Consider the following 72,089-nt stretch of genomic DNA (forward strand, 5'->3'; position numbering starts at 1 on the left):
CTACAATAGGTGGGACGAATTTTTTAGGGGGACGATGTAGCAAAAGTAGAGTTGCTTGGAGGAAGAGATTGTCGGGGAGATTTACCTTGACAATTTGTAGGAATTTCACTTGGAGGAGGACGAGTTTCCTTGTGGAGTTTCAGAGCCCGAGACTGTAGCATTTATGTGGGTCGTACTATTCTTCCTTAGGGCCTATGGAGGGGTTTTCTAGGTTGTTTTTGCTGAAGCAGTTGTTGCAACCTTGTGCAGGGAAATAGCTAAAATTTCACTCTATCATTTCAGCGTTGTCTTTCAATGGTTTCTCAGTTATTTTTGTGGAGGATTTTGGGTGGATTAAATGTAGATTTTATGGTGGGACAAAGGGCTAGGCAATAGTGATTTCCCTTGATTTTTGGGTAATTCGGGGAGGTTGGAATTAGCCCAAAACCTTTCTGGGTTTTGTTGGTCCGGGGTTGGAGAGCATTGTCCTAATTTTTCAAAAATTTTGGAGCAGATTTGGGGCCTCAAATATCAATTTCTAGGCAGAGCATACAACGAGCGAACCATTTCAGCATGCAGTTTTCTTCATTCTCACCTAGGTTTTCTGTGTTCGCTTTAGCAAGCCCATGTCCACACATTCCACTATATTTTGTGCTCAGTTTCTCATTGGATATTTAATAAAATGGCTTAGCTTTATTATTTCTACTCAACGATGTTCTAAATTTGTTGTTCTTGTGGAGTTTTCAAACTGCATGTTTATTTGTTTGTTGTAGCTAGTTCACGTTTTGATATTTCACTATATTTTTCAAACACCTCCCTCCCCTCCCCACTTTTATCCTTTTCCTTTTGCAAAACAATGTATTTAGTTTTTGTATGGGTTTATCTCTAGCTACTCATCATTTTTACATGATTTTCATTGTCAGTTAAACATAGCCCTAATACCCCACACCACTATTGTGACATGTCGTGTCTAGTTCCTGTTAGGATTCCAAGAAACTCTCCTATGGTTGTAGCTCGGAGATGCCCGGTAACATATAAATTCAACTTATTGTTGCAATGGGTGAATGGAAAGAATGATGCTAGTCCAAGCTAGATAACCACTTCTACTTTGCTCCACTCCAGACATGCGTGAACAACCCCAGACTACAAGGCTTTAGACCACCAACTACTCACAGTTTAGAGATTGGGTGAATATGGAGAATACTGACCACACCAGTAGATGCACAAGACCATGTGATGGCCGACTACAACCAGTGAAGAAGTCTGCAAATCTAATCTACTGATGCAAAGACAAGATGACAGCTCTCCTGCATTAGATAGAAAGAAACCTAGACCACCCATTCAATGATGCATACAAGATTTTAACACGAAGATAGGATGACAGCTATCTAATGATAAACATCAAGAGCTCAGGAACACAGCATATCAGGCACAACTTAGAACAGAGGAAAATGGAAAGTGAGAAGTTAACAGCAAAAGAAGCTTGTATTAGCTTAAAATGAAGACGAGAGGCTGCAAGTGACAAAATATCTACAGTCTCCAGAAGTTGAACCTTACATCACAACATCAACCATCAACCCTGATTACATCTTTCTCTGGGGTATTTATAGATTTTACATTACAGGGGCTCTTAGCCATTTAGGTATGGAGAGGTCATAATTGATCACCAACCACATTACCTGCTTGATGGAGTCCCTAAGTGTGTTTGCTTGTTGCAGTGAGTGAATCCGATCTGCTCAGGTGCTCTGCTGTCCTCTCAGGCCGCTGGAGTGCTCGTACCTGTGAGGTTCCATAACTGATAAATTCGATTACAGGGCATGTCTGTCCTTTCCCCCTTAGTCATGTTGTCTGTTTTAACATGGTTGTTGAGGATTTACTGTGACTGATACTGGCAAGCTGGTTGCCATCGTCCTTCGAACAAACAGAGTGGTCAGAGGACGTGGAGTGCATGGGTGAATGCACGGTCGAGATGAGAGGGGAGGATGACTGTCGAATCGTGAGAATAGACGGCAAAGATGGCTCGGCAGAGGATATCAGACAAGGTGGGAGCGGGATGAATGTGGGCCGTTAGATCTTAGGTGGATCGATCAGACGGTGATCGGGCGGTGGAGTTACGCGGGAATTTAACAAGCGAGCGGATAGGTTAAGCGATAAACGGTATTGATCGCACCGCCTTCAGGCATAAAGCGATAAAAGGACAAGACTGAGCGATTCCACTCGGCGCTCCACACGTAGCGGCGGATGAAAGAGAAAAACCGCTCTCATCGTGCCCTAACGTTCAATTACATCGTGGGCGCAATAAGTGCGAAAGCCGTCGGATCTTTTCAGAGATGATCGGACGGTTGGGAAATGAGCACGCAAGTTGCTTTATCGGGCGCGACGGGAGCCGTTAGATTTGGCGGGGAAACGATGAAGGGCTTTAGCAAGCACGCGAGGGCGTATGGGAAGGTTCTATGAGGGTTTAGACTTTGCGCTCGGGGCTTAAAGGCAAAGGGGCTATGTCGGGTTTAGAAAAACAGAGGAAATAGAGGTGAAGGGGAGTAAGCGAAGCATAGGAAAGAAAAAGGGAAAATGACCGTTGTGGGCTTTCCTTTGAGCATAACCAATCCAACCAAGCTTATCTCTGACCTTCAAAAACCATAGTTATGTAGCAGAGCTAACATTGGCTCCTTCTGGGGATGAGATCCTCCCTGTGAGGTCTTAAAAACTGTAAATCATTGCCTTTCCTACAAAAACCAGATCCGCAAATTTTCCTAGTATTCCATTAGGCATGGAGTCTAATTAAGCCTATACTAAAAACCTGATAAATCAACATATTTACAACATTAAGGCTTGAAGACCTTAAACAACATAAATTTTCAAAAATCACCCATTAACTGGGCCCTCAAAAACTGTCTCTCCTTCCATACTTTGCAGCATGAAAGTATTGTTTCTCTGGATCTGAAAAATGATAAAAGCTCCAGTCCATAGAGCATCGAACTTCCCATGGTTGCCTTTCTTCTCCTTCAGTGCATCCCACTTAAGAACCAGGTCTCCAACTTGAAAACTGTCTATCTTTGCCTTTCTGTCAAAGGCTTCCTTGATTCTCTTTTGATGTGCTATAGACCTTTCAACTAATTGATCTCTGATTTGATGCACTTCAGCCAGGTCACTGATCCTTTTTGCCATGTCATCTTCTTCATTCTGCTCTTCCTACAAAAACTTTGCCACAGGGAGATTTAATTCAATTGGGAATACAGCCTCAGTGCCATATACCAGCTTGAAGGGAGAATTCCCTGCGGATTTCTTGGTAGTCACACTGTCAGCCCACAATGCATACTTCAGCTTGGAATCCCAATTCCTCTTATTGTCCTCCAACAGCTTTTTGATTATCCTTATCAGGCTCTTGTTGGAAGACTCTGCTAGTCCATTACCTTGAGGGTAACATGAGGTGGAATGTACCAGCTTAATGCCCATTGAGTCACACATGTCCACCAATTCTTTTGCCCTGAAGGTCGCTGCATTGTCTGTAACCAACTTGTGTGGACAGCCAAACCTGGTGAAAATATTCTCTATCAAAAACTTCATGACCACATGGTGATCAGCTTTCCTAGTAGGGATGGCCTCCATCCATTTAGTGAAGTAGTCAGTGGCTACTAAGATCCATCTGTGCTGGCCAATGGAATGTGGATTAATTTCCCCAATGAAATCTAAACCCCACTGCTGAAAAGGGCCAGTAGCATGAATTGGCTACAAGGGCAATGACTTCAACTGCTGTTTTCCTTCAAACCTCTGGCATCTGTCACAAGATTTAACAAATGAAAAGACATCATAGAACAAGGTGGGCCAATAATACCCAGCTCTAAGGATCTTGTGGGTGGTGGTTTTCCAATAGCAATGTCCTCCACAGATGCTGGAATGAAACTGATGCATGACCTCCATGGATTGTTCTTTATCCAGACATCTTAGAAGGATTCTAGATGGATCCTTCCAATAGAGCAAGTTTTCATGGATGCAATACTTGGCTGCTCTGAGCTTAATGGTTCTGGCTTGACTTGCACTTAGGCCTGGAGGAACTTCTAGCTTCAGCAAAAATCGAACTATTGTAGAATACCATTCACAAGAAGCTAGATTTTCTGCCAACGACTGGTTCTACCCTGGTTCAGCTGTTTCTTCTGTCTGTCCATCTTCTGAAATTGTGCTTATCCAATTCATGTCCAGCATCCCGCAATTTTCTTCAACCATTAGCTTGGCAAGGCCCTGACCTCTGATAAGCTTGGTGGGCTTCAATTCTATGTTGAATTAAGCTTTGCAATCCATTTTGCCCTTCTTCCATCAACATCTGGCTGCGTCAGGACATCCTTTACTAAAGCAGAGAGCACATATGCAATTACCTTGGAGTGCAGAATGTATATTCTGAAAGCTTTCAAGGATTTGATAAGAGCATAAGCCTGTTTTTCTATGATATTATACCTCAGTTCAGCATCCCTTAAGGTCTTGCTGAAGAATGCCATTGGATGCTAAGAACCTTCATCATCTTTCTGCAATAGCACTGTTGCGAGGGTGTCACCTGAGGCAAAGGAGAAAATATGGAACTCCTTGCTATAGTCTAGGCTAATCAAAGTGGGAGCTTCCATAATAGCCCTTTTGATATCATCAAAATATCTTCTTCTTGCCTCAGTCCATTTGATCTCTAATTCCTTTTTCAGCATGGAGGTGATGTGCTTTACTAGTTCTGCGAAATTAGGAATGAACCTCCTCACAAAATTTATCTTGCCCAGAAAGGACTGAATGTCCTTTTTTGATCACGGAACAGACAAGGTCTGTATTGCTTTCACTCTTTCTGGGTCAATCTTGACACCTGCAGCAGAAACGTGTCCAAGGAGCTTGCCCTCTTCTAAAGCGAAATGTGACTTTTTAGGATTCACTGATATCCCAAACCTCCTGCACTTCAGAAACACTTTCTTTAGGTGCTGCAAATGATCTTGATGACTGCTGGAGTATATTGTTATATCATCTAGGTAGAGAAGGACAAACTTATCCTTCTCTCCTACGAACGCTATATACATAGCTCTCTAAAAGGTGGCTCCAGCATTCATCAACCCAAAAGGCATCTTAGAGTACATGAAAATGCCCCAAGGAGTGGTGAATGCGGTCTTTTCTTGGTCATCTGGATGTACAACAACTTGGTTATACCCTGAAAATCCATCCAAGAAAGACATCACTTTGGCTCCTGAGACCTTCTGCAACAAATGCTCCATCTTGGGCAGGGGATAGTTGTCTTTCTTAAAGCATTTGTTCAGATTCCTGAAATCAACGCACAGCCTAATTTCTCCACTTTTCTTCCTCACTACTACCAAGTTGGCTACCCATTTTGAATATCTCAGAGGAACTATGACTTTGGCAGCAAACAACTTCCTGATTTCTTTTTCAATCAGGGGAAGGAACAAAGGATTTATGGGTCTCAGCTTCTGCTTGAAAGGAATGGTGTCTTTCTCCAATGGGATCTTGTGTTGAATGATCTTTTTGTCATAAGTCTTAAGGTCACTGTATTCCCAGGCAAAGACATCAGCAAATTGCTTCATCAAGGTGCAATATTCAGAGCTTTGGGCAGCAGACAAATGGGTGGACATATTTATATATTTTGGATGATCTGGGCTCCCTATGTTATGCTTATGGATTGCAGATTGATATTCTTTTTGGGCAGCCTTATGAGGCACATCATTCTGATCAAACAACGTCTCTATGGGAACTAGGCCTTTAGGTATATAATTGCTAGGCAACTGAACAATCCTGTCTCGGCCAATTCTGTTCTTTAGCTAGGGCTGGGGGCATTCCTCCAAGGCTTCATTCTCTTGGTCAATTTGTATTTCAAAGAATTCATCAATGACTTGCAGAAACTTATTTACTTCATCATCATCCTCAAAGACTTTCCAATGCTGAACATTATCACGCAAGGATGGTCTATATTTTATTTTGACTTCGTAAACCAATCTTGGGGCCAGGGGAGGGATTAACATGCTAGCAGACACAGCAAGGGAATCGGCAAGCTGATTTTTGACTCTAGGAATGTATGAAATACAAAAACTATGAAAGGAGTCTTTAAGTCTCCATACCTCATCTCTGTATGCTTTCAGCCTTGGGTGCCTTACTTGGAAAGTTTTGTTCACTTGCTGAATGATGAGATCAACATCTCCAAACACCTTAATGTCTCTGATCCCTCTGTCTCTGGCAGCGTTTAAGCCCAATATCAGGGCCTCATACTCTGCTATGCTGTTGGTGACCTGAAAAGTTAGCGTAAAAGACAAATGTGTGCTTTCTTGCTTTGGAGACACCAGCACCACTCCTACTCCTGCAGTTTCCTTTGAACACGCTCCATCAAAGAACATATCCCAAACCCGACTTCCTTGCTCTTCCATGGCCTAGCCTACTGGTTTCTTGAGCTGCACTGAGGCCTTCTGGGATTCTTCAATTTGGAGAATACATGCTCCAACATCAGTGTCCACGGTATAAATGGGATGATTAGAGGTATTCTTCTCATCACTGATGATATAGGCCAGCTGAGCTTCTCTGTATAGCATTCTGCTTTCTCCTCCAAAAACTAGGACAGTGGCATAAGATAAATCGTTTTGTAATGTCCCACCCAACCTCTTAATCCACCCTCTGGAAAGTAGCATGCCAAACTTAGGGGGGACATCTGCTACCACAATATCCATCATCATGCTCTTCATGGACAACTGAGTTAGGGTGATAGCCAAGTCTATGATTAATCCAAGACATTTCACCTTTCTTGAATCAAAGGAGAATAAATCATGATAAGGTCTGGTGATGTCAAGGCCTAACTCTTCCATGACAGCTTTTGGCATCAAGTTATGGCTGGCACCTGTGTCCAGTAGACAGTTATGGAGGGTTTTGTCATGAATGGTCAAGGAGACATAAAATGATGGGGAGCTATTGTCTGAGGGTTCAGTCATTGGGCTAAGCACAATTGCAGGTTTATCATCTTGTAAATTCACAGTCATTGGAGGCTTGTGAGGCTTTTAGCTCAAGGGCATCAAGGATAGGCTTTCTAAAGACCTCACTCTTTGCAAGTTCTATCAAAGGTACAGATATTTTTAGCTTCTGGACTTCTGATTCAAAACTAAAAGGGTAAGGGAGTATGTCAGGGCCTCTTACCTCTTGATCTGGTGCTTTGAGGATGACTGGATCAGCTGCTGGTTTTTTCTACTTGCTGCTCTTTGGGCAGGATTCTCTTTGACATTACTCGTTCTTGACCTCAAATTATATCTTTGTTGATCTTAAGTTTGTAAGACAGCTTCTCTGTCCCACTCTTGGCTGGTCTGGTGTTTGAGTAATGACTCTTCATACGCTGCCAATGTCAAAAAGGCGGCACTACCCTTGTTTTCCATGCAGTGAATCTCATCCTCTTCATTAAACTGCTCCTCCTCCATGACTACGTTATGAAAGGAGTCTTAACCCTTTGTTGTTCATTGGCCTCCTTGCCTCTCTAAATGATCTGCAATTGATCATTTGCTTCTCTGAATGGATTTCGATTTCTAGGAGCAAATGTGCTAGGCAGCCAGTGACTCTATCATTTTGGTCATTTTGTCTATTTTAGGCTCTGAGGATGAAGAAGAGGAGGAAGCCTCGCCTCTTTGCCTCCTTCTATCAATGTGGCCTTTGAGTTTCTCTGCAGCCATGATATTAGATTCCGCCTCCAAGGTTGCATCTTGCATTTCAGTCAGGGTAGAACATCTTCTTTCTCTTAATAACAAGCAGAAATCAGAATCAAAGGCATTAGCATAGGTGAGTTTTGCAGAGGTGGGGGTAGGCTTAACTTCAGCTGGTATTTTGCTATACATCCGATTAAATCTTTTATTAAATCAGACAATGATTCCCCATTTTCTCTTTTGAGGTTGCCAAACTCGGTATGGTAGTATAACAAGTCTTTCTTATCTCCCCAATGCTTTAAAAACACATCATCTAATGCTTCAATATCTGTTATAGACCTAGCGGTCAGCTCTCTGAACCACTTTCGAGCCTCACCATCAAGGCTTTGGACAAATACCCTCATCCACACATCATCCTCACTGATATCTAGGTTATCAGATAGCTATAAAAAGACTCAAGGTGCTCTTCAGCTGTTACTCCCTCTGTCCCAGTGAACTTAGGCATGTATTTATGATATTCTCTTGCAGGCATGGCATTCAAAGGAACAGGCAGGACCAGGGGTCCATACCTAGCAGCGATGATTCTTTCTATTTTGGTAGGTGCTTGTAGGCCTGCCATGACTGGGGTAGGTGGAAGCGTACTGGCAATCTAGAAGGTGGGGCGCTGAGAAACGAATGACAGGGCTAAAGGAATATGGTGCACTGGAAGAGAGGTTTTCTTCGGACTGAGATCCAAAGGGAAACTTATTGAACAAGAAGCTTTATGAATCTCTGAGGGTATTTCTTCACTGACAATGTTAGGCGCTATATCTTCAAAATGAACATGCTTAGTTACAAGCCTCTTTTGCAGAGATATATAAGGTTGTTTAGGCTTACCTGATCCTGATGCTCCTTTCTGAATGATATTTTTCTGCTTAACAATTTTCTCAGGGTCAGGCACTCGGTCAGCTGATGATTTCTGAGGATTTCTCCACGTATGCCTCACAAATTGAGCCAGAACTATGATGTGGAGTCGCCAAAAGGTTGGTCCTCCAGTAGAGTCACCAGATAGATGATTACAACCAATAATGTGTCCAAACTTTGTCTATCATCAAAGCTGGATCTATGTCGTTCTCCCAGGGAAGCTGAGCTTCAATCTCCTCTCCCTAGCAACGGCACCAATATGTTAGGATTCCAAGCAACTCTCCTATGGTTGTAGCTCGGAGATGCCCGATAACACATAAATTTAACTTATTGTTGCAATTGATGAATGGAATGAATGATGCTTGTCCAAGCCAAATAACCACTTCTACTTTGTTCCACTCCAGACATGCATGAACACCCCCACACTACAAGGCTTTAGACCACCAACTACTCACAATTTAGAGATTGGGTGAATATGGAGAATATTGACCACACCAGTAGATGCACAAGACCATGTGATGGCCAGCTACAACCAGTAAAAAAGTCTACAAATCTAATCTACTAATGCAAAGACAAGATGACAACTCTCCTGCATTAGATAGAAAGAAACCTAGACCACCCATTCAATGATGCATACAAGATTTTAACACGGAGATAGGATGACAGCTATCTAATGCTAAACATCAAGAGCTCAAGAACACAACATATCAGGCACAACTTAGAACAGAGGAAAATGGAAAGTGAGCAGTTAACAGCAAAAGAAGCTTGTATTAGCTGAAAATGAAGACGAGAGGTTGCAAGTGACAAAATATCTACAGTCTCCAGAAGTTGAACCTTACATCAAAACATCAACCATCAACCCCGATTACATCTTTCTCTGGGGTATTTATAGATTTTACATTACAGGGGCTCTTAGCCATTTAGGTATGGAGACGTCATAATTGATCACCAACCACATTTAACTGCCTGATGGAGTCTCTAAGTGTGTTTGCTTGTTGCAGTGGGTGAATCCGATCTGCTCAGGTGCTCTGCTGTCCTCTCAGGCCGCTGGAGTGCTCATACCTGTGGGATTCCATAACTTATAAATTTGGTTACAGGGCATGTCTGTCCTTTTCCCCCTTAGTCATGTTGTCTATTTAAACATGTTTGTTGACGATTTACTGTGACTGATACTGGCAAGCTGGTCACCTTCCTCCTTCGGACAAACAGAGTGGTCAAAGGACGTGGAGTGCATGGGTGAATGGACGGTCGAGATGAGAGGGGAGGATGACTGTCGGATCGTGAGAATAAACGACAAAGATGGCTCGACGGAGGATATTGGATGAGGTGGAAGCGAGATGAATGTGGGCCGTTATATCTTAGGTGGATAGATCAGACGGTGATCGGGTGGTGGAGTTGCGTGGGAGTTTAACAGGGGGGCGGATAGGTTAGGCGGCAAACGGTATTGATCGCACCGTCTTCAGGCATAAAGCGGCAAAAGGGAGGGACCAAACGATTCCACTCAGTGCTCGACACGTAGTGGTGGATGACAAAGAAAAACCGCTCTCATCACGCGCTTACGTTCGATTACATCGTGGGCACGATAAGTGCGAAGGCCATCGGATCTTTTCAGAGATGATCGGACAGTTGGGAAATGACCGCGCGAGTTCCTTTATCGGGTGTGACGGTAACCGTTAGATTTGGCGGGGAAATAAACGGCGGAAAAACGATGAAGCGCTTTAGCAAGCACGCGAGGGCGTATGGGAAATTTTTATGAGGGTTTAGACTTTGCGCTCAGGGCTTAAAGGCAAAGGGGCTATGTCGGGTTTAGAGGAAAAACAGAGGAAACGGAGGTGAAGGGGAGTAAGCGGAGCATAGGAAAGAAAAAGGGAAAATGACCGTTGTGGGCTTTCCTTTGAGCATAACCAATCCAACCAAGCTTATCTCTGACCTTCAAAAACCATAGTTATGTAGCAGAGCTAACAGTTCCATTGATATACTTTCGTTGCTTGTGGGCATTCATAAAAGTATCCTATATTATGTTCCAATACACCTTCCTCAAGGGAGTGTGCAATTGTTGAAAAGGGTTGGCAAAGAATGTCAAACTACTTCATTACTCAAGAACTTGCTAAAGAAAAAAAACAAATGGGAAAAGAAGGGAGCAAGGAAAAACAAGAGGATAAAAGAAGGTAATGTGGCATAATAAAGTTATACAATGGCCCATGCTATTAGTGGTGATCGGATGATGTAATATTTCCTATTGGAAGAAGGCTACCAAATTGCTCCATCCCCCAAAGATGTGTAGCATAAGAATGTCAAACTACTCCATTACTCAAGAACTGGCTAAAGTAAAAAAACAAATGGGCAAAGAAGGGAGCAAGGAAAAACAAGAGGATAAAAGAAGGTAATCTGGATACAGTGGCCCATGCTATTAGTAGTGATCGGATGTTGTAATATTTCCTATTGGAAGAAGGCTACCAAATTGCTGCATCCCCAAAGATGTGTAGCTTAAGAAAAAAATAAAAGGGCAAAAGGTTGTAGCAAAGGGTTCCCAATGAAAATGAAAAATGCCACAAAGAGAGAAAATTGAGGGGCAAGAAGGAACACTCACAAAGGAAAGGCCAAGTGAGGATAAAGGGCTATAGCGAAAATGAAAATCACATAGCATTGTTAATTTTTGACAGCTCATTGACAAATTCCAATCATGGGACTAGATTCCTCTTTTAGAGAGGACCAATTTTGACTATTGAAGCTCTCAATTTGGATAAGGGAAAGAGTATTATTGAATTAAAGCCCACATGTGCATATTTGATCAGGTCGGCCCTAAAACAAATTGGACACCCTTGGAAGGGATATAAATACAAGTGACATCGACCTCATTTGTACATCATCATGGAGCATTCTTCTATTCTCTTCTTTGGTTTGGCTCGCACAGGTCTGAGGCAAGTTTGCAGAGATTGGTTGGCACAGGTCCGAAATTGCAAGGTCTGAAGCTCGCATCTTTGTTTTAGGGTTTTGAGTCTCAGTTGCATGCATGTCATGGAGAAATTTTGACTGCAATCGCATGCATGTCATGGAGAAATTTTGACCAAAGCCTTTTAGCTGCATGCATGACACATCTTCCCTGCGACTGGGACCTAAAGGTTGAATTTTCAATTTACTAAAGTTTTCGTTCGTTGACCGCAAAGTTCAGCAGTTGACTACAAACAGTGGCAGTTGATTACAGGTTCTTGAATCAGGGTTTTGATCATTGGCATGGTTGGGCTCATCTGATGGATATTGTTTAATTGATTTTGCTGGATAGGTTTATGGTTGAAGATATGGATCATTGTACTCCTCTCTCTTTGTTGAATCATTCAATAACAATCTAATAAGAAAAAATTGAAAGGGTTTTCCCCATAGTGAGTTTTGCCATGGTCTCAGTGTGAAAATTTGGAAACCTGAATCCTATTGTAGCAACTGGAAATTATTCTCCTAATTGTTAATTAAATTTAACAATTTATTCACTGTTTCCTATAGCAAACACCGAATAACTCACATTGCAACCAACCCAAATAAAATTGTGAAAGAAATAAACTCTATAAGAAATGCTAGTACACACACATAAAATTACACAATTATTTTTGAACCAATTACTAGAAAAATCCATGTAATATTCCTAATTAGCCATGGCTAATTGGAATATTTGATTTTGCTCAATTTTGCCTTCTATAGTTATTTATAAATAAAAAGGTGAGAAAAAGGGGGACATAACTCACCTTTAGAATAAAGTCACTCCCTAGTAGCACAACGATGTGACTTAAAGGGGAGCCAAGGGAGCCAAAGGACCACGCAGAGATGAGGCCCATGCAGACACATAGAGGGACTGCGCAGATGGAAAGGAACACGTCGCAAAAGAGAGACTACGTTCGAGAAGGTGAGCCTTGGGATTGAGAGAGGCCAATGCTATAAAGGAGAAGGGAGCCTCCTCATTTTGTCATTCGATTATGTGCATTTGAGCTAGTCACTTCGACTTGGAGCACGCTGGATGTTTAGCCTGTCTGCAGCACTGTTTAGTGCATTGAGTGTCTCCGTTCGGAGATCTCACCCTTAGCCCCGGGGGACTTCGAGTGCCTACTCAAGCAAGGTAGTTTCCAGTAGTATTTTGCAGTAGGATTGATCCTTGGCGTTGTGGAGGAGCTGAGCATTAGAGGACTGCACAGTCTTGAGTGAGAGGGATGCAGTTCTTTTGGTGGGAGTTCCGGATTGGGGGTTTTGTGGAGGATTAGAGCTAGGAGATTGATCAAGGGATTAGCTCTTGCATATTGGAAGATTTTGGCAGAGTTTCGGGCTGAGTTTGGGTGGATTCTATTCAGTGGCAACGCAGAGCTTTGAGGGACAGCGTAGATCCCCAAGGGGGTGATTTTCGAGGGTCAACTATTTCAGAAAAGCTTTCTAGGTTTTGTTGGGTTTCTTGAGTACAGTCTGATTCCAGCGTTTCAGCATTTTCTGACAAGGGGAACAACCCCAAATCCTCATTTGATTTCCAGCAGTAGTAGCAGCACGGCAGTTCTCCAGCAGCTTGGACACAGTCCAGAGAGAGGCCATTCCTTTGCTATTCTTAGTGTATTTCTTCACTTGCCTTGTGCAAGTCGAGGTGCCATCTTTCTGATCACCTCTTGTACTCATTCCATTACTCAGTATAATAAAATGGCTTAGCATTTCTCTCTGCATTTCTTGAGTATCTGCTTATATTTCATGTTCACATTATTATATGTTGTACCACTGTTATTTTCATCACTTTGAGTTTCCCGGTCACTATATCATTTGGACGTGTTTGGTTGGAGTTTGCTTGGGTTTGAGGGATATCCCGGAAACGGGATATTACAGTGGTATCAGAGCATAGATCTGGCTCAGCCTGTGGAGCTAGCAATCTATGACATCGGGGGAAAGCCCTACATCTGTTACAGAGGTAGGAGATACAGAGACACTGGGCGTAAGTTGGAGAACACCTACGGAGAGGGAGACTGTGTTCCAGTGGTGGACGCAGAGCAAGAGTATCCAATGGCAGATGAGGACAGGAAGAGATCTGTGGACATGCGCCTCAAATCAGTGCAGGATTTGTCGAGGCAGATCGAGGTGATGGGGTAGAGATTCACAGCAGTGGAGGCTAGACAGCATGAGAACCCGCAGGTTTTTCAGGTTGGTGAGGGATCGGGTACATCCCACCATTTTCCAGAGCAGGGTGCCACTCAGCGTGATACTACTCAGCAAATGGCCTCACATGCCCCTACATGCTCTACCATGCCCACTTTTCTAGGAGCAGACACGGGGGCTGGAGCCCAGCAAGAGGAAAAGCTCGATCACATGGGCAATTATTTTGCAGAGTACCAGGCCTATGGGCAAGAGTTCAGGGACGCTCTCTCATTCAGAGACTTTGTTCAGCTCCAGCGGGATAGTAAACCCCACGACCATCACAGAGGACACCAGCATTATCACGATGGAGACACCCACCGCACAGCTAGTAGATTCCACTTGCCTACATTTGATGGTTCATCAAACAGTTCGGCAAGGTCTTGGGTGGAGAAGCTGGACATCTATTTCCAGCTTAACCAGGTGTCGAAGGCAGAGGCCATCAAGGTGGCGACATTACATTTGGATGGTAAGGCCCAGGATTGGTGGTTCCATGGGATGGTTACACTCGGACATTCCACAGTGACAACATATGCCGAGTTTACCAAGAGATTGATGGAGAGGTTTGACCGGAGGGATCCGGAACAGCACTTTGTTGAGCTGACAAGGCTCAAGCAGACAGGGAGCCTAGACACCTACATCGCAAACCTCTTGAGGATTTCAGTCATGGTGCCAGATCCATCCACAGCATGGAGGATCTACATGTTTGTTGAGGAGTTAGCAGAGCCACTTCGGGGTCTAGTCAAGTCCACTAGACTAGTCACACTCCAGGATGCTATCAGCAGGACCCGGGACTTACAAGATGCCTTACCCAGGACCCGGACACCTTACCCCCAGAGACAGGCTTTCTAGCCTAAGGGGAAAGACGTGAGGATTCCACCTCCGAAAGGGAATCCAGGACGAGCACAGATTGATGATGACGCCAGGAGGGAGTTGAAGAAGAAGCGGTTGTGCTTTACCTGTCAGGAGCCGTGGGCACCAGGACATAGATGTGTTGCTGGCAAAGCACACTTTATTGAGGTCTTCTCCGAGAGCAACAGGGAAGAGGATGAGGAGGATGATGTGAAGGCAGGAGATAGTCATGCCGTGTAGGGTCGCTCGTCGCCTCCACCACCAGCAACAGGTGGTGCAGCTTTTGCACCTACCGGAGGAGCCCGTGCAGCATTGCGAGGGGTTCCCAAGTATTTGACGCGCGTACGGGGGACAGTACGTGGCCGGCGAGTATCAATTTGGGTTGACAGTGGGGCAACCCACAACTTCATCGATGCACAGATGGTTGAGCGGCGAGGTATACAGACAGAGAGCTTTGGTGGATTTTCAGTTTTGGTCCCAGGAGATCAAACCATGGTGTGTGCTTGTTATGTCCCAGAGTGTTAAATTTGGACAACTAGGTCCAAACTCCATGTTCTGATGCTCAGATTAAGAGGCTAATATTTTTGTTGGATTCCTCTTTCTGAGAGGTGTAAAATCCATATAAAAATAGTCTTAATCCGATGAGCAGAACTTATATTTTGAATTTATTATTCTTAATAAATTATATGTGCAAAGGTCAGCCAGTTTTGTAATGTAGGCTCACATGCCCAACAGATGTGTCACACACCCTCATTGATGGATATATATATATACAGGAAAAGTTGGAGAGAATTTGATCACAACACAACTCACATCTTCCTCTCTCATCCTAAAAAGTACGAGCTACCTGGAGGACGAATTTCAGCCACACGTGGGAAGGACGAAGAGGATTTTTCTGCTGCTAGGGTTTCGCAGAAGTTTGACCAGCGTTGACTTTGGTCAACGCTTGGTCCAAACAAGCTGAAAACTTGTGGGAGGTTTCATTTTTGAAGGCCATACTACCTGGCACAAAAATCGAGGTCAAAGGGTTGACCGTTTTGCTGCTGCGTTGACTTTTAGCTTGCTGCCCCTGCGTTGACTTTTCAGGACAACGTTGACTTTTGTAGAACTGACTTGGGTTGACTCATCTACTGGTTGGAGGGTTGTTGTGACACATGCTGGGCTGGCTGACCAAAGGAGACTTTGCTGGTTGAAGCATCATGTTGACCGCCGAAACAAACACATACATTTTTCTTGTTTCTGATTTGTCTTCTGTAAGATCTGCTCATATGTTCTATCTGCATTTTGCTTATCTACTTGTATGATTGCTGTCAGAAAAGTGAAATTGCTCTTAGCATAGAACATCTACAAAACTTTACATGGTATCAGAGCTGAGGTGAAGACAAACTCTATCTATAGCAATCATCATCGAACGAAATGGATTCCTCTAAGCTTGAATTCAGGGAGAATGACAAGCTGACTGGAAGTGATGACTTCCATGCCTGGAAGATGTTATTAGATCTCAAATTAGAAGATCATGATCTCCTAGATCATGTGACAGGGAAGATTCAAGAACCTCCATCAAATGCCTCTGCTGCTGTTAAACACAAGTATAAGAAGGGAGAAATCAGAGCAAAACTGCTGATCAGGGAATCCATAAATAAGAGTCTGGTTGCCTACATATCTGAACTAGGCACATCCAAGGAGATGTATGACAAACTGATACTTATGTTCCGAGTAAACAATGTGAACCAAGTGTTATTCCTCAAGAACAAGTTGAAGAATATGAAGAAGGGCCGAGACGAGTCTATTCAAACTTTCTTTATGAAGTTGACCGAAACCAGGAACAATCTGCTAGCTATTGGGGAGACAATAGCTGATCGTGAGATGGTTCTCACCGCACTTGGAGGACTTCCATATGAATGGCAAGTATTCACAACTACCATTCTCAACAATAATACCATCCCTAACTTTGATGAGCTTCTGTCTAGATGTATGCAAGAAGAAACAAGGATGAAGGAATTTGATAATGAAAGAAATGCTGCCTATGTTGCTCATTCCCGAAAGAAGAACTCTGGTGGTTCCAAGGACAAAGGAAGGACTAAGACTCAAAAGAAGAAGGGTAAATGTTTCACCTGCCATAGGACTGGACACTATGCTAGAGAATGCCCCTTCCAGAAGAATTCTCCCGATAGTGACGACAACAACAACAACCGAAGGAATGGGAATCAAAGAAATGACAAATCCAAAGGAAAGAGGAAGGCTCACTTTGAAGGAAACCATCCACCTTCTAAAAGGACCAGAAATACCAGGTATGAGGAGTCTAATGTTGTTGATAAAAGAAATGAGTATATTCTAATATCTGCTCTCTCAGCTGCATCTCCGCCCGACACTATGGATGTCTGGCTAATCGATAGTGGTGCCTCAAGACACATCACCGGATTCAAGGAAGCACTTTCTGACATGGTTGAAAGGGATACTAATCAAGAAATTATCCTTGGGGATAATGCCACTTATCCTGTGAAAGGGACCGGGACTATGACCCTCCACTTGTCTCAAGGACAAGTCCTCCATCTACAAGATGTACTCTATGTACCCAAATTGAAGAAGAACCTTGTGTCTGTATCTGCCATGGAAGACAAAGGATTCAATGTAACTTTCTCTGATGGAAAGGTACTCATGTGGAAGAAGAGCTTCAAGGAAGCTATCTCAATTGGTTTTAGAGTTGGTACACTCTACCAGGTTGGAGGGAGTCCGTTGGGAGCTATGACTTGTGATACTATCCGTCAAACCGAACTATGGCACCGAAGATTTGGACACCTTCATTACAAGGCTCTTCCCGAAGCAAGGAAGGTGGTGACAGGGATGCCTGATTTTGGAAATAATCATAAAGGTGTATGTAAGGGCTGTGCTGAAGGAAAACATACAAGGGAACCTTTCCCCTCAAGTGTCACAAAGACATCTGAGATATTGCAACTAGTCCATTCTGATCTTTCCAGTATGTTGCCTGTAACATCCCTGGGGGGATGTTCTTACTATATGACATTTACTGATGACTTCTCTCGCAAAACCTGGATATACTTCTTGAAGAAGGATGAGGCTTTCATGTGGTTCCGTACCTTCAACGCCTTGGTGGAAAATATGACCGGAAAGAAGATCAAGATTTTGAGGACTGACAATGGCACTAAATATGAGTCAAATGAGTTCAAAGACTTTTGTAGAGAAGCTGGCATTAAGAGGGAGACTACCACTGCATATACTCCTGAGCAGAATGGTGTTGCTGAACGCAAGAATAGGACTATTGTGGAAGCTGCCCGTGCCATGCTATGTGACCAGGGTCTTCCAAGGTTTCTGTGGGGAGAAGCTGCAAATACTGCTGTGTACATTCAAAATCGATGCCCTCATTCCGCTTTGGACTCCAAAACTCCCGAAGAGGTTTTCTCTGGTAAGAAACCTGATGTCTCACATTTTAGAATTTTTGGATGTCCTGTCTATTTTCATGTGCCGAAAGAAAAGAGAAGTAAGCTGGATGCTACTGGGAAGAAAGGAATGTTTGTGGGCTACAGTGAGACTTCTAAGGCATATAGAGTCTATGTACCTGGTCAAAGGGAAGTAGAGATAAGCCATGATGTCACTTTTGACGAAGATGCTTCCCTGAAGAAAGTAGTAGATCTTCCTAGATCTGAAGAAAACCATGAAGTAAGACCTGGAAATCTGGAAGAACCCCAGGATGAGACTATGCCTGATGTTGAAGGGCCAATGGACCCTATTGATCCTTCCCCTTCTCTAGGAAAGAGGCCATCATGGCTCAGGGACACCCTCGAAGATGCTGAGGGTCATGCTGCCCCAAGGGGAACATTCCGAGAAAGCAAGAAGCCGTGTAGATACCAAGGGTATCTAGCTGCCATGAGTACAATTATACAATCTGAACCTGGATCTTTTGAAGAAGCCATCAAGCATCAAGTCTGGAAGGATGCTATGCATGAAGAATATGAGGCTATTATGAAGAATGATGTCTGGGATGTGGTCCCGAGACCGAAGGACAAATCTGTTGTCACCGCTAAATGGCTCTACAAGATTAAACATGGATCTGATGGGAGTGCTGAAAAGTTTAAGGCAAGATTTGTTGCCCGTGGCTTCTCTCAAAAGGAAGGAATTGACTATGACGATATATTTGCACCTGTGGCTCGATATACCACCATCCGATCCATCATAGCCCTTGCTGCTACGCAAGGATGGAGTCTTCATCAGATGGATGTCAAGACCGCTTTTCTGCATGGTGCAATAAAGGAAGAGGTGTATGTAGAACAATCTCTGGGATTTGAAGTTCAAGATCGAGACACTTATGTCTACAGGTTGAAGAAAGCCCTCTATGGGTTAAAGCAAGCACCCAGAGCTTGGTATGAGAGGATGGATAGTTACTTGATGAAGCTGGGCTTCACTCGAAGCAATGCTGATCCAAACCTTTACTTTAAGGTTGAGGAAGGAAAGCCTCTCATTCTAGTGCTATATGTGGACGACCTCTTCCTGACAGGTGATGACCCTCTCATTCATCAATGTAAGAGGGAGCTTGCTGCTGAGTTCGAGATGAAAGACCTAGGACTGATGCACTATTTCCTAGGCCTGGAGGTCTGGCAGAGACCTGGAGAGATTTTCCTTTCTCAAGGAAAGTATATTGTGAAGCTTCTGGAAAGATTTGGGATGGTGGACTGTAAGTCCGTGTCGACACCAATGGAACTCAACTTTAAGAAGTTGAGTGGCAGCGCTGCAGGGCCTATCTTGGCCAATCCTACTGAGTATCGTCAACTCATAGGAGCTTTGATGTTCTTAGTGAACACCCGTCCGGACATATGTTTTGCAGTGAATACTTTGAGTCAACAGATGGTTGAGCCTCATCATTTTCACTGGGTTGGTGCCAAGAATCTTTTGAGATATCTTTGGGGCACGATAAACCATGGGCTGAGATACACTGCCGGGAGTGTGATACTCCGGGGATATACTGATGCCGATTGGGCTGGCAGTGTGGTGGATCGTAAGAGCACATCTGGATGCTGTTTCAATCTTGGTTCTGCTTCGATCTCATGGATGAGCAGGAAGCAGAAGTCGGTGGCTTTGAGCACCGCGGAGGCCGAATACATTGCTGCTAGTATGGCCTGTTGTGAAGCAGTTTGGTTGAGGAAGCTCTTTAGTGAGCTGTTCCAACATGTGCTAGATACCACTGTAATACTCTGTGATAATCAGAGTGGGATTCGTATGACTGAGAATCCTGTGTTCCACGACCGATCCAAGCATATTGATATCAGGTACCACTTTATCTGGGATATGGTACAGCGAGGCGCCGTAAGGCTCAATCATATAGGAACTGATGAGCAGGTCGCGGATATTCTCACTAAGCCCCTGGGGAATGTCAAGTTCCTAACCTTCCGTGAGAGTCTTGGTGTCGTGGAAAGACCCTATGATGTAGGTCCTGTTGGACGATGAGCTCTGGGAGCTCTGGGGGGCTTTGGGGATAGCTTCTCGGAGCTATAAGCACTCATAATGCTTCTGCCCCACCCTTGTGATTATTGAGCTGGTTCGCCACTCATTTAATCTGTGCCTCGTATGCATCCTACCCATTGAGTTCAGGGCTCATGGGAAGTACCTCTCATTTGGCCAATGAGGTGTGGAAAAGCTAGAGACTATTAGCAAAGACTGATGGACGCATCAGAGATTGCCGTACTCTCTATCTAGGATGGCATGGTCCAACCACTTGATCTGGGATCAAGATTTGTGAGGTCTGGGACCTCTGGACTGATTATGTCAGTCGGGGAATGATGTCTTTGTGACTGACCCACTTCTGTTCTGAAATAAAGAAGCCAGCAAAGCAAGTTTTGGCGGGATGACTCACGATGTTAATTGCACTAATAGATGGAGTTCTCCCTAGTTGAGAGGGAGTGTTAAATTTGGACAACTAGGTCCAAACTCCATGTTCTGATGCTCAGATTAAGAGGCTAATATTTTTGTTGGATTCCTCTTTCTGAGAGGTGTAAAATCCATATAAAAATAGTCTTAATCCGATGAGCAGAACTTATATTTTGAATTTATTATTCTTAATAAATTATATGTGCAAAGGTCAGCCAGTTTTGTAATGTAGGCTCACATGCCCAACAGATGTGTCACACACCCTCATTGATGGATATATATATATATATACAGGAAAAGTTGGAGAGAATTTGATCACAACACAACTCACATCTTCCTCTCTCATCCTAAAAAGTACGAGCTACTTGGAGGACGAATTTCAGCCACACGTGGGAAGGACGAAGAGGATTTTTCTGCTGCTAGGGTTTCGCAGAAGTTTGACCAGCGTTGACTTTGGTCAACGCTTGGTCCAAACAAGCTGAAAACTTGTGGGAGGTTCGATTTTTGAAGGCCATACTACCTGGCACAAAAATCGAGGTCAAAGGGTTGACCGTTTTTCTGCTGCGTTGACTTTTAGCTTGCTGCCCCTGCGTTGACTTTTCAGGACAGCGTTGACTTTTGTAGAACTGACTTGGGTTGACTCATCTACTGGTTGGAGGGTTGTTGTGACACATGCTGGGCTGGCTGACCAAAGGAGACTTTGCTGGTTGAAGCATCCTGTTGACCGCCGAAACAAACACATACATTTTTCTTGTTTCTGATTTGTCTTCTGTAAGATCTGCTTATATGTTCTATCTGCATTTTGCTTATCTACTTGTATGATTGCTGTGAGAAAAGTGAAATTGCTCTTAGCATAGAACATCTACAAAACTTTACACAGAGTTATCAGTGACAATGGGCACCTACACACTGACTGACCACTTTTTCGTGGTCAATAATCTGGACACAAACATAGTACTGGGTATTCAGTGGCTTATCACTCTAGGGAAGGTCACGACAGATTGGAAGGCCCTAGAGATGGAGTGGGATGATGAGAAGACAGGGAGGCATGAGAAGATACGGGGACAGCACACATATCCGCCTCACACTGTTTCAGCTCATCGGATGGAGGCAGTCTTCCGAAAGGGAGACATAGAGTAGGCAGTAGAGCTGCGTGCATCAAAGACAAGGACTACAAGGCAGACAGTGCACCCGGAGATATAGTCCATCCTTGACCGATATGCCACAGTATTTGGGGAGATTCCATCGGGACAGCCACCAAACCGGGGGTTTGAGCACACCATTGAGCTTGAGTAGGGCATACAGGCAATGATTACTACCCCCTATAGGCATCCCAAGGCCTATCGAGATGAGATTGATGGGGCCAATTTAGGAGTTGCTGGCTCTTAGGCACATTCGGCCGAGCACGAGTCCTTTTGCTTCTTCCGTGGTGTTGGTGAAGAAGAAGGACGACACATTGAGGATGTGCATTGACTACAGGGCCCTGAACAAGAAGACACAGAAGAACAGGTACCCCATACCCAGGATCGATGAGTTGATGGATGAGTTGAGAGGAACACGATTCTTCTCAAAGATTGATCTAAGATCTGGGTACCATCAGATTCGCGTGAGGGAGCAGGACATTCCCAAGACCGCCTTCAGGTGTCACTATGGGCACTTTGAGTTTTTGGTGATGCCCTTCGGCCTAACCAACGCCCCAGCTACATTCCAGTCTTGCATGAATCACATCTTCTGCAACCACTTAAGGAAGTTTGTGTTGGTGTTCTTTGATGACAGCCTCATTTACAGCAGGACTTGGGAGGAGCATCTCCAGCACATTGAGACAGTATTGCGCATCTTGGAGGAGCAACAGTTCTATGCCAAACTCTCCAAGTGTGAATTTGGATTGACGGAAATGTTATACTTGGGACACATCATAGGGGTGGACGGAGTGAGGGTCCACGAGGAGAAGATCAGGGCCATTAGAGATTGGCCAGAGCTGAGAAACGTGACTAGAACTTCAAGGATTCATTGGCATTTGTACTTACTACCGGAAGTTCGTCAAGAGTTTTTCACAGCTTGCTGCACCCCTGACAAATCTGACAAGGAAGGGGGCATTCGGTTGGTCAGATATAGCGCAGGGAGCCTTTGACAGGCTCAAGGAGGTTATGAGCAGCTGCCCAGAGCTTGCATTGCCGGATTTTACGCAGCCATTTGTTTTGGAGTGTGATGCGTCGGTAGAGGGGATCGACGCAGTGTTGATGCAGGGAGGTCACCCTATAGCCTTTGAGAGTCGGAAGCTCCTTCCGCACAAGAGGTTGTATTCTATATACGACAAGGAGATGTTGGCCATCATGCATCCATTGGCCAAGTACCGGCAGTATTTAGTGGGTAACAGGTTCAGGGTGAGGACTGATCACAACAGCCTTAGGTTCTTTTTGGAGCAGAAGCCGCTACAGGAGAGGCAGCAGAAGTGGATCAGTAAGATCCAAGCGTATGACTTTGACATTGAGTATGTCAAGGGTAAGAACAATGTGGTAGCAGATGCTCTTTCACGTAGACCAACCACGTTGTCTCTTATGAGCTTTGACGCAGACTGGAGGGCTCGACTCTTAGTAGAGTACTCCAAGGACAGATTTGCATGTGAGATTTTGGATGGGTAGGTAGCGGATGACAGGTACAGGGTGGTCGATGAGATCATCTACTACAAGGACCGAATATTCTTGACTGAGAGATCTCAGCTCAAGAAGAAGATACTTCAGGCGTCACATGATTCACCATTGGCAGGCCATCAGGGGTTTACCAAAACCTACAGGGCCATTAGAGAGAGGTTCTCATGGAAGGGCCTCAAGGAGGACGTACTCCAGCATGTCCAGGAGTGTAATGTTTGCCAGAGGAACAAGGGGAAGATGAGCCATCCCGCAGGATTATTGCAGCCTCTTCCCATTCCGGAGGGAAAATGGGAGTGTATTTCGATGGACTTCATCATAGGGTTGCCCATGGTACAGGGCAAGGATTGCATCATTGTCGTCGTTGATCGACTGACTAAGTACTCACACTTTTTCGCCATATCCGCACACTACACAGCAGCACAGGTGGCCGAGCAGTTCGTTATAGAGACCTTCAGGTTACATGGTCTTCCCAAGACCATCATCAGCGACAGGGACAGCCGTTTCATGGGCGGGTTTTGGCAGGAGCTTTTCCGGTTGGTGGGGACAGAGTTGACACTGAGTACCAGTTATCACCCACAGATGGACGGGCAGACAGAGATAGTTAGCAAGTGGTTGGAGGGCTACTTGCGTAACTATGTCAGTGAGCAGCAGCGATTATGGTTGAAGTGGCTGCATCTGGGGGAGTACTGCTACAACACTACACATCACATGTCCATTGGTATGTCACCATTCTATGCTTTGTATGGATATCATCCCTTATCTTTTGTTGACGTGATGTTTAGTGCTAGCAAGGCTCCGAGAGCCAAGATTTGGATCCAAGAGAGTCAACATATTCTCCGAGCTCTCAAGGATAATATGGCTACAGCACAAAACCAGCAGAAGTTGTATGCCGACAAGGGTCAGGTGGAGAGACAGTTTGAGGTAGGGGACTTGGTCTACCTACGGTTACAACCATACCGACAGTCGTCACTGACGCAGAAGGGGGCTAAGAAGCTCAAGCTCCGCTTTTATGGACCATACAGGGTGATACGCAGGATTGGACAGGTTGCGTATGAGTTAGAGCTACCCCAAGGCAGCAAGATTCATAACGTCTTTCATGTATCATGCCTGAGAAAGGCATTGGAGCAGCATGTAACAGTGACAGATGAGCTACCACCCACGGATGATGAGGGGCATTTGGTGTTGCAGCCAGAGGCTATTATTGATACCAAGGAGAGGCAGCTGCAGAGCAGGATGGTCCGGGAATTCTTGGTGAGATAGAAGAATTTACTGGATGAGGATGCCACTTGGGAGAGTGAGAAAATTTTGCAGCATCCATCACTTCAGTTTCTTGAGGACAAGCAACATTTTGCCAGGGGAGACTGTAATATTCCTAATTAGCCATGGCTAATTGGAATATTCGATGTTGCTCAATTTTGCCTTCTGTAGTTATTTATAAATAAAAAGGTGAGGAAAAGGGGGACATAACTCACCTTTAGAATAAAGTCACTCCCTAGTAGCACAATGTTGTGACTTAAAGGGGAGCCAAGGGGGCCAAAGGACCACGCAGAGATGAGGCCCACGCAGACACTTGGAGGGACTGCACAGATGGAAAGGAACATGTGGCAAAAGAGGGACTACGTTGGAGAAGGTGGGCCTTGGGATTGAGAGAGACCAACGCTATAAAGGAGAGGGAGCCTCCTCATTTTGTCATTCGATTATGTGCATTTGAGCTAGTCACTTCGACTTGGAGCACGCTGGCTGTTTAACCTGTCTGCAGCACTGTTTAGTGCATTGGGAGTCTTCGTTCGGAGATTTCACCCTTAGCCCCAGGGGACTTCAAGTGCCTACTTGAGCAAGGTAGTTTCCAGCAGTCTTTTGCAGTAGGATTGATCTTTGGCGTTGTGGAGGAGCTGAGCATTAGAGGACTGCACAATCTTGAGAGAGAGGGACGCAGTTCTTTTGCTAGGAGTTCCGGATTGGGGGTTTTGTGGAGGATTAGAGCTGGGAGATTGAGCAAGGGATCAGCTCTTGCATATTGGAGGATTTTGGAAGAGTTTAGGGCTGAGTTTGGGCAGATTCTATTCAGTGGCAGTGCAGAGTCTTGAGGGACAGCGTCGATCCCCAAGGGGGTGATTTTTGGGGGTCGGCTATTTCAGAAAAGCAATCTGGGTTTTTTCTGAGTTTCTTTAGTAGAGTCTGATTCCAGAGTTTTAGCATTTTCTGAGGGGAACAGCCCCAAATCCTCATTTGATTTCCAACAGTAGCAGCAGCACGGCAGTTCTCCAGCAGCTTGGACGCAGTTCAGAGAGAGGCCATTCCTTTGCTATTCTGAGTGTATTTCTTCACTTGCCTTGTGCAAGTCAAGGTGCCATCTTTCTGATCACCTCCTGTACTCATTCCATTACTCAGTATAATAAAATGGCTTAGCATTTCTCTCTGCATTTCTTGAGTATCTGCTTATATTTCATGTTCACATTATTATATGTTGTACCACTGTTATTTTTATCACTTTGAGTTTCCCGGTCACTATATCATTTGGACGTGTTTGGTTGGAGTTTGCTTGGGTTTGAGGGATATCCCGGAAACGGGATATTACAACCCAACTTGGGAAAACTAGTGCAACAGTAAGGGTTTATTTTATTATGCAGCAGTGAAATCTAAGTACATCTATGGATGCCCAATTGGCATTCCAAACAACAACAAAATTTGAGTAAAATACTTAAGAGAATTACCCTTCTTCCACAAGAAATCTCTGGTTGGACTTTCCCTATCGAAACTCGGCCTCCTAGAGCACTAGGTCAACCTCTGCGTTGCTCTGCATAGCTAGCTAGACGACTTGCTCTGGACTGGGCTCAGATGAAGTCGTTCTGCCTCTGGAAGCTAAGAAAATCGTCTCTCCGGCCCTCTGGGACTCCTTCCTGACCTCTAGAACTGAGAACGAATTTTTCTCCTCACCAAATCGATCTGCCTGACTGAAGAACTGCGTAGTCCCTCAGCGCTGCCTCTCTGGGATAATTCAACTCACTTGTTGCTACCTCCCCAGATCTAGAAAACCTATCCTCTGGCTCACAGCCCCTGCCCCTCAATCACTGCTTCGATCTCACTGGCTCTCTCTCCAGCAACTGATTGTTGCTACTCTGGAAATTGATCTGCTCATGAAATCGAACTGCTGAAGTGATTTCTCCAAGCCCCATCGACTTCTTCTTATAATCCTCTGTTGAGAGTTCAACGACCAAGATGAGATCTTATTCGATGGCCAGGATTAACTTGAAGTCGATCTGTGTGAATTTCTAGAACATTCACACCTTGACTTAATTAATTCTGATTAATTAGTCATATTCCCTAAGTTTAAACTTTGGAAATATTTAAAAACTGACTAATAATCTAATTAAGTCATTTCTCGGCGGAATTTTCAAAAACGATTTATGGGTTTTGGAGATCTCATGTATTCTAGCCTCTCCACAAAATTTCAAAACTAGAACACATCCGATTCTACAAAAACTAACACTTCCACCAATCCTGGTGTCTCTATGTGTGTGTTTTTCTTCTATTGTTCCTTTATGTTCTGCTGCATTGATGATGATGTTGTTCTTTCTATATAATTGCATATTCCGCTAAATAATGTTGTAAACTTTAATAATGTTATGGGTTGAATTGTATATGTAAATGATGAAATGCAAATTATCAAAGCAAAAAATAATATAGCCCTGAATAAAATTAACATGTTATCAGAGCTGGGCTGAAGAAACATCATTGAGATCACCCCTAAGAAGATAGAGGAGACCTAAAAGAATATGGAAAATGGAAGCAAGAGAAGATGGAGGAGACCTAAAAGAATACTAGGGTTTGAAGGAAACCCTCAGAAATCTGGTTATTAGGGTTTGATGGATGTCATGAGGTTAGGGTTTGGAAGAAACCCTGGGATAAAATGATGGCTTGAGTTTTGCAGTTTTGAAACATGATCAGTGTGAAGATGTTCTAAGCTTGTGTCAGGGTTGATGGCCTTGGTTGTTGATGAAGTCAATGGAAATATGGACAATGGATAGTAAGGACTCTTGAAGGTTGGTTCAAGAGGGATTTGATCTCCTCTCATTAAAGATAAGTACCTTTTAGATTTATGTTACCTCTTTATGATTCTATTCTTGTTTATGATTATTGATTTGATTATCGCTTCCTGCATGAATGTTTGAGTATGTGGTTACTTCTAACCTCCTTGATGAGATGTGATAAGTGGATCCTTCTTGAGGATCATGGCTAGTGCAGAAGCAGAAGAACTAGCGTTGGAAAAGGAAAAGAGACACCTGATGAAAAATTGGCAAAGAGCTACAGTTGCCTATGTCAAATAAGAAGGTGCACAAGTTTTTGAATACTACAAGGTATGTATGATGCTTCGTTTCAATATTATGTTTCAGTTGCAATATTGGATGGCAAAGTAAGCCCCGAGGTATGACAAGAATATGAAAGTAAGTTTGATTTATGGTACATATTGGTGCTCTTGATATTTGGCTAGCATCTTTCATTTTACACATGATGGATTTCACAAAGAAGGCAAGCACTTTGTTTTTTATATATGGTAGCTTGATGTTGTTGTTAATGCTTTAGATAAGCATGACGGAAGTGCGACAATAAGATTGATTCTCTTGTTGATCTTGGTAAATATTAGTAAATCTAACATTTGGTAGATATGGAAGCCCTAACTTGATTATTATGATCCTTGAAGTGCGAAGATAGTCTTATATGAAACTAACCCTTGATGAATGTTTGATATGATGATGACCATTATGATATATGTCTGAGAACCTGATATATTTTGTGATCTAATAGTTTTTTTGTAGCATGACATTATTATGACAGGCAAGTTGATAGTGAGGATTGAAGAGGCTTCTCATTCAGAGGGAGAAACACTTCATGAGATTTTATCACCTAGTACTTGACTGTTGAAGGACGGATTTTGGTCATAAACAACCATCTGATGTTGATTGAAGAAGTTTTGGCAAGTTCTAATTTGAGCAGAGAAGGCCTCTCCTAGTCTAAGCCCCAACCGCATGGAAGCAAGCTCATCAGTGCAGTTATAGAACTCCAACCGCAAGGAAGAAAGCCTATGGGTGCGGTTATGCCTGTAGGTCACAAAACTAAATCCTTATGCATGAGATCAGGAGTGCACCTGGAGTATGACAGTCTTACAGTCATGGAGCAGATGATGGAAGAATTCTATGAGTAGGGAATTCTATGATCAAGAGTAAGAGGGAGTTGGCCACTGAGTTCAAGATGAAATATTATTCCTATGATATGTCACTACATAGATTACTTCTGTAGCCTACACTACTTAAATTTGATTTGCATGAAACAAGGAAACTGAGAAAAAAACAAGATACTTAGGACACAGTTATTTTTAGACAAAATATTGCCCAGAAAAACCCGGTGCGCGAAAACCAATGCAGCAACTCTGAAGGTTTTCTATTATTAAGCAGTAATTTTGAATACAAATTATGGATGCCCTTCTGACAATCCAATGGCAGAGAAATACAATGGCGGAAAATCAGAGTGAGTTTTACCTCACTTCACCCAGCAAATTCCGGCTGATCTGGCAGCAAGACTGGCTAACCCCAGCTACTTCTGCGTTGGCCCTGCGTAGGCCCTGCGTCAGCCTTTCAGGCTCTGTGTTAGCCATGCGCTGTCACTTCTTCCCATTGCGTCAAATTTCCCGGTTGTTCTGGTTGTTCCGGCTTTCTACGTGGAAGGCAGCGTTCTCCTTTGCGCTGGCCCTTCTGGCTCTGCATCAAGGCTGTGTGGGCCTTGATTGGCCTAGCGTCAATCCTCCTGGTTGCTGTGCTGCCTCCACAAGCTTCTCTCCGCCTCTTTGACAGTATTCCCGAACTATCCTTGCCCCTCTACTGCAAGATGTCCCCAATCAATTTTCCTCCTTAGAACTTCTCATCTCATAAATTTGATTTCCTCAATCTCTCTGTGTTTCTAAATGAACTCCAAGCCTCCTTACACTTTTCTTGTTGAGACTTCAACGGCTGAGATTAAGTCTCTAATCAACGGCTAAGATTAAAACGTGACTTGATTCGCCTTCTAGATCATTGTCACCCATATTTTGATTAATACCCATTAATATTTTAATTTCCCTAAGTTTGGACTTAGGAACCCCATTAAAAATATTAATTAGTTTAATAAAATACAATCTGAGTGGAATTTCACCAAACGGTTTATGGGTTCTTTAGAACTCATGTGCCTTAGCCTCTCCACCAATTTTCAAGGCTAGAGCACTTCCAGTGCTACCAAAAAATAACACTCCCTCTTAGCAAGGAAAGTGCTCTAGCAACAATGTCCACCTGCATGCTGCTTTGTCTTTGAAGCACCTCCTTTCTGCACTATTGCTGCCACCAACACTGTGTTGTTGTTGTTGTTACTGAATTGCTGCCCATGACACTGCCACTGCCACTATTGCATTTGTACTATAGCTCCCTCTCAAATGTTGCATCTGCTATGTTGCTAGCACAACCACTACTAATACTGCATTCGTACTGCAACTCTGTTTTTGAGAGAAAACATCCAAAATTAACTTAACTTAACTGTGTTCAGCATAATACCATGCATGTTGGAATCTCACTGCTCTAGTCTCTGACCCTCCGAATTTTTTGCGATGTTGCTGACTTTTGTACTGTGCCAATTGCACTGCTACCAACCTTGCTCTACGTTGATCAATCTCTAGTCTCCAGCTACTGCATATATCTCTCCAAACAATCCACTGCATCATTTGACACTAACTCCATCTTGCTACTCTTGAATCTTTGGGCTCCCATAGCAAGGAATTGATCCAAGAGGTGGACTCCTCAAGGATCCTGCCCACATGTAGTCCTCCCGACTACAGCTCAATATCGCCCCATTTCCCTCCTGGAGATGCGTGGGCACTCATGGAAAACTCATCTTTATCAATTTTTGCTGAAGCAGCCTTAGGATCATGTTTCTCAACCTTATCCTTTTGCTTCAAAGGACATTGGGATGCAAAGTGGCCCATCTCACCACATCTTAAACATTTCACCTTCGAAATATCCTTCCGCTTATGCTTCTGTTGTTCCTTTGATGCTAGAGTTGCGTTCTCCTCTTCCTCCTTGGTCTTCGTGCCACTCCCACTGCTGCCATTGAGGTTGACCTTTACCAAGTCCCTCCTTAATTCCTCGTGTTGAAGAGTTGCCCACATCTCCTCCCATGAAGGTAGTCTTTCCCTGCCCAATATGCTTTGGACGAAGACTTGCCATTCATCCGAGACACCATTCAGGGTTATCCTCACCATCCCGGTTCACTGAGGAGTGGACCCCACTGTAGCAAGTTGGTCTCTGGTATCCTGAAGACGTTGAAGATAGGAGTTAACCCCTTCTCCGTTCTGCATCAAAGTCTGCTACAACTTCTGTTCTAGGTGCATCTTCCGCTGTTTGGAAGAGCCTTCATACAATGAAGACAAGGCTTCCCACATCTCTCGGGTTGTATCGTTGACCTGCAAGTGTTAGACCACATGATCTCGAACTTCATCGAGAATGAGCCTCTTCGCCTTCCCCTACTTGAACTTATACTTCTTCCTTTGATCATTGTCAGCAGGAACAACTACAACAATTTTGACATAGGCTTCGAGATTGTACTCCAAAACAGCTAAGATTCAGGTCTTCCATATGACATAGTTGGAAGCTCCTTCCAACTTGTCCTAATTTCTAAGCCCATGCGATGTCATCTCACTCAACTATCGAATAGACTCCTCTAGTCACTGCTCAACTGCCCAGCAAGTGAGAAATTCAAACATTTTGGCAAAAAGTTCTCTAAGGAGAAAATTCCCCTTCTATGTGTCCTCACTCTTTTCCGATGAAATTCATGCCCCAGCAGAAACTGCGTCCTTCAAGCACTACGCTGAGGCTCTGCGTCACTCCCTCTACCGCTGTGAACTCACCAACTAGAAATCGTACCTCTGTCGACTCTCTCAAAGAGAGATCTCCTCGGAATCCCTACTTCCCGACAAGGACTGCGCAATACCTTCAAGGGGATTGGAATTGCTGCCAAATGCAATTATTGACCTCTCTGCTCAGCACTGGATCTGCTCTTCCTATTTCAAAATCAACCCTCTGATACCATGTGAAAATTCCTAATCCTCAAGGAACCCCTACTGCGGCAAATCTAAATCTACTTCACCTACTTGATTTTAATTACATTCATCAAGTTATTATGTTGAATACTAAAGCAAATTACTTTTGCAGCCTACACTACTTAAATTTAATTTGCATGAAACAAGGAAACTGAGCAAAGAACAACATACATAGGGCAGTTATTTTTGGTCAAAATAGTCCCTGGAAAAACCCAATGCGGGAAAAACGGTGCAGCAGCTCTGAGAATTTTCAATTATTAAGCAATAATTCTGAATACAAATGTTGGATGCCCTCCTGACAATCCAGTGACAGAGAAATACAATGGCGGAAAATCTAAGTGAGTTTTACCTCACTTCACCCAGTAGATTCTGGCTGATCCGGCAGCAAGACTAACTAACCCCGGCTACTTCTACGTTGGCCCTACGTAGGCCCTACGTAGGCAAGAATTCCTCGGCTACTTCATCATCGTAGCCCTGCAGCTTATCACAAAAAGACATCCATTGTGCTCTGGTGAAGAGCTCTACCACTGCGGGATTTCTCCTTAATTTGGTGGAATCTGTGGGTTCTCGCCTGATAAATCCACCCGGCATGATGGCACAATTTCCTTAACCGGAGGTGGTGATGGTGGAAGAGAGTTCAGTTTCGGTACAGAGTGCAGAACAATGCGTATAACCCACAAAAATTTTACAACACAGTCTAACCACGCAACAATCCTGTAGAATTGCAGTATGGGCACACAGACAGCAATTTGTCTACTTTCTCATTTACCCAGACAGTAACTGACAATCCTACCACCTTAAATGAGCAATTGCATGAGGAGTCCAGGGTTACCTCGTTACTCGGCCACCTTTTTTTACGTGAACACCCGCGTTCCTGTAGAAGACTGCGTTCCTGTAGAGACTGCTTCCTGTAGGACTGCGTTCCTGTAGAAACTGTTCCTGTAGGAGCAGTATGCAAACTTCGGGGAGGACTGCAATTGGACTGCGGTTGAGGTGCGCTTCACCGGTGTTCTGGTAGCCGAAAGCTTGGCGTATCAACGTGCCGAGGAAATCAGAAGAGCCACTCAAGTTCGAAGTGGTGGTTGATTGAATGCATGTCAAAATCTAGCCGATTAGATTTTGAATCGGCGCGATCCGTGGCGCGGGGGACAGCTCATCCCCCGCCGGACCGTTGAGCGACGTCATCAACCACTCACTGGCGTATTCACTTGCTGCCGCATTCATTCCCACAGATCTGCCGCCGCCTTTTTCTGCTGAACTCATTCCCACGGATTCTCACGTGCGTGCTGCTGATTTTTTCGTCGTGGCTGCCACCCGATCATCCGACTATACCATAACTAGCCGACATGGCTAGTCAACTGGCCATACGGCTGCTCAACCATTCACTCTTACGCCATGCAAACAAATCAAAGTAATATTCATGCGATTTGATGGAGAGAAGGTTGAGACACTTACCTGCGCGCGTCTGCACACGATTTTCAGTTTTTGGATGACGGATCTACCTGCTGCACGCGGCTTACACAGACCCGGAGGCTCGTGGTTACAGGTTGCTGACGCTGGAGTGGATGGTTTTGCTTTCATGCACCCGCGTTTCATCTCGGATGGCGGTGCTGTGGAGGGTATTCACTCGAGCAGGTTGAACTGTTACAGGATCCCTGCGAGGGGTCTCGTCACAGTGCTTTCTCCTTGGGTGCATGCTGCACGCTGGCGGTTCTGGCTTCTCGATCACGATCCCAGCGCTCTTGATGCATATGGTATGAGATCTCGTCATTTGTTACCTTTGGAAATGGCTTGCCCGCGAGAACTCATCGATTTTCTTTGTGGGTGCAGGGACTTGGCCGCATGTCGACACGGGTGGTGGAGCAAGGTAACAGCGTCATGCATGGGCCCAAAAGAGGCTTGCATGCGTCCACACCAACCCGTAGTCATCAGATCTGCTCATGAAACGCATTCTGGGCCGTTCTGAGCTTCTACAGGAAGTTTCCTGTAGAAATACAGAGCTTCCTGTAGACAGGCAGCTCTTCCTGTAGAAATTTGCACCTTCCTGTAGAAACTGGCACCTTCCTGTAGAAAATCGCACCTTCCTGTAGAAAATCTGTGTCTTCCTGTAGGAGACTCAATCTATAATGAAAGTGCATATACCTTGAAGAACATAAGCATTCTTGGAGGAGGAGCTGGTGAGGTGTCCTGGCTGCATGATAAGGACTTTTGGCCTTGAGTTGAGAGGCTTCCTCTCCTCCATAGAACACCTGCAATCTGCATGCAAATTTCACATTGTGCTTATTATTTTTTCTCTTTTTCTTTTTCTCTTTTTTTTTTTTTTTTTGAAAAGATAACAGGGGCGCCCCCAAAGAGGTTTTCACCCTTGCTACCTGCCCTGAGCGCCTCAGAGAGGTTTTCACTCAAGGATCTTTTTCAACCTTTTCTCTTTTTTTTTTTTTTTTGAAAAAGCAATAGGAGCGCCTCAATGAGGTTTTCACCCCTACTACCTGCCTTGGGCGCCTCAGGGAGGTTTTCACCCAAGGATCTTTATTTTCTTCTTCTTTTTTTTTTTTTTTTTTTTTTTTATCTTCTTTCAGGGTGTGCCGGAGGCAGAGGCAGAACCCTTCTCATGGCATTTCTCCACTGTGTATGGTCCTAGCCATCTCGTTCTCAGCTTCCCCTTGAAATCTTTGTATCTGGAATCATACAACAGAGCCCAATCTCCCCGCTGAAATTGCTTGTCATGGAGATGTTGGTCATGCCACACCTTCCTCTGAAGTTGAACCACTTCTGAGTGAAGGAGGGCCTGCATGCGGTGCTCATCCAGGCCATTCAGCTGCAGCAGCCTTTCTTGTTGTGCATGGCTGAGATCTAGGTCCAGCTGAGCTGCCATCCTCAAAGTGTTATACTCAAACTCAATGGGCAGCAAAGCTCTCTTCCCGTAGACCAGCTCATAAGGTGTGAAGCCGGTGGTGGTCTTCCAAGTGGTGTTGTAAGCCCATGTGGCTTCAACCAGGCGATCTGCCCAATCTTTTCTGCTGCTGCTCACCACTTTGGTCAAGATCCCCTCTAATGCTCTATTGGTGACTTCCGCCTGCCCATTTGCTTGAGGATGATAGGGGGTGGAAGTCCTATGCTTGATCTTGTGATGAGCTAGGAGATCTTCAACCAAGTTGGAGGTGAACTGGCTCCCTTGATCGGTAACCAGCTCTCTTGGGTAGCCAAACTTGTAGAAGATGTTCTCTCTTAGGAACTCGGCCACTTTCTCTTCTGTTGCTGCCTTGATTGCTTTGGTCTCTGCCCACTTTGTCAAGTAGTCAGTACACACAATGATGTAGGATCTTTGCCTCGAAGAGGGATTGATTGGACCCACAAAGTCCATGCCCCACTTCTCAAATGGCTCAAGAGTCACTTGAGGTTGGAGAGGCATCTCATCCCTTTGGGTCGGTTTCCCCATTCTTTGGCATTGGTCACACTGGCTGACATATCTTCTGACATCTTGATGAAGTGTGGGCCAATAGTAGCCTGCCTGCAGGATCTTGAAGGCAGTTCTCTTTGCTGCAAAATGCCCTCCACAAGGTCCATCATGACAAGTGAGGAGTATATCAAAGACTTCCTCCTCCCTTACACAACGCCTTAAGATCTGATCGGGACCAAGCTTGAACAGGTTGCCCCCGATCCAAGTAAATGAGGCACTTTTTCTGATGATTCTGCTCTTCTCTTTTGAAGAGAGGTGCGGAGGGAACTGAGCTGAAACAAGGTAGTTTGCTATATCAGCAAATCATGGAGAGAGTACTGAGATAGCAAACAGATGCTCATCAGGCATCTGGTCATCCACCGTCCCATCTTCATCTGCAGAAAAATCCAATCTAGATAAAAACTCAGCAACAACATTTTCTCTACCTGGTTTATCAACAATGGTTAAATCAAACTGCTGCAATAAAAGTAACCATCTAATAATACGAGCATTCACATCTGGTTTATTCATCAAATATCTAATAGCAGCATGGTCAGTATGTACAAATGTTTGATATCCCATGATATAATGACGGAACTTGTTTAGTGCATGGACTACAGCTAAGAACTCTTTCTCGGTTACAGTGTAATTCAGCTCTGCTTTGGACAAGTTTTTGCTAACGAAGTAAATGGCATATGGAAGCTTTTGCTCAACTTGTCCTAAGGCTGCACCTATGGCTTTGTTCGAGGCATCAGTGTGGATGTGGAAAGGTAGGGCCCAGTTTGGACCTCTCAGGATTGGTGCTGACACCAACTTGTCCTTTAACTCATTCAAACTCTTCTGACAATCGTCAGTCCACCTAAACTCCACATCTTTTGCCAATAGGCCAAACAATGGTGAGGCTAACTTGCTGAAGTCCTTAATGAATCTCCTATAGTATCCCGCTAATCCCAAGAAACTCCTAACATCCCTGACCTTTTGGGGAGGTGGAACCTTCTTGATTAGAGCAATTTTGTTGGGATCCACCTGTAACCCTTGGCAAGAGATGGTATGGCCTAGCACGGTCCCTTCAGTCATTAGGAATTCACATTTTTCAGGGCTAAGGGACAAGTTCATCTCGATGCACTTGGTGAGGACTATTCCCAAGTTGGACAATGCTTCCTGGAAGTTAGCCCCGTAAGGAGTAAAGTCATCCATATAGATTTCTACTGCATCATGGACCAACTCTGAAAAGATGCTCAAGACAGCTCTCTGAAAGGTAGCAGGAGCATTGCATAGTCCAAAGGGAAGGACTCGGTAGGCAAAGGTACCCCAAGGACAAGTGAAGGTGGTCTTATCTTGGTCTTCCGGGCTGATTTGGATTTGATTGTACCCGCTAAACCCATCCACGAAAGAGAAGAACTTCTTTCCTGCCAGTCCATCCAACACTTGATCTATGAAAGGTAGAGGGAAATGGTCTTTCTTGGTAGCTTTGTTCAGCTCACGGTAATCCACACAGATTCTCCACTTCCCATTCTTCTTGGGAACCAACACTAGAGGGGACACCCATTCACTATCTGAGATGGGGTAGATGAATCCGGCATCCAACAGTTTCTGCAATTCTTCCTTGACAATGTCTTTAAGTGCTGGATTCATTCTCCTCTGAGGTTGCCTAACCGGTTTACAATCCTCTTTGATGTATATATGATGGGTACAGACCGAGGGATGGACTCCTTTCATCTCTTTATAACTCCAAGCAAAAGCATCTAGGTGGTTGGCCAACAGACTACACAGCTCCTTTTCCTGGGAAGGAGATAGGGAGGCGCTGATTTTCAATGCTTTCTCAGGGCTGAACTCCACATTCTTAACTCTGGGAGTGACAGGGTTGGTTGTACAAAGATCCACTAAGGTGCTGGCTTGGGCATCCTCCACCAATTTTTCTAAAGGTAGTGCACTGGTAGGTGGGTTTTGGATCAGAGTCTCAATCAAGTCATCCTCGGTTGGGTGGTTTCTTTTAGTGGTATCTAGGGTACACAGAGGTGTTGAATACACCTCGTCTTCTTCTCCTTCCTCCAACCAGAGTGGTAAATCATGATCTAAAGAAGGTTGGGCAGGAGGGTATAGGACTAGCTGCTTGGACATGGGACCATTTTTGATGGTCATGTTTCATGCCCGACAAATGTAAGCATCTGCAGTAGCTAACCAAGGCCTTCCCAAGATGAGAGGATATCCAGTAAGCTTGGCCTTTGGTTGCAGAACCAGGAAGTCTGCAGGGTATTCCCAAGAATCGATGGAGACCATGACATCCTCCACAATCTCTTCGGGAGTCACGGTGGAGCGGTCTGCTAATTGCAGTACTGTCGAGGTCTTCCTCAAGGAACCCTGAAGATTGAGTTTAAGCATGGTATCCCTGGTCATCACATTGATGGCCGCCCCCAGATCAATCAAGGTGTGGGGAATAATGGTGCCATTGATGTGAACATCTACTACAGGACTTCCAGGATCTAGGTACTTTGGGCAGATGACTTGTCCTAGCATAAGGTCAGACAGTTGTCCTATGACATTGATAGTTGAGGCATCTTTCTTCCGTCTGCCTGGGTGTTTGAAACACTTCTCCTTAACCAGCTTGTTATATATTGGCACATCCTTGATAGCTTGGAGAAGGGGTATCTTCACACACAACTGCTTGAGCTCTCCCAGAAGCTCATCCTCCTCTGGGTTGGGTTGTGTGGTGGCTGTTAGTCTCTCAGGAAAGGGTGGAATAGGCTTTGGTTCACTCTCCTGATGGTCTTCCTCATCCTCTGGGGGAGGAGGTTGGCGATCTGGAAGAGTCTTTCCAGATCTAAGATTGATCTCCTGGATCTCCACAGCATAGGTAGGGCATGAGGTCTCCCCAGTATATACCTGCTGAGCCTGTCTATTGTTGGGGTTCGGGTTCGGTTGAGCAGGCATTTGAGGTTGCCTTAGAGGAGCAGGAGGTAATGGTTGAGGTTGAACTGGTGGTGGAGGCAAAATGGCAGGAGGAGTGTTGTATTGGGGCCTCCACCCGGACTGAGGTGCACTCCATTGAGGCTGTGACTGGGCATGTGAGTGATATGGATGAGAAGTAGGTTGAGTGGGGTACTGAGGTGGATAATACCATGGAGGAGGCATGGACCAAGAAGGATGAGCAGGGCGACCCCAAGAAGGCATGGGAGTCGATTGGTTGGGGTTATAATAAGCTTGTGGTGCCCCTTGCATCCCCTTTGGGCAAATTCCAACATCCCGGAATTACCCAAAAATCAAGTGAAATTACCCACTACCCAACTTGTGTACCACCGAAAAATATACAGTTGCATCCACCCCAAATCCTCCACCAAAATAACTGAAAACCACTGAGAAATAGCGCGGAAATGATTGAGTGATAATTCCAACAATTTCCTGTCACAAAACTACAACAACTACTTCATCAAAAATTGCCCAGTAAAACCCCTACGCAAGCACTAAGGAAGAATAATTCAGCCCACACAAATGCAATAGACTTGAGCTCTGAAACTCCATAAAGAAATTCGTCCTCCTCCAAATGAAATTACTACAAATTCGTGAGGCAAATCTGGTGAGCTCCAGTATTGTAGCAATAATGCTACAACTCCTGGGGCTTCCTGTCTCTCATTTTATCAACCCGGTAGTTCGTACAAACTTGGAAGCGACGGTGCTATATGCACAAGTACTAGCTCTTGTCGCAGCTGTCACTTGGTCAGCTGGCACAACTCCGCTAGGGCTCAAGCCAACTTCTATAGGCTCTCAGAAGAAGCTTGCTAATTGATGGACGAAAGCTATTCTCAAAGGAAAACTACTCTACTTGACAAAATGGACTGAAAGCAAATCAAAGCATGTAAACCTAGGAAACCCTAATTTAACTAGTCTAACCTCTATAATGCAAAGAATGTGAATGAAACCTCTACCAATGCTGCTGTTACCTCTAATAAGTGAAAGTGCATGCATCTAAGCTGCTTGCATCATAAAAGACATGTTTTTGTATTTTTCCTTTAAGTGAATGGAATGATTGTGATTTTGTGCTAACTAGGGTTTGGTTGTGCAGATGGGATGGAGAAGGAAGGAAAGCATGGGACAGGTTGGGGAGGTTAGGAGAGGTTCCTAGGGATCCTTAGCATCCATCCACAGAGGTCCCTCACATTCAGAAGCTCGGCAACCGAGTGAGTGGCCTCCTACAGGAAGCCTGCAGGGGATCCTACAGGATACTCTGGTTTCTACAGGATGTCTACAAATGGCTACAGGATGACCTACCGTGAGTGTTTGGCGTGATGGAGGAGTGATGAAATGGTAGGGGGAGATGTGTAAGGTAGGAATAAGGCTGGTGATGGCTGTAGAAGTGGAGGAATGGGGATAGGGAGTGAATGTAGGGAGTAGGGTGGAAGATAGAGGGCTAGGTCAACGAAAGGGCTAGAGAATGGAAGTACGTGAGGAGTGAAAGACTTTGGGAGATAACAGAGCAGAGCAGGGGTCAAAGATGTGTTTGCATGCGTGATCAAGATGGAGGAGAAGGTAAGGGAACGAGAGAGAGCAGTGTAAGTGAAACAAATGCTTATGATTGTCACCAAACCAAAAATGCATTAACCTAAACTACCTGTGCTTGTAAATTCAATGAACAGCAATCCAAAACGCGAAGGAGAATGTGCATGAAGCTGTGATGAAGGAGTGTGGTGCAGGTGTGAATCATGTGGAAGCATCTAACATAACGTGACTGTGTTTGCAGCAATCATGAAATAAAGAAATGCGTATTTTTGCGGCTGGTATAGGCTGCACTCCAATCTCCAAACGGAGATGGCAGTGGAGACTTCCTCAACCTTTTTTGCTGGAGCTCCAATGTATTATCATCCTGCTAACCTAACTAAACAACCGAAAGCAATTCAACCATAAACCAGTCCTATCTACGCTCATGAAAAAGACTAATTCAACAACCTGTAATTCAAATTGCATGTGAAAATGAAAACTCAGAGTGCTGAAACGAAATGCAAACAACACTACAGCAGAGGGGATCTATGGCTCTCAGGTTGGGCCCTAACCTGAGAGCTATAGTCTCCTTAAGAAAACTCAGAGCTAGATCAAAATCTGCCTTCTTTATTCATAATCTGATATCATGCCAAATTGGCTTACAAAAGGAACTAAAATCGAGCTGTGCTCCAAAATTACAATAGTAATGCGAAAGTTTCAACAACCTATCAAAGGCTACGGCCTCTATACTTATGCAAAACAGTGATCCAACAAGTGTCCTTGATTTTAGGAGCTCGGCTGTCCAACTAGAGTTTAACTGCTGATCCTGTAGGACAGTCATAAGTGTTGTTCCTGTAGAACAGTTGTAACTGCTGTTCCTGTAGAACAGCTGGCTGCTTCTAAGCTCGGAGGGGAGATGGATTGGAGCTCGGAGTTCTTGGTGAGAATCACGAGGAATGTCCCCAAGACCGTGGACATCCTCCCCTAAAAACCAGCAGTGCCACCTCGTTGTCTCCTTGTCTCCTTTTTCGTTGTCTTTTGCTCCCTTTTAATGCCAAAACCTGGAATCATAATGCATTAATCACGTAGATAGAGTGCCTACCCTTCTTCCTACAAACAACATGAACAAACTAAGAAATGCATGCATAAGCAATAAAAAATGAATGGTTTGAGCAAGTATAATAGGCCAAAATGAGCCCAAATTGTACCAAAATTGGGGCTCATCAAAATCACCCCGACAATTTCCTACTCCAAGCAACTCTATTTTTTCTACTGTGTGCCCAAAAATTTGTCCCACTTGATGCAAAGATGAAATGGTTCACAAGATTCTGAAAAAGAAGTATCCAATCAGCTCCGAATTTCTCTTCAAAGGTTAATAAAACTATCTCCGGGTGGAATTTCCCAAAACGATTTCTGGGTATTCTGGAATACATGTGTCCTACCCTCCCTGCAAATTTTAAGGCTTAGAGCACATCTAATGCTAACAGAAATCAACAATACCATGGTTCGATTTCTTCACACTATGAATTGATACCATGGTTTGATTTCCATTCTTGGTAATCTCCACAACTTATCTTCACTTTAATTTTTCTTCTTTTCCTAAGTCCCAGCCATTGAATTTTCTCCAAAATTTATTTAATATATCCACAACTTATTTCTCCTAATTTTATTTAGCTAATATATATATTAATCACCAAAATTGCAAAATTGGGAATTTCCTTGTCAAAAAAAAAATTTGGGGACGTAACATGTCATCCCTAATGAGATTAGAGGGCATATAATTTCCTCCAAGGCCATCAATTCACCTTTACAAAATAGAAATAGTCAAGTCTTGTTAAGTTATGGTATGTTCTATGCTTATAACAATTTACTTCTTTTTCTCATTATATTCCACATATTAGCAATCACATGTACATAAAGTAAAGCGCAGATAGAACATTAAACGATCGACAGTAAAACAAGCCAAGACAAGAGACACAAGATGTGGTGGCTAGCCAGGGACAAACCCCACAATGTGTGGGGAAACCCTTTGATCAAATCTTCTTTTATCTTCAATAATTAAACAGAGAGAAATAGTACAATAAATCTTATTTATATCAACGGTAGCAAACCCTAGATCAGCAACATCAGCATTAGTGGCTTCATCATCAAACTAGGGCAGATGATATCTCACAAACCGACCGTCGGATCGGCTTGATTCCACCACCAAAAGTTGCGGCTTCCAGAGGAGGTTCAGATGAACCTACAGCGCAATTCAAATGAGATCTTCTAGTCCACGCAGGTCAAACTTTACTTCTGCAGTTGCAGCTTCATTTTCAGTAGCTTCCGGCTTCAAACTAGGGCAGTCTATATCTTGCAAACGTCTGTCGGATTGACTTGACTCCACCACCAAAAGTCGCAGCTTTCAGAGGAGGTTCAGATGAACCTACAGCGCAGTTCAAATGAGGAGATCTTCTAGTCCACGCAGGTCAATCTTTACTTCTACAGTTGCAGCTTCAGTTTCAGCAGCTTCCGGCTTCAAACTAGGGCAGTCGATATCTTGCAAACCGTCCGTCGGATTGACTTGATTCCACCACCAAAAGTTGTGGCTTTCAAAGGAGGTTTAGATGAACCTACAGTGTAGTTCAGATGAGGAGATCTTCTAGTCCACGCAGGTCAATCTTTACTTCTGCAGTTGCAGCTTCAGTTTCAGCAGCTTCCGGCTTCAAACTAGGGCAGTCGATATCTTGCAAATCGTCCGTCGGATTGACTTGATTCCACCACCAAAAGTTGCGGCTTTCAGAGGAGGTTCAGATGAACCTACAGTGCAGTTCAGATGAGGAGATCTTCTAGTCCACACAGGTCAATCTTTACTTCTGCAGTTGCAGCTTCAGTTTCAGCAGCGTCTGGCTTCACATGTGTGAGGGAGAGACCCTTTTCTGTGCAATAGAGAAGAGACTCTTTTCTGCGCAGTAGAAAGAGAGAGAGATGTGATGAGATGAGTGAGTGCAAATGAGGAAAAGTCCTCTTGTATTTATACACAACGTTGGTGTTTGAATAGATGCGACTGTTGGGCTTCTGAGCCTACATGAGTTGTAGGTCGGCTTGATAATAATTCCATAATCAAAATAAATTCATATCTCCATGAATACTTATCGGAACCAGATGATCTTTATATCAATCCTACACCTCTCGACGAGAGGAATCTAATAAAAATATTATCAGCCATGAATAAGATGACCCACATGAAGTTTTGCGCTAGTTGCCAATTTTAACAAGTCTTGAGCAAGGAGTAAGTGAGAGATGAATCCTTGCAAGTTGGATGAAATATAGTTTCCACAAATAATCCAAATATGATAAGCAGTTGGATGCATAAGATACATTATAAAGATGATAAAGTTGGATCATGAAGAGCTATGCTCTTCAACACCCCTCGGGTTTTTTATAAGGAATGGTCTACATTATAGTGGATTGCTTCGCGGTATGGCAAAAAGTGACAATGATGATGCGTTCGATTGTGTTAGGATGGTACAACAGATATATGTTGGACCATTCTACAAGCATATTTGGGATCCGGGTATTGATATGCAAGTTCTAGATTGCTCGAGGGCAAGCAATCTCAGAAGGGAGGACTATAATGTCCATTTCTCGAAAATGACTTAGTCGATTATTTGATTCGTGTAGGCTATAGTAGGCAAAAAAAGGGATCAATTAATTTAAAAATTAAATTTCAATGGGGTGAAAGGCAACATTTCTAAGGTGATGTTGAGTAATTAAATTAAAAAGGTGTTATTGCCTATGGAAAAAAAAGGAGGAATCTTTATAAATTCACTTTATATTATCTAATATAAAGGAGGGACCCATGGTATTCTAATGATAAAAATTAAAAAGTGAGAATTGGAGCTCACTTTTGAAATGCATTTATTATTTTTCTAAATTGATTTGGTGAGCCCTTCGAGCTTCGAGAAAAAAGGAGAAGACCCTATTGAGAATTAGTTTCGGTGGTGCAACAAATCCACCCTAGCTAGTCAAGATTGGTTTCGGTGATTAGACATGTCCACTCTAGCCAGTCAAGGAGGAGGAAGCATCCATGTTCCTCACAAGTGCTCATATTGAAGAAAAAATTACATTTTTGTTGGAGATTGAGGAAGCTTTAGGGAGAATGGATCCATGTATTTGTTAGCAGCTTTGGAGGCCAAATTTCATTGAAGGAATTATATTGGGGAGGTCGAATCATAGGAGAAAATATATCTCTTTGAGTAGGCTGAGTTTCATATTGAGAGGTTGAGTTTATTTACAGGGCTGGATTCTTTTGTAGGCAGCCTTATTTTTCATCCATTTCTTGCAGCCAAATTGAGCTAGTTGCAGAAGCAACATTGTGGTTCCATAAACTAATATTTTGCATGTAATTTCTTCATCAAATTTAATAAAATTTGGATACACTTTGGGAATTCTATTAAGGGATTTATGTTTAATTGCATGCAAAATGTTTGAAGAAATATCTCTGCTGTAAATATTTCATTGTATTCACATACAAATTGTTTGAAGAAATGCTTGCATACAAAGTATTTGTCAAAATGCATAAAAGAGAGTTAAAAATGTATGCAAGTTCAGTTGGCCTACCTTGGAAAGGGGAGTTACAATGGTTATGGCGAAGATTGGATGAAGAAAGGTAGTTGAAGTATGTTAACTTTTTTTATCCCAGTTTCATGTTTTTCTGGATGGATGAATCATGTACTAAGCATGTTAGCATGATATTTGCTTCATGCTCCCTGTTAAATCAACCCTTTCTTGCATCTTGTATCTACTCCATAAAATCCATTCAAGATTGTATGTTCCTTGACCCTAAATGCCCCAAAGGAATATATATAGGGAAGATAAGGCATTGATATTCCATCCTTCATCACCCATTTGATTTTGTAATCTGTAATCCCTTGATTCTATATGTATGGGAACCTATTTCAACCTCTATTGGTTGATCTAATCCTTTAGATTGACCCATAGGAACCTTTGAATTCAAACTTTGGAACTACCAAGCCCTGGGATTCCTATCCCAAGGAGACCCCGCTTGAGCCGAAGGAGTGTGAAAATTCTATCACTGCAGCAGCTGATTTACTTTTCCTACTTATTTCATCATAAGTTATTCATGAAATTACTTCAACACACATTAAAATAAATATTGCTGTAGATATCACACCGTAATATAGAAATAAACATATGCACACATTGACACAGTTATTTTGGACCAATGTCCCCGGAAAAACCCAATGTGGGAAAACCAGTGCAGCAAGGGAGGATTTTATTATTCAGCAATTTTCTAGTACAACAGGGTGCCAAACTGGCTTACCCACAGATAGACAAATTTCCAGCACTTCTTTTCAACCCAACATAGGCCCTACTGACCTCTGCGTCAACCTACTAAGGCTCTGCGCAGCCTCTCTGGTCTTCTGCATCACTCCTGTAGCCTCTGCATGGATGACGTAGGCCCTTCTGGCTTTGCACAGTCTCTGCTACCTCTGCGTGGCTTCCTCTGGCTCTACGTTTGCCTCTTCTACCCTTGCGCTAATCTCTCGTCTCTCTGTTCTGTACTTGCTGCCTCCTGACTGCTCTCCAGACCACTGGTTCAATTTCTCAACAAACCCCGCTCCAGAAATTGAACTGGCTGGTGTCCCTCAGTGTGTTCTCCAAGTGATCCTCAAGCCTCCTCTTATACTTTCCTCGTTGACAAATCAACGGCCGAGATTAAGTCCCTAATCGACAGCTAAGATTAGATCTGGCTTGATCCATGTTTTTGGACCATTCTAACACAGTTTCATATTAATACACATTAATATTTTATATTCCCTAAGTTTAGACTTAGGGTCTCCATAAAAAAATATTAATTATTTTAATATCTCCTGAACTGTTTAGAATCTGCCCAGATCCTTTCTGGGTATTGGAGATCTCATATGCCCCAACCTCTCCACCAAATTTCGTGGCTAGAACACATCCGATGCTACCCCAAATCAACACTCCCTCTTAATGAGGATCGTGCACTAGTAATACTCCTCACTGAGTATCACCCTGCCACTGCTGCATGTGTACGACAGCTCCCTCTGCATCCGTGTTGTTGCTGGTCCTTTCTCCCAACACTGCATCCGCACTACAACTCCCTCTGCATCTGTGTTGTTGCTGGTCCTTTCTCCCAACACTGCATCTGCACTGCAACTCCCTCTTCATTCGTGTTGCTAACACACTACTTCTGAAAGGGGTTCTTTACCATCCCCATATTTTCCCTGAAGTAGTCAAATTTTGACTTTCCAAGGGCCTTGGTGAGGATATCTACCACTTGTTCCCCTGTAGGAGTGTAGCTCAACTGTACAGCTCCTCGTTGGACACAATCTCTGACAAAATGACACCGGATATCAATATGCTTCGACCTATCATGGAATACTGGATTCTTAGAGAGTTTGATGCAACTCTGATTATCACACATGATCCTGGTCGCCTCCATATTTCTTCTAAATAGGTTTCCCAGCAGTTTTCTAAGCCATATGGCCTCACACGAAGCTATGCTTGCTGCCATATATTTTGCCTCAGACAAGCGCAAAGCCACGGACTTCTGTTTCCTACTGCACCAGGAGGTCATTCCTGATCCAATGTTGAAACAATACTCAGAGGTGGTTTTCCGATCCATCGAACTTCTTGCCCAATCTGCATCAGTAAATCCACTCAACCTGATATCCTTCCCCTTGGGGTATAAGAGCCCACAATCAACTGTTCCCTGTAAATACCTGAGAACGTGTTTGGCTGCTGCCCAGTGAGCCCTCTTTGGTTCCACCATGAACTGACTAAGGGTATTAACAGCGTAACAAAGATCTGGCCTGGTATTGACTAGATACATCAGGGACCCTATGAGATGTCGGTATAGGGTGGGATCGACATCCTTGTCTTCTGATGCATCAATCTTCTTCCAGTTGGTGATCATTGGCGTAGCCATAGGTCTACAGTCTCCCATCTCGAACCCTTTCAGGATTTCTACAGCATACCTCCCTTGCCCAAGGAAGATTTCTCCTTTCTATTGCTAAACTTCCAACCCTAGGAAATAGTGCATTCGTCCCAGATCCTTCATATCGAACTCTATGGCTAGATTCTTCTTTCAGTCCTCAATGAATTTGGATGATCCTGTCAGGAAGAGATCAACCCATCTTCTGCAAGTAGCCATCTATTCGACCATACCACGCTCTCGATGCCTGCTTCAGCCCATACAAGGCTTTCTTCAATCTGCATACATGAGACTTCTTCTCATGAGTCTCAAAGCTTCTAGTTGTTCAATGTATACCTCTTCTTCTATTACCCCGTTCAGAAATGTCGTCTTGACATCCATCTGATGGATATCCCATCCCATCCGGGCTGCAAGAGATATCATGGTCCTAATAGATGTATACCTCGCTACCGGGGCAAAGGTTTCCACATAGTCAATCCCTTCTTTTTGAGCATACTCCTTAGCCATAAACCTGGCCTTGTATTTTTCAACACTGCCATCCGCAGCATATTTGATCTTGTAGATCCATCTTGAACCTACCACAGATCTGTCTTAAGGCCTTGACACCACCTCCCAGACTGTTAATCTAGGTTGTCATTGATGTCAATATGGCAATATTCTGGACAGTAAACAATGATGTGAAGCCAAGTAGAGCAGATCCATGAAGCAACAAGAGTATGTCTATATGGCAATATTCTAGGATACTAAATGATGATATGAAGCCAAGGAGAAGCAGAGTAGATCCATGAAGAAACAGGAGCAAGAAGCCAAGGAGCAAGGCCATCAGGAAAGCCAAGCCATGAGTAAGAGTCTGTTAACGGAGGAGTTAACAAAGGAGGCATATCAAAGCTATCGCTTATGCTTAAGAGTATTGCAGAGTATCAGAAGAGTTAACACATCAGAGGAGTATTGCAGAATATCAAAGCAAGAGAGGCATATCGGAAAAGATATCAAAAGCCATCAAGGTATGAAGGTATCAGGGAAGTTCATTGAAAGACATTGCAAAGCCAAAGGAAGACCTATTGGAGCAAGAGGAGCCATATCGGAGTATCGCATGTATTATATGCCCAAGAAGTCCCGCAAAGAGGAAGAGGTCATTGGAAGCCACGAGAAACAAAGAGAAACACATATCGGAGGTGCATAAGCAGAAGAGCAGTTAACAGAGGAGCCATATTGTTCATTAGAAGGAACAAAGAGGAACACGCATCAGGAGGAGAAGCCAGCGGAAGAGCAGTTAACAAAGGAGCCATATCATGAGATAGAGGAGGAATATCAGAGAAGAGCTATTGGAGCAGTGTATCAGAAGCCATCGTGGAGCCATATCAGACCAGAGAAGAGCGGAAAGAGCTATTGGAGCGGAGTCATTACTCTGTGTATCCACGTGGAGCCATATCAAACCAGAGAAGAGCGAAAAGAGCTATTGGAGCGGAGAGTCGTTACTCCACGTTCAACAGCTATAAGCAGGTTTGTAATAGTGGTAGTGGTTTTCGGGTGGACGCTAGGCAGTAAGTGGTATTTAGAGGAGAGCGCCCGATTCCATTCAATGGGCGACACGTAGCACTCAAGTGGAGAGAGAAAACCACTTTTTCGGGTGGTTATTTCCCTTGCAAATTGCTCACCTGAAATTCATGCAGGCCGTTGGATCCAACGCGGGTTGATCGACAACGAAGGATCAACGGACGGTTTTGGGTTGATCGGGTTAAGTGTTGACCGTCGGATCGTGAGCAGATCAACGGTGGAGGATCGCTAAGGAATACCGCTTAATATCATATCATAAGTTATAAAGGGATGGCACATTAAATATGCGATTGCGATATATATATATATATATATATAGATGCGATACAATACTCGGGCCCGAGGATTCCATTGTAATACACTTTAAAGTTACATCGCATCTGCCATATCGCAAGACTCTTATAAAGCCTTGCCACATTGAAAGTGTTGATTGCGATAATATACGGACCTGACTGGACCATTCCAAGCCTCTTGTAAAGCCTTGCCACATTGAAAGCGCCAATTGCGTTATATATATATATATATATATATATATATATATATATGGACCCGACGAAGTTATTAAAACAGTTTAAAATAATATCACGTCCGGGAATCGAGGAATTGGCTATGTTATGTGCAAATCTACCGATTGTGATAAAGTTGTGAAGGAGCGGACCCGATGAAGTTATATATGCAGACGTAATGCATTTGAAGTTCAACCTTATGTGTTCGGAGGGTGTATTTTTGTGTATTCCTGTGGTTCCGATAAATATGTTGCCCGGGGCTTAAAGTCAAATAAACGCTTCCAATAGGTTTGGGTCCATTGTATGAATATTGAAAAAAAGGAGGGGCCTCTCTGATATATTTATTTCTTTAGTATGCAATATTATTGTAATTCGGCCTCTCTCCCGAATTAACGTGTCCTGTGAGTATTAGAACACTCAAATAGACAGAGAAAGCCATGGATCGGGAAGCCGAAGTATCAAGCGAGCGTAGATGGTCGAGCAAGCGCAGAGGAAGCTAAAGCGACCGGAGGAGGGAAGCCAAAAGGTCGAGCGAGCGTTGAGGAAGCCGAAGCTCAAGCGAGCAAGGAGGAAGCCAAAGGTCAGGCGTATCAAGCATATATAACAGAGAACAAGGAAAGTTTTGGTTGTTGGCGAACTGGAAGAAAGGAGCAAGCCTTAGGACCAGCAGAACAAAAAAGGGCCGAAGGTCCAATAGGACAGGAGGAAGCCGAAGGTCCAGCAAGACAGGAGTAAGCTGACGAACGAGCAACTCTGTTGATCGTGCTAACCTGTGAAAGGCTCGAACCAGTGATGAATTAATCAAGTACATAACACAGCCTTACGAACAATTTTGTGAAAAGATAAATAAAGTTTCATTTGATATCGCTTGAAGGGAACAGTAGCCAGCACCAGTATTGAAGCATATGTGAATGTATTTTTGGAAAGTAAGAGATTGCAATAGCAAGAACAATGCGCAGTAGCCACGTTGGAAGCATTCACGGTGAAAGTGACAACAGAGGCTTGAAACAAAGAGTTGGTTCTTGTGCAGAGCTTAGTGCAACTAATAGTAGACTCACTAAAGCTGTGTGGAGACTTATCAGAGATCATGATGGCTATTTGATATCATCATGAGATAACTTTTGCAGACCCTATGTGGATAGTATGAAGAGTTATAAAGACTTCTTCATATGAAGACTAGTTGCCATTGATGTTGTAGCATGGAGACTACAGTGAGGCTATAAACAGACAAAATTTAGTAAAGAAGAGTTTTGGGAGCAAAGAATCACTATCAAACATGCCTTGACAAGATTGGGTCAGAGCCCTTGGGGTTGGAGCCTCAGAATTGGAAGGATTGGTGTCCTTGAGGTTGGTGCCTCAGAACTGGAAGGATTGGTGTCCTGGGAGTTGGTGCTCCTAAGTCCAAGGTTGGTGCCTTAACAAAATAGAGTTGGTGCTCTGGAGGTTGGAGCCTCACGAAATTCTAAGTTGGTGCTTGGCAACAGATTGGAACCATATATATATTGTATCTATTTTATTGCAAAGATTATATTAATAAAAGCATTTATTCTTGTTGTTCATCTTGTGTTTTGAATATAGATGTTTTAACTGGTAAAATAACAGTTGAAAAAAAAAATTAATTCACCCCCCCTCTTAGTATTTCCAGCACAGACATCGTTTACCATTATGGAGTTATACTCTCCACCATCGCATCTAGACAGACCTGATGTTGAGCTGCCTCCTTGAAGCTGGCAGGCTCCCCATCCTGAGCTACCAATGCCTGATACCTCTCTGGCAGTTTTCGCTCTCTTTTACTGTTCCTTGGCTCTCCCATGAAGTTCTCTACATCACGCGGAATCTGACGAAGTTTCCTGCTGGTTCTTCCTCTGCCTGCAGGTGCTTTTGTTCGCTCCTCCTACTCATCCTGAGAATCTTCCTGATCTGAGGAAGAATTCTTCACTTCCGTTGGTTGAAGAGGCATGACCAACGGAGTACACTTTGCCTTGTTCCCCATGGTGATCTGAAAGTTCATTTTCTCTTCTCGATATTCCGAGAAACACTCGCTGATTCCTGTCATATGCCACGAGGCTCCACTGTTTATATACCATACTTATGATGATGCAACACTAGTCATGCATGCCACTTCTTCTTCCAACTCGGAAGCCAACATAGAGAAATCGAAATCTCTCTCTCTCTTATGCAATCTTCTGAAAATATGCGTGAGTCCCCTGAGGTGGATGCCTCTGCATCGTGGTCTCGACCCATAACTAATTTTCCCTTTCTGTCTCTACTTGCTCTGAAACCATGAGAAAATTCTATCACCGCAGCAACTGATTTACTTTTCTTACTTATTTCATCATAAGTTATTCATGAAATTAATTCAACAAACATTAAAATAAATACTGCTATAGATATCACACCGTAATAAAGAAACAAACATATGCACACATTGACAGTTATTTTGGACTAATGTCCCTGGAAAAGCCCAATGTGGGAAAACCGGTGCAGCAAGGGAGGATTTTATTATTCAGCAATTTTCTAGTACAACAGGGTGCCAAACTGGCTTACCCACAGATAGACAAATTTCCAACACTTCTTTTGAACCTAGCGTAGGCCCTACTGACCTCTGCGTCAGCCTGAAACCCTCTATGTCAACCTGAAACCCTCTGCGTCAGCCTACTAAGGCTTTGCGCAGCCTCTCTGGCCTTCTGTGTCACTCCTGCAGCCTCTGTGTGGATGACGCAGGCCCTTCTAGCTCTGCGCAGTCTCTGCTGCCTCTGCATCGCTTCCTCTGACTTTGTGTCTGCCTCTTCTGCCCCTACACTAATCTCCCGTCTCTTTGTTCTGTACTTGCTACCTCCTAACTGCTCTCCAGACCACTGGTTCAATTTCTCAGCAAACCCCGCTCTAGAAATTGAACTGACCAGTCTCCCTCAGTGTGTTCTCCAAGTTATCCTTAAGCCTCCCCTCTTATACTTTCCTCGTTGACAAATCAATGGTCGAGATTAAGTCCCTAATCAATGGCTAAGATTAGATCTAGCTTGATCCATGTATTTTGGACCATTCTAACACAATTTCATATTAATACACATTAATATTTTATTTTCCTTAAGTTTAGACTTAGGGTCTCTATTAAAAATATTAATTATTTAATATCTCATGAACTGTTTAGAATCTACCCAAATCCTTTCTGGGTATTGGAGATCCATATGCCCCAACCTCTCCAACAAATTGCATGGCTAGAGCACATCCGATGCTACCCCAAATCAACAAGGAGAGCTAGCTAGAAGTGAAAAGAGGGTTGGTGAGGTGACAAATGCACCCTCTAAGATGTAGTGGGTTTCACACCTAAGCTTTTGAACTTTATCTCAAGAAGTGCGAGATTTTGTTGTAACATTTGTTGTGTCATTGTTGAGAAGAAAGTCCATTTCTCAAAAGACAATATTGGATGATGCCCAAGCTTGAAGATCTTTCCATCCAAGCGACTCCATTGGAAATACAAATGCCTTGTTCTTACAGCTTCTGTTGGAATTTCTAAGTCTATCTATCATAAATTCTTCCTATACTATCTGATTTATTTCTTCCTACTTGTTCTGTTAATTAACAAGTTATTTACCATGTAAATACTGAAAATAAATACAAGTACAGTCTCAACACATATAGATCATCAACTGAAGGAAAAACAAACACACAAGTGACACCATTATTTTTGGACCAATGTCCCCGGAAAAACCCAATGCGGGAAAATTGGTGCAGCTATTCAGAGGGTTTTATTATTATGCAGTTTTCAGAATACAACCTAGGTGCCAGAAATGGCTCACCCAATAGAGAATGCCCTCGGCAGTAGTACCTCTCAGTCGGAGACAGATATTCCGACTAAATCATCGGATGAACGATCCCACAGCAACACTGCAGCACTTCTGCTGCTGTATGTCACCCTGATGGGGACCGTGTCACCCTACCCAGCTCTCCATCTCCAATCTTCCCCACGAAATCTCCCAGCGTCAGCCTCTAGGGTCTACGTCAGCCTCTCTGGCCTAGTGTCTGCCCAGCGTCAACCTTTAGGGTCTACGTCAGCCTCTCTGGCCCAACGTCTACCTCTCTGGGCCAGCGTCAGCCTCTCGGGGCTCTGCATCAGCCTTTGGAGCCTCTGAGTCTCCCACACTGGCCCTCCTCAGGCTCTGCACAGCTCCTGGCTGCCTCTGCATGGCCTCTAGCTGTCTCTACGTCAACCCTCTCTCGACGTTTGCACTGATGCTCCTGGTACTATCTCTGCCTCTCTGCTACTGTATTCACTGCCCCTCAACTACAACTCTGATCACTCCTTCGATTTCCTCAGTAAGCCCTGCCCCAAAAAATCTAATTCTTAATCAACTCGGTGTATTCTCCAACTGACCCTCAAGCGTCCTCTTATACTTTTCTCGTTGGTCCATCAACGGCCGAGATTAAATCTCTAATCAACGGCTAGGACTAGATTTGGCTTGATCCATGACTTTTTGACCCTTCTAACAAGGTTTTATATTAATAATCATTAATATTTTATTTTTCCTAAGTTTAGACTTAGGAACTCCATTAAAAATATTAATTATTTTAATATCTACCAAACTGTTTAGAATCTGCCCAAATCATTTCTAGGTCTTGGAGATCTCATGTGCTTTAGCCTCTCCACCGGTTTTCATGGCTAGAACACATCCGATGCTACCCCAAATCAACACTCCCTCTTAGAGAGGGTTGTGCTCTAGTAATACTCATCACTGAGTATTACCCTTATTATCTAGCATCGGTCCCTGTGCTAATGCTAGGCCTGTTGCCCAACATCCTCTCCACCGCTACATCAAGTACTGTTACCCATGGACCTGCCACTGCCACTGCTGCATCCATACAGCAGCTCCCTTTGCATTCGTGCTGCTGCCCATGGCCCTACCACTGCCATTGCTGCATCTGCACTCCATCCCCTCTCATCATGTTGCATCGTGCTTCCCATAGCACTGCCACTGCTAATTATTGCACTGCAACTCAGTTACTGAGAAGTAAGTAACTGATCCTCCCAACTCTGACATCTCTATCAGGCTAGAAACACTCCCGATGTTGAAGCTCCCTCTGTCACTGACAAGTGCTCCCTCTACTGACCTCTGCGCTGCTGCAACAACTCCATGCATCTCGCATTGCTGCCTCACGTTGTCCCGAGACTCCTACACTGTAGCACTCTCTGTCGCTCCATCCGCATCCGTCTCTACTGACATCCACCAGTCCTGCTACTCCTATTCGACACTCCCGTAGCAAGGTATAATCCAAGAGGTTGGGTGCCTCGAGGATCCTGCCCCTCATCGTTTGTAGTCCGTCTGACTACAGCTCGATGTCTCCCCACTTTTTCTCAAGTGGTGCATGAGCACTCATGGCACAGTCGTCATTTGTCTCCACTTCTTTCTCCACCCTTGTTGGCACTGCCTTGGTCTCAGAAGTCTCTCCCTTGCTCTTCTTCCTTAGACACTGGCTCACATAGTGACCCAGTTCCCCACAGTGGAAGCATTTGACCTTGGAGAAGTCCTTGTTCTTTCGTTTCTCCTGCTTTTCCGCAGATGCTAGGGCAACATCCTCCTCTTCCTCCTCCTTGATTTTCATCCTCTTGCCACTGCTTCCAGCCTTGGTCAACCTTCTGAGCTCTTCTTGATGAAGAGTCACCCACCATTCCTCCCAATCTTGAAGGGTCGACCTGCCCAGCAAGCTCTGGACAAATACTTCCCAATCCTCTGAGACTGCGTTCAACGCGGTCCTCACCAACATCTCCTCATCCGGTGTGGCCCCTATGGAAGTCAACTGATCCTGGATCTCTGTCAATCTCCCGAGGAAGATATCTATATGCTCGCCCCTCTGCATCTAGTATGACTGCAGCTGATTTTCTAGAAGCATCTTCTTCTGCATGGAAGTATGTTGATACAACTTCTTCAGAGCATCCCACATTTCACTTGTCGTGCCCTTCTCAGAAATATGTGGTCCTACATGATCCTTGACCCCGTCAAGAATGATGCACTTAGCCCTGGCCATTGCCTCTTCGTACTTCTCATTTTCAACCGGGTCAACTTGGATCGCTATCGTTTTCAAGGCGAAGTGTTTGATGCGATACCTGTCTAGAATGGACAAGATCTTGGCCTTCCAGACTACGAAGTTCAAAGCTCCGTCTAGTCTATCCTGATCTCTTAGCCCATTCACTGCCATTTTGTTGCTCCTTTTTCGACTCTTTAGAGTCTCTCTACTTCCCGCTTGGAAGTCTTCTGTTGTGGCTCCCTCTGAACCTCGATTTCCCTGCTGGAAACCCCTTTGCCAATGTTAAGATGTCCCACTCTAATCGTTAGTGCAACTGCACTACTGATTCGGATTTCTTGACTAGAAACCCTCCAGCAGAAACTCCCTCCTCCTTGGTCTTGCCCTATTAGGTACTGTTCTGACCACAACACCCCAACAGCTTCGCTCCGCAACTTACCCACAACCTCTTATGCCCCAGCAATCTGAAGGTTAGAGCCTCTAGGCTCTGCGTAATCCCGACACCAGCAAAATTCGCACCTCCTGGCCACGGGCGTCAATCCTTCCTGACTGAGAAAGATGACTGGGCACTGCGTAGGTCAGGTCTGCCCCTCTCTACCACTGCGTTGATCCTCCTCCTGGCTTGAACTGATGATGCAGGCACTGTGTCACCCCTTCCTTGCTGCTTTCTGCTAGGAACAGCTTCTGTCACTCGGGACAGCTGTTTCTGTTGTTGTTGCTCTGCTCGACTGATGCCCTCAGTTATCCTGTGATCTGCAACCACCCTTTAATACCATGTTGGAATTTCTAAGTCTATTCGTCAGAAATTCTTCCTATACTATCTCATTTATTTCTTCCTACTTGTTCTGTTAATTAACAAGTTATTTACCATGTAAATACTGAAAATAAATACAAGTACAGTCTCAACACATACAGATCATCTACTATAGGAAAAACAAGCACACAAGTGACACCGTTATTTTTGGACCAATGTCCCCGAAAAAACCCAATGCGGGAAAATCAGTGCAGCTATTCAGAGGGTTTTATTATTATGCAGTTTTCAGAATATAACCTGGGTACCAGAAATGGCTCACCCAACAGAGAATGCCCTCGGCAGTAGTACCTCTCAGTTGGAGACAGATATTCCGGCTAAATCACGGGATGAACGATCCCACAGCAACACTGCAGCGCTTTTGCTACTCTCTATCACCCTGATAGGGAGACCGCTCACAAACAGATCACAGATCAATACACCAGTATTCTTGACGTGGTTAAAACTCTCAAAGAGGGAAACAGTCCACGGCTTGAGCCAACACGGCCACTTCAGGCAATTTATTAATAAAAGAATGAAAATTTACATAAGCTTCTCTCATGAACGGTCACCCTACAAATGACCCTCCATGCTCTTTAAATAGAGATCATGGACCAATCAGGTGTTAAGCCATGGATCAAGTGTCGGTAATACCGAGGAGAGAATGAACCGTCGGATCACTTCATGTCTAGAACATATCGTGACCATCGGATTGTAAGTTACAAAAGTACATAGTAAAGAAACACACTTTACCTAACTCTACAATAGACCAAGTTATACTTAACTATTTCCTATGTGTCAGAATATCCTAACATCCCCCCTTAAGAACAACTTGGGATAGGAATGAAGGATATACAAATATGAAATAATAGGAGAAGGAAGTAGGAATTAGAGCCTATCCCCCCTTAGTGACAACTTCCTGAACTCCAACCATAAATCGAAGTTTAGTAAACTTCGCCTCTGTGAGAGCCTTTGTAAAGATGTCTACAACTTGATCATCGGTTGAACAATATTGCACTTCAAGAACATGGTCATGAATGAGCTTTCTGATAAAGTGCATGTGTATTTCAATGTGTTTGTTGCGCTGATGTTGGACTGGATCTTTGCATAGTTGAATGTCACATTGATTATCACATCGAAGTGTAGTCGGATGCTACTGCTGAAAGGCAAACTCTGACAGGATCTGACGAAGCCACAAGGCTTCCTTACTAGTTTCTACGGCGCCACGATACTCTGCTTCTGTTGAAGAAAGAGAAATGGCACTTTGTTTCTTGCAAGCCCATGTAATAGGTCCAGAACCAAGAGTGTAGACATAACCTGCAGTAGACTTCTGATCATCAGGGTCACTAGCCCAATCGGAATCAGTGAAACCAACCAATCGAGGAGATGCTTTTGCACTGTAATGAATCCCAAACTGAACTGTACCTAGAACATAACGAAGTATTCTTTTCGCTACTTTCGAATGACTTTCATGTGGGTTTTGCATAAACCGAGCAATAAGTCCAACAACAAAGGAAAGGTCAGGACGAGTATGGGTCAGATACAAAATTTTTCCTACAAGCTGACGGTACAAGGTAGCATCTACTTTAGGGGAAGTACAAGTGACTGAAAGTTTGGCTCCAGACTGAAAGCGAGACGGGGCTGGCTTATAGTCTTCCATGTCAAAATAGCGTAGAAGATCACAGGCATACTTGGACTGGGAAAGGGAAATACCTTCCTTGGTTTGCAAGACTTGAAGACCAAGAAAATAATGCAAGTGTCCTAAGTCTGTCATTTCAAACTTCTTTTTAAAGGTTGGGCTTCACATGGTTTATAAGGTTGGGATCACTACTAGCAAGGATAAGATCATCAACATAAAGAACAAGACTGATAAGAGACTTACCCACTTTCTTGGTGTAGACAGTATTGTCAGAATGACACCTAGAAAATCCAGTATCTATAAGAAAGCTATCCATTTTGGCATACCAAGCCCGAAGGGCTTGCTTGAGACCATAAAGGGATTTCTTAAGCCGACATACAAGGCTGGATTTTGTTTGTATAAAGCCAGGAGGTTGTTCCATATAGATTTCTTCATGCAAGTCCCCATGCAAGAAGGAAGATTTAACATCCATCTAATGGACTTCCCATTTGAAAGAGGGCAGCAAGGGAAAGAAAAAGGCGGATAGAGTTCATTTTGGCAACAGGAAAGAAGGTTTCAGTATAGTCAATGCCTTCAAATTGTGAAAAACCCTTAGCAACAAGACGAGCTTTATGTTTATCAATTTTTCCATCTGGTCCACACTTGGTTCTATAAACCCATTTGCATCTAACATGTCTTCGTCCCTTTGGAAGAGGAACAAGATCCCATGTATCATTTGCCAATAATGAACAATATTCTTGATTCATAGCTGCATCCCAATCTGGATGGCCTAAAGCTTTTGTAAAGGTTTTAGGATCATAATTCGGTGAAGCTTGAGCCAATAAAGAAGAGGCTCTATCGAACTGAGAACGTGTATGTCCTTGATCTGTAGGATCACCTACAAGAGCACCTGCTGCATCCCGAGTAGCACGAACCCATTTCAGAAGTTGAGGAGCGGAAGGAGGATCCTGAGAAGGTGGGGGGAGGATTGTCATCCTCATTGTCATCATCTGAAGAAGAAATATTTTCAGAAGTAGAAAGGATAGAGAGAGGTGGCACATCCACCGAACTAGGCTCGTAGGATGATATATTTTCAGCAAACTTTACATCTCTTCTAATGATAACATTTTTGGACATAGGTGAAAGAAGTCTATATCCTTTGACATCTTCAAAATATCCAACAAAAATACATTTTTCACTCTTAGGTTCTAAGGCTTTATGTTTCTCATCTAGAATATGGGCCCGTGCTTCACTTCCAAAAACACGAAAGTGAATTACATCTGGTTTATTTAAGCTCCATGCTTCTTCGGGAGTGATATTCTTTAAAACCTTAGTAGGAGTGCGATTTACTATGTAATTTGCATAGTTAATTGCTTCTGCCCAAAAATTAAGACCAAGTCCTTTAGATTGAAACATACAATTAGCCATTTCCTTTAAGGTGCAATTCTTCCTTTCAGCTACACTATTTTGTTGTGGAGTATATGGAATAGTATGTTGCATTTGAATTCCATGCTCAGTGCAAAAGTTGATGAATTTGTTGTTAACATATTCTTCGCCATTATCAAATCTTAGTTTAAGAATTTGATGTCCAGATTGTTTCTCAACAAAGGCCTTAAAGGCCAAGAACATGTTAAAGACTTCACTCTTGAGTTTTAAGAAGTATACCCAAGTGCGTCTAGAGAAATCATCAATGAAAGTTAAAAAATACTTGTAGCCAGAGAATGAAACAGTTGGAAGTGGACCACATAAATCACTATGCACACGCTGTAAAGGGGTTGAGGCGTGCTAAGAGGTACGTTTTTCAAAACTATCCCAATGATGTTTTCCGAGTACACATCCAAAACAAACACCATCTCTGCAAGATACCATAGGAAAACCTGTCACCATATTTTATTTACATAGATTTTGAAGGGAGCGATAGTTCAAGTGACCAAGTCGCTCATGCCAAAGTTTGCTCACTTCATCATTATCAGCAACAAATACCGAGGGAAGAGTTGATGACCCAAATTTGTTAAACTTATACAACCTTGTAGAATCATCAGCAATGCTAGTAGCTAAAATCTGTCTAGGATATCTTAGGTCCTTAATTACAACATCATGATGTGAGAATTCAACGGTTTTACCTTCACCTGAATGAGTTATCTGATATGCAAAGAGAAGGTTGCAGGATAAGGTTGGAACACATAATACATCATTAAATTGACCATTGTCTAGATGAACAGTTCTAGTCCCTACAACACTAAGAGATCTATCGTCACCAACATATATATTTTTGGTGTTACAATGATTTAAAGAAGAAAACACGGCCTTGTTTTTGGCCATGTGATAAGAAGCTCCAAAATCAATGAGCCACTCATGGGAATGAGAAGAAGAAGATACATTTAGTGCATAACCAGACCAAAATGCTTGACAACCAAATGTAGAAAGTGCAATTCCTAAAGATGAAGTTGAAGTTGAAGAGTGCTCCAAATGGATGTTATGCTCTTCATTGTTGCTTCCAAAGCTTCCATCTTCTTAAAGCATTTGGATTCTAAGTGGCCATCTCGATTACAAAAGTTGCAATGTCTATCAACTTCTTCCCTTTGTTTTTATTTGCCTTATCATTTTGTTGAATTGATTTTTCATTTTGAGACTGAAAGTGCTTAGGACCCTTGGTTGGTTTAGGACCATTCTTTTCAGGGTTCTACTTCTTAGGATTCTTTGAACTTGGTTGCTGCTGGGCGGCTAAGGCTTTCTTAGAAGAGTTTCCAAAATTAAGAAGACTAAGATGTAATAGTTTTTCTTGTTCTCTTATTAAATAATCACAAAAGGCATCAAAAGAGGGAGACTTGTAGTCTTGTCCTTGAGAAATAAAGGCTTCTCTAGTAGAATGGAAGGTGGAAACAAACACAGAGTAGGCTGGTCCCAACTTAGTAAGAATGGAATAGATAAGGCTACCATCTTCTTTCTTAACCTTAACACCTTCCAAGAGAAGTCTAAGGGTCTTGAACTTGGATAAAAAATCTTCAATGGAAGAAAAATTATTGGGGTCCAACGTAAGCAACTCATTTTCGAGTTGATGGGCTCTAATTTCATTTTTAATTCCAAAAACTTTAGTGAGTTGTTTCATTGCTTCATTAGGGGTATCAAGTTCTGCGATATGGAATCTAAGGTCTGGAGAAATAGACATCCCTATCAACCCATGTGCTTCATCTTGCCTATTTTCCCCTTTTCTGCCTTATCTTCATCTTTAGGTTTAGTTTCTTGGCCTGAGGCTATTCTGTAAAGACCTTTACTTCTAAGTAAATCCACAATGTAGAACCACCATTGGAAGTAGTTGATGTTGTCAAGAATAACTTGGCATGAACTTTCCATTTTAACAGAAACTGAAGCTATAGATGCTAAAACTAAGTGTTTCAATGGAAAGATCTCGAAAAATTAGGCCGATTAAAAAAAACGGCTTCCAGATGAAAAAGTTATGGCTTTTTGAAGAAAAGTTGTTGAAGATGCCGACGAAGTGCGTGAATGTGCGGAAGTGAATGATAATGTTATATTTTTTAAAAAATCCCCCTCCCCCCTCCAAACTTAATCTAATTAGCTCACTTTAAAAAAAAAAATTATGTGACCCACTTTTATAAATAAGTGAAAGTCACTTTTACAATGGTATTTTATGAGCTACCTACTAAATTGTAACTTAAATAAAAGATAAAGAGACTTTAGAATTATAAGTGACTCACTTTTTATAATGGGTGAGAACGTTTTTACATAAAGTAACTTTAAAACATAAGTTAGATGTGCTTTTTGAAAAAGTAACTCAACAAAAAGAAAGACTTGAACTCAAGACTTCTATTCTCATAAAGGAACTTTGGACCAAATGATCTAGTTTAAAAGGTTAGTAATTTTTTGAAAAGAGGAAGGGGGGTTTTTTTTTGGCACTGAAGCTTTGGGGTGCATACTTACTTGAAAAAACCATTTTTTCCTACAAAACAAAAAAACACACAACCCAACACGGACATGCAAAAAGACCAAACCTTATGGCCTGAAGTTAGCTTTTGCCAGAAACTAAATATTTTCCTCAATGTTTCTGATTTTCCGAGATCACACTGAGGCCCGACGGAAATGAGAATACGCATGAGAAAAATCCTTCCTTTCTGTTTCCGATTTGCCCAGATCGCACAAAGTCGCAGGGCAAAGAGCATACGCAAAAATGAAAAGTATAGATCTGGTAATAAAAAATAGAGAGATAAATAAACCAAAAAAAATAGAGAGAAAATAACTAAAACTACAACTAAACACTATATACCTCCAGATCTTAAAAATGACGTAGCTAGGGCTACCGGAAACCTTTTCGCGTGAAATGAAAGGGGTTCCTCACTGGAACAGATGCTCCTAACACAATAGAGCAGTCCTCTCGGCCCAAAAGCGGTCAGAAACAATAGTTCTAGGAAACGACATTCGGATGCAGTGGTATCGGCTTCTGATTTGGATCACCAACGAATGTGGCCCTCAAATAGCTCTAATACCATGTAGGAATTTACAAGGTAAGTTCCTCATATAGAACATCAAAGGACACCGCTCACAAATAGATCACAGATCAATACACCAGTACTCTTGACGTGGTTAAAACCCTCAAAGAGGGAAACAGTCCACGGCCTGAGCCAACGCGGCCACTTCAGGCAATTTATTAATAAAAGAATGAAAATTTACATAAGCTTCTCTCATGAACGGTCACCCTACAAATGACCCTCCATAGTCTTTAAATAAAGATCATGGACCAATCGGGTGTTAAGCCACGGATCAAGTGTCGATAATACCGAGGAGAGAATGAACCGTCGGATCACTTCATGTCTAAAACATAACGTGCCCGTCGAATTGTAAGTTACAAAAGTACATAGTAAAGAAACACACTTTACCTAACTCTACACTAGACCAAGTTATACTTAACTATTTCCTATGTGTCGGAATATCCTAACATGCGTCACCCTATCCAGCTCTCCAGCTCCAATTTGCCCCACAAAATCTTCCAGCGTCAGCCTCTAGGGTTTGCCCCAGCCTCTCTAGCCCAGCGTCAGCCTCTCTGGCCCAGCGTCAGCCTCTCAAGGCTCTACATCAGCCTCTATGTCTCCCACGCTGGCCCTCCTCAAGATCTACGCAGCTCCTGGTTGTCTCTGCGTGGCCTCTAGTTGTCTCTATGTCAATCCTCTCCCGACTTCTGCGCCGATGTTCCCGGTACTATCTCTACCTCTCTGCTACTGTACTCATTGCCCCTTAGCTACAACTCTGATCACTCCTTCGATTTCCTAAGCAAGCCTTGCCCCAAAAAATCAAATTCTTGACCAACTCAGTGTATTCTCCAACCGACCCTCAAGCCTCCTCTTACACTTTTCTCGTTGGTCCATCAACGGCCGAGATTAAATCTCTAATCAATGACTAAGATTAGATTTGGCTTGATCCATGAGTTTTGGACTCTTCTAACACAATTTTATATTAATACCCATTAATATTTTATTTTTCCTAAGTTTAGACTTAGGAACTCCATTAAAAATATTAATTATTTTAATATCTCCCAAACTATTTAGAATCTGCCCAAACTATTTTTGGGTCTTAGAGATCTCATGTGCTTTAGCCTCTCCACCAATTTTTCGTAGCTAGATCACATTCGATGCTACCCCAAATCAACAACTTCTAAAGACTCAATACTTGTGGGGTGGGACAAGCACCATTGACAAGGAATTTGACAACTCACCTTGGCGATTCCATTGTGAAAAGGGTACAAAATTGCATTTGTCATAAATTTTGAATTTTCATGTATAAAGGATGGCTCCTTGGGATTTGCATGTATTGTTTTCCACACTGGATATGGAAAATATCTTAGGATAAAGATCCACAGATTTGAGAGATTTTGTCGATGTTTTGGAACCACCAACAAGGTCCAGTGTCATGACATGAGTAAAGATAAAGAGTTGGAAAAGAATAAATAGTATAAACAGAGTACAAACGCCATCAAAAGGTGCACCATTCGAAACCCTAGAAGACGACCTGAAAATGATCCAAACAATAGAAAAATGAGAAAAGCGCAAAGGTGAAATAAATATAATGTAAGTGACTATGATACCTTTTGTTCACTTTTCTCTTTACCTTGTTTACTCTCTCTGTTCCCTTCCCTCTAATTTCCCTCCTCCTTCCTCCTCCTTCCCTCCTTTCTCCATTTTTCTCTCATTCTCCTTCACCTTATTCTAGCATTTACGTGTATGCTTCTTTGTAGATTTTATTTAATTTTACCTTTATGATTAAGTTAATATTTTAGTTATATTTTATATTATATAGTTTATTTAAATTTTAATTATTATATATATATATAAACTACTTTATACTCGTAGCTTGATTCATATATATGCTTATATTCTTATATCTATTCTACTTTATAACATGATATATTTTATTATATATAATTATATATCATAGTCACTTATATTACATTGTATTTATTTCACCTTTGCACTTCTCTCATTTTTCTATTGTTTGGATCATTTTCAGGTCGGCTTCTAGAGTTTCCAATGGTGCACCTTCTGATGGCATTTGTACTCTGCTTATACTATTTATTCTCTTCCAGCTCGTCATCTTTACTCATGTCTTGACAATGGACCTGGTTGGTGGTTCCGAAACATTGACAAAAGCTCCCAAATCTGTAGATCCTCCATTGATCTGCAATCCCAACCACAGAAACTTCAAAACTATATATCCTAGCTTCTAGGATACCCAAATAGGCAGCTTACTAACTTTGGCAGGGACCTTCCCAAAGTTTGAAGGGAACTCTTTTGCTGCTGCCCGCATTGAATGTGGCTGAACTACATGACCCAGCTGTCTAGAGTTTCAGAAATACAAATAAAGAGAAAATGAATTTCCAGTCACCTAATGCCATTGACAAGGAAAGGTTGACAATTGGCAGAAGGGGACCTGGTGATCTTCAGTTTGAAGATTCGGGTAGGTGTAATAGGAGTAAGGTTTCCTCCAGCAATGAGAACCTCTGAAGAATTGTGTGGAATGCAGGGGGTTGCCTGAAGTTGAAGGAATAATCAACTTTCCTTCGAAATCTACGCTTTACAATTAAGTTGTTGAGCAATATAACCCAAGTTTCAATATTTGTGAAATGTTATTTCCAAACCTTACTGTTCACACCAATATAAAGTTTTGTGACATGTCTAGGAGCATTTCCAGCCATCTAACAAGCCATGCTGCCACCAAAGATCAGATGATGAAGGTTGTAATGCTGGTAAACATATGGTTGAACTGAATGCTTAATGTGTTCTTAATGAACAGAATTTTGAATTTCAATGAAGGAATAGCCATAACCAACTGTACACATCCATGAATACCACCTTAAGAACTATGATAATGGCAGCATCATTGAAGATTCATTCTTAGAGCAGAACAGTGGCAGGTCATACATATTGTATTTTGATGGGCCACCAGTCTTAGACAATGAACACTATGACAACCAAGTATGCTTTAACAAACTTCATGTGATAGAAGGCAGCTCAGGTCCCACGGAAGAGGAATCTAGTAGGACAGTTGGCATCCCTGGAGTAAGCTTGAAGATTGATTCTAAGGACTGACTTTGGGAGGTGCATCTTGATGGCAGCCCTAGTGATGAACATGTGGACAAGGAAAAAGTGGTCATGCTTACGGGTTTGATTTTCCTTTAAGAAACTAGAGCAGCTGGCAGCTTTGTAAATACTTCCAACATTACACTATGCTCACAGCCCTTCAACAGTCACAACAAAGAGGAGCGCAGTGCTGTCTTTGTGACGAGTTTTGACCAAAATTTTGATGAAGAATGATGGCTGGGAAGTGGATAACCATGGCCTCCCTGAATATCGCGGAGAGAGTAAAGAAGAAGAATACAGTGCAAATTTGGGGCCTCGTGCTATGATGGGTTGTGATAAAATTAAAATGCCACATTTGCAAAGCATTGATACTTTTGAAAATTAGACCAATGATAGGAAGGATGACAGTTAAAACATTCATCCAGATGATGCAGATGAAGGCAATATCATTTCTCAATGATACCTTTTCCAAAATAATAAAGGTAAGAATAAAACTGGTGTCCCTGTTCTTACTAAGAATAGTGCAAAAAAATAGAATGCAGATTCTCATAACTCTGTTGAAAATTATGAAGTCAATGAAGAGAATCAAGAAGATGTTCTAGATTTAGAACAAGGGATGCATGTCCATGTGATGTTGTTGAAGTAAAATATGAAGAAAGTTGTTATAAAACTAATCCATATGTGCAACCCAATGGTCAACAAAACAGAGTTTTAGGATTGCATGCTGAGGATGCTTGTGTGACCAGACTTGATAATGGTTGTGCTGGGTATGAGGATGCATCTGTTCTAATACAAGTTGAGCATTCCTTTTCAGGTTCAAACTCGAAATCGGACAATATTCCTGTCTCGACAGAACATCAGGGTTCCTCTGTTTTTATGATAGAACATGAGGTGCAGGCAGAAAGATGCTCACAGCCTCTCACTCAGTCTGGTGTTTTAAAAAAATGGTCAGTGGCTAAACAAGATGAATTCATGAATGTAGAAGACCCTAATCATGATCATGTCTGAATGGAGAATGAACACTACAATATCAGTTGCAAGGGGATTGGGGATAGCGAAACGTTCAAGCTTGGTTTTGACAGTTTTCAAATTTTCAATGATGAAAATGACTCTGACAAAAGGGATGTGAAGCATGTTTTAGTGCCAAATTTCTCTCAAATCCATACAGAAAATGGTCTCCTTGCAAACATCAGCCATGAGGATGGTATTGTTTCTTATTGTATGGATGGGTATCACATGGGTTTGACTCGTACATCATTTTCAGCTAGATTTGATATATATAATCATTGCATGCCCAACTGTGCGAAGAGATCATTAATAAGGCCAGTATTGAGCATTTTTCTACAGTTGAACAAGTCACAGAATTAAGTGATCAAGATGATGTTCACCATTTTTCACAATCAGCAGCAGGTATGTGCGTTGTTTTTGGTTATTCTGATCAGAAGCAGCAATAAAAAATGCACAATATTACCAATTTAAAAGACCAATCAACAGAGCAATCACGGAATTTGAGCATGAGCAATTTTCAGAGATAGCGGAAGTGTCCTTTTACAAGCATGGTAGCATGGGTATTCTTGATGAGAATAGTTTGTCTGATCAATATCAGATTGAAGTAATGCCAGATTGTGCCTTTACAACTCTCTATGCCATGATAAATCATGGATCCATAGACACACATGGTAAGCAACAGAATTCTGTTTCCAGTAATGAATTGAAGCTTGAAGACATGACTGATATTGAGAGATTCGAGGAACTTTTTTGAAGTCATACAAATGAAGTCCGGTCCTCACATCCTTCACAGTGAATTAAGTTCATGACAAATGAAGAAACCTCAGTTTTACACCAAGGTCACATATCTTGAAGGTAGTTCTAATAGCAAGGTTCTACTATCGCCAGAGGGTGAAGATGAAAATTTTGGAACTCAATGAGCTGCTCTCTTCACTGAATCTGTTAGATATTCAAACTACAGACCTCAGACTAATGTTTTCCATGCATGTCAATTCCTTAAAGAGGCAGACTGAAAGATGAGAATATTGTAATGAACCATCCTGACGACAGTAAAGTGCACAATATGATGAAAGAAGCAGACTGGCACTAACAAGTAGTGAAGAAAAGTACGTCCAACCATCAAAATATGGAATCTTTACCCATGAGATGTAATGTGGTGACATACACATCAACAAGGATCCATTGTCCTTTTCTATGGGATTTGACACGAGGAAAATCAAAATCAAAATCAGAGGATTGTGAATAGAGGAAAAGAAGAGGACTGTTGTATGTACAAGCCCAAGCAAGAGCCATTTTGGACAAATTTCAGCAGCACGATACAGTGCGAAATACAAATGGCAAAATCCTGAAGGAGTTGGATATAATAATTGCACTCGTAGGATTTCAAGCCTGTAACAGTCATCAGCTTGTAAAGGGCCTATGTTAATATATTGCAGCAGAAAGAGGTTACCTTTTTAATTGATATTTCCAGTAGGATATGAAACAGAGATTATGATCACAGCCTGGTACAGGTTATGCTATAATGGGTCAACTTATCATTCCATATGAACCTAAGATGTTACAAATCAGACATACAAAAAGGTGCTACAGAAAGGCAAATTGACAAGAAAAGAGCAGGAAAAACAACAATACTACATGGAATGTTTCAATCCTGCATGCAAAATAAAGATACAGGAGTACCCTATGCTCAACGTAACTTGGAAGAGAAATACACCATAGCCCAACTGTGCATTTCCAGTCCAGTAATGCAAGTTGCTAGGAAGTGCGAGGCCGAGTTGATTGCAGAAGGAGATATTTTGTCTCCAACATATTTTGTCAGTTGAAATCAGTAGATTTCTGGAGGTTTTCCAGTTAGGCAACCAGTTGTAATATTTTCTCAAATTGCTGCATAATAATAAAACCCTCCTCTGCTGCACTAGTTTTCCCTTCGAGGTTTTTCCAAAGACAATTGTCCAAAAATAACTATGTCAAATTTATTGTGTGCATCTATTTCTGAGTTCCAGTTTTTATATTTTGCGGCGTTTTTTATGGTGAAGAATGCATCCGTGATTTCATTTAATCATTATTTGTCATCAATAATTAGTTGAAGACAAATAAATTGCTAACAGTTAAAAGATTAAACTCCAGTTGTTGCATTCAAGGAACTTTCACATGGTATCAGAGCGGAGTTGATTGGATCAGAGGCTCTAGGCGAAAAGAAGCGAAATTGTGCAATGTTAGAAGGATATCTAAAGCACAAATTCCAGATCTGCACAGGCCAGCCAAGCAATGCGTATTGCAAGGAGGCAGAAATTCGATTTCCAATCCAGGTTGGAGAAAAAAGTTCGATTTGCCTCAAAAGCAGTAGCACCAGGTAGTAGGATTTCCGGAGAGGGTTTCCAATGAGAAAATCAGTTCATTCGCAGAGCAAATAGCCAAGTAGATTTGCAGCAAGGGTTTTGCAGCAGCAGATCAGTGCAGGGCAGGAAAAGAAAATCACAGAGAGGGAATTTTCCAAAAAATTCTCAGAGGTTTCCAGTTTTCCAATAGGACAAAAGGAGGTTGTGATTTCCAACAGAAAATAACAATTGCAAACAATTCGATTGCCAGTGTGTGTTGCAGAGGTTGCAGATCGTGTGCTAGTACCAGATCGGAGGTAAAGCAAGAAACATTAGTGTTCAGCAACAAGCAGTGATAGTGCCATAAAGGGTTTTCAAAGGCAATATCGAAATCCCAGGGCACTACTACGCATTCCAGTGCGAGTTACAAGATCCAATGTTGGTTGCAGGATCTAGTTGCAAGTAGGAGTGTGAGTAGTAGTGAGCAAACAGAGTTAATTTGCCAGAAGGAGGAGATTTCCCAATGTATATTTCTCTAGTTTTTAAGTTTTCGCAAATATGGCCATAGCATGTTGATTTGGGGTAGCATCAGATGTGCTCTAGCCATGAAAATTGGTGGAGAGGCTAAAGCACATGAGATCTCCAAGACCCAAAAATGGTTTGGGCGGATTCTACCCGGTTTAGGAGATATTAAAATAATTAATATTTTTAATGGAGTTCCTAAGTCTAAACTTAAGAAAAATAAAATATTAATGGATATTAATATAAAACTGGTTAGAAGGTTCTAAAGAACATGGATCAAGCCAAACCTAATCTTAGTTGTTGATTAGAGATGTAATCTCGGCCATTGAAGCCAACAAAAAAAGTATAGGAAGAGGCTTGAGGGTCAGTTGGAGTCACACCATAGTGATCAGTCATTCGATTTTCTAGAGTGGGGTTTGATAAGAGAAATCAAATCAGTGATCAGTTGCAGCAAGGGGCAATGAGTATGAGACAAAGAGGCAGAGATAGTGCCGAAAGACCAGTGCAGCAGCAAAGAGAGGCAGATGTTGAGCCAAAGGGAGCCACGCAGAGGCAGAAGGGACTGCGCAGAGGCCAAAGGGCCTGCGTCATCCACGCAAAGGCTGCAGGAGTGACGCAGAGGGTCAGAGAGGTTGCACAGAGCCTCAGAGGGCTGACGCAATGAGTTTCGGGCTGACGCAGAGGCCAGGAGGGTTGACGCTGAGCTTCAGATTGTGTTGGAGAGGGTTTTGTGGGGCAGACTTTCTGAATATCTGCTTCCGAATAGAGAGGTATTACTGCCGGATTATTTTCTCTGTCAGGTGAGCCAGTTTGGCACCTAGTTGTACTCAGAAAGACTACATCAGTGTTGCGGGGGAGCGCCCCCCCCCCCCTCGCTCCCGCTCCCAATCCGCGCTCCGGGCGGGAGCGACTCGGGAGCGGGTCGGGAGCGCGCTCCCGAAATCGCTCCCGAAAAGGGAGCGATTTCGGGAGCGCGCTCCCTAAAAAAAATTTCGCTCCCTGCGTTTTCGGGAGCGTTTTGCCTTTTTTGCATTTTTTTTTTTGTAGTAATGTTCGAAATGCAATTTTTTTTGAAAGAAGCAAATAGTTTTTGAGTGGGGCAACTTAATGATCAAGTCTAGGCCCTAGTATTGATATGCTATTCATGGTAATGTTAAATTCTTAAAGTAAAAGTGACATTTTCTTTAATTTTCATTTTCATCCTTTTACTTAAATTTTTAACATTACCATGAAATGACTCAGGATGTTTGAGAGTGGTTTCGTCCTCATTGGATTTCATATGGAGAAAGTAGAATTTTAGATTTCATTCAAAATCCAGCAGACTTATCAGTTTTTCAGGATTTCAGGATTGGGGGATTGCAATGTTTCCATTGAATTTTGTCATGTATTAGGGTATGGAACTCATATTTAATCAAGAGTACCAATCCCTCTATGTACCTTGATGTTAGTGACATTGGTTGTCGAACTCCTCTATCATGACCCTTCTAAAAATGTACGCATCACTCAAACAAAATCTTGACTTGACATGCTATGCTTTTTCTATCTTATGTTAATGCTTAGAGGGTGATATTAATGACAAAGATCCCTATACAGATACAAAGGTAATGACAAAGATACCTCTGGATATTAATGCTTGGAGGGTGATATTAATGACAAAGATCCTGATTTTGCAACAAGACTAAAAAATTAGACATTTCTCGTGGTGGCAAGAGGCCCAAGCATAAGAAATAGATAATAGATTTACTTCTCTTTTCTAGTTTCTAGTAGCTTTTATAACTATTGACTCTTTCATATTTATTATGATATTTTTTTAAACAATATATGACAATTTAAGTTTGAAGTTGGCAATTATAACTCATTAGTAATGAATTATGAATATGATGCTTCATGAAAGTTGAAAGTTGTTTCATTTCATTTCATTTTATAACATTTCATTTCATGTTAGATATTATTTGTTGTAATGGTTACACTTAGCTTACAAGTACAACTTTGGTGATCAATGATGATAAATGTTATATATTGAATTTTAAAAGCTTGAAACTTTAAGATTGATGAATCATGAGACTCAATATGTTGTATGTTACTATGTTACTAACTTGCGGACGTGGTTGATGAAGATTATAACTTCTAGATGATTGTTGTTATATGGTTCAATCTATGTTTTTTTATGTTTTTTATGTCTATTTCATCATTCTACATGTTTTTGTTGACATATATGTATCAAAAATTAAAAAATATAAAAAATATATATATTTTTAAAAAATCGCTCCCCAATTCGCTCCCAAACCGGGAGCTTCTGAAAATGGTCACTCCCGCTCCCGCTTCCGCTCCCGCTCCCCGCTCCCGCTCCCGCTCCCAAGTAACATTGGACTACATAATAAAATAACCCTCAAAATTGCTGCACCGGTTTTCCCAAGTTGGGTTTTTCTGGGACAAGTTGTCCAAAAATAACGGTGTCACTTGTGTGTTTGCTATTTCTTTCAGTTGTTGATCTATAGATGGTTGAGACTGTATTGTGTTTATTTCGGTATTTATATGATTAAATAACTTGTTCGTAATTAACAAGTAGGAGAAAGAAACCAGAGAATACAGATAAAATTTCTAACGGGTAATACTTAGAAATTTCAACATGGTATCAGAGCGTGGTTGCAGATCACAGGAGAGCTGAAGGCACTAGCTGAATCAGATCATTTGCAACAAAAACAGTTGTCCCGAGTGACAGAAGTTGTTCCTAGCATAAAGCGGCGGAGAAGGGTTGACGCGGAGGGACTGCATCATCAGTTCGAGCCAGAGAGGGGCTAGTGCAAAGGCTGAGGAGGGAAGAAAAGGCTCACGAAGAGCCACACAGAGACCGGGAGGGTTGACGCAATTGGCAAGGGGAGCATTTCAGCCAATGTCGGGATTGCGCAGAGCCTAGAGGCTCAGTCCTTCATTTGCTGGGGCATAGGAAGCTGTGGGCAGATTGCAGGGAGTGAAGCTGGTGGGGTGTTGTTGCTGCCGAGACAGAACAGTACCTAACGGGGCAAAACCAAGGTAGAGGGAGTCACTACCTAGGCGAATTTCTAGCCAAGAAATCCAGATCAGGGTTGCAGGTGCATATGAGATCAAAGAGGTGCGACTCGATGGTTGGCAGATGGGTTTCCATGAGGGAAATCAAGACTCAGAGGGAGTCTAGCAGAGAACTTCTAGGAGGGAATTAGCGACTCAAAGAGAGTCGAAGAGAGAACTTCCATAGGGAAGTAGAGACTCGAAGGAGTCGAAAGGAAGGGCAAAGAGATGGCCATGAATGGACTGAGGGATCAGAACAAGCTAGACGGGACGTCCAACTTTGTCGTCTGGAAGGCCAGGATCATGTCCATTCTAGATAGACATCGCATCAAGGCCTTTGCCTTGAGAACAATGTCTATCCCAGTTGACTCAGCTGACAATGAAAAGTACGACGAAGCAATGGCCAAGGCAAAATTCATAATCCTTGATGGGGTCAAGGATCATGCGGTCCAGCATATTGTCGAGAACGAAACGGCAAAGGAAATGTGGGACACCTTGAAGACGTTGTATCAGCACACTTTGTGCAAAGGAAGATGTTACTTGAGAATCAACTGCAGTCATACCAGATGCGGAAGGGGGAGCAAATAGATCACTTCCTCGGTAGATTGAAGGAGATCCGGGACCAATTGACTTCCATAGAGGCCACGCCGGATCAGGAGTTGATGGTGAGGACTGCTCAAAACGCAGTCTCCGAGGAGTGAGAGACATTCGTCTAGACGCTAGAGTATTCTAGGCAGAGCGAATCTTCCAAATTGGGAAGAATTGTGGGCAGATCTTCCCCGAGAAGAGATCAAACGGCTGTCCAAGACGGGAAGTATCACCAAAGGAGTCTGGATCAAGAAAGAGGAGGAAGAGGATGCAACTTTGGCATCTGCAGGGAAGCAGGATAAGAGGAAGAAAATGGACCTCTCTAAGATAAAGTGCTTCAACTATGGGGAACTGGGGCATTATGCGAACCAGTGTCCGAGAAAGAAGAGTACAGGGGAGGTGTTTGACTCCAAGGTAGCTCCAGCGAAGGCGGAAAAGGAGGTAGAGGAGGATGACGATTGTGCCAT

Source organism: Pinus tabuliformis, chromosome 3_1 (genome assembly GCF_031772625.1).
Source record: "Pinus tabuliformis cultivar Carrire ecotype Pingquan chromosome 3_1, CPIR1, whole genome shotgun sequence".
NCBI lineage: Eukaryota > Viridiplantae > Streptophyta > Pinopsida > Pinales > Pinaceae > Pinus > Pinus tabuliformis.